This window comes from Coenobita brevimanus, chromosome 46 (genome assembly GCF_032717465.1).
Source record: "Coenobita brevimanus isolate Jiangsu-jjx chromosome 46, ASM3271746v2, whole genome shotgun sequence".
Classification (NCBI taxonomy): domain Eukaryota; kingdom Metazoa; phylum Arthropoda; class Malacostraca; order Decapoda; family Coenobitidae; genus Coenobita; species Coenobita brevimanus.
Window position 1 is genome coordinate 32,116,106 of NC_136999.1, and position 72,089 is coordinate 32,188,194.

General features: G+C 40.3%; 1 pseudogene; it reads right to left on the reverse strand.

Annotated features, from left to right (window-relative positions):
- Positions 1-32,625: 32,625 nt before the first annotated feature.
- LOC145398771 (uncharacterized) lies at positions 32,626-53,773 on the reverse strand (annotated as a pseudogene).
- Positions 53,774-72,089: the final 18,316 nt, after the last annotated feature.

Here is a 72,089-nt window from a genome sequence, read left to right on the forward strand (position 1 = left end):
AAAGAGTAAAGTGATGATTATTGAGAAAGAAGGTGACTCCCAGTACAATGTTATAGTGAATGGAGAGAGACTGGAATTGGTGAGGGAGTTCAAATACCTGGGTACAGTGATAGAAAAGAGAGGAAAATGCGCAAAAGAAGTTCAAGTAGAGTGACACAAGGCAGAAAAGTAGCTGGTGCAATGAAGGCCTTGATATAGTAACAGAGAATTGAGTGTTGCACGTGCATGAGGCTTACATGAAGGAGTGTTAGTGACAAGTTTAACATATGAGAGTTGTACTCTACACATGGGCAATAAAACCCGTGTATAAAGCAACAACTGTGCGGAGGTAAAGAAGATATATAGTCGGCTTAGCACACCTAATCTCTGGGAAGCAGATTTTACAGATGTAGTATGGTCTTTCCAAGATGAATCCCGAGAGAATGAAACCTCAAATATGATGAAGGATGATGAAGGATTGAGCTGGATGTTACTAAACATTAGTGGGTACTCCTGTGGAAGATATTGTTGGGTTGAATGGTTTAAGAGCTGAGATACGAACCAAGTCAGACATTAGGTGTGCATAGTCTCATCTCTTGTTTGTTGAAGTAACTGCTGAGATGGACGTTGCGGGACCCGGATGGAAAAGCGAACGGTGGAATTATCAGCATATGAATGGATAGAGTTAGATGTACAATTTAGAAGGTCATTGATGAATAAAAGGAAGAAAGTTGATGATAGGACAGAGTCCTCAGGAACACCACTGTTTATTGATCTAGGAGAAGAACGGTGCCCCCTTCTACAACAGCAGCTATAGAACGACCAGAAAGGAAGCTAAAGGCACAGACAGAAGGAAAGAGACTGCAAGAGGGTAGTTTGGAAATTAAAGATTTATGCCAGACTCGTTCGAAAGCCTTTGAGATGTCAAGTGCAATGGCAAAGTTTTTGCCAAAGTCCCGAAAAGAGGATGACCAGGAGTGTGAGAGGTAGTGAGATGATCGCCAGTGGAGTGTCCCTGACAGAACCCATACTGACATTCAGAAAGAAGGTTGTGATAGGAAAGATGTTTTAAAATTTTCCTGTCAGGAACAGACTCGAAAACTTTTGAGATATAGGATGTGAAAGCAATTTGGCGATATTTAGAGGGCTGGGAATGGTCACCCTTCTTAGGGACAGGCTGACTTGGAGCAAACTTCCAGCAAGAAGGAAAGGTACGAGTTGACAGACAAAGGCAAAAAATTTTACCTAGGCAGGGTGTAAGCACAGAAGCACAGTTCTTGACATCAGGACGGACCCCATCAGGCCCATATTCCTTGATAGTATCGAGGCCAAGGATGGCAGAAAGTATATCAGTTGAACAAATTTTAATATCAGCCATGAGGAAGTCAGAGGGGGGACGTGATGGAGGAACAGCACCGAAATCGTCTAAGATGGAATTGGAGGAGAAAGTCTGAGTGAAGAGTTCTGCTTTTTCAGTAGAAGAAATAGCTATAGAGCCATTAGAGTAGAAAAGAGACGAAAGGATGATGAGGTAAAGTTGTTAGAAAGGTTTATGGCAAGGTACCAGAAGGAGTGGGAAGAATTCGGGTCTGAGAGCTGAGACCATTTAGTACGGATGAATTTACTTTTAGCTGAGCGAAGAACAGGCATAGCATGATTCCAGGCTGGAACAAAAAGATGTGATTGAGGGATGGGTTGGCCCTGGTACCTTTTATACGCCCCTTCCTTGTTGTGGACAGCATTAGAACAAGTGTGATTAAACCAAGGCTTTTTTGCATTAGTCAAAGGATATGAGGGAGGAATATATGCTTCTATGCACGTGAGAAATGCTCTGTAATATGCAAGATACAGATGGCTCGGCCATCGAAACAATAATTATTCCAAGGAAAATCAAAGAAATACTGCCTGAGGGCCTCCCAATCTGCATCTCCAAAGTTCCACAACCGATGTTTCTTTGGAGGGTCCACTTGCAGTACTGGAGCAATAGGACAGGTTAAGATAATAAAGTTGTAATCGGAGGAGCCTAACGGAGAGGAAAGATTAACAATATAAACAGGAACATTAATTTTGAGGAGAAGGCAAGTATGTTGGAACTATCTCCAAGGTGGTCAGGGATGAAGGTAGTGTGGTGTAAAGGCTGCACTAGGTCATTAAGGACAGAAAAGATGTAGGCTTGTTCACTTGGTGGATTGGTGAAAAAGCAGAGCCAAAGGTGGTGGTGAACATTGAAATCTCCTGGAATGGAGATTTCAAAGAAAGGAGAAACGGATAGGATGTGTTCCATCGTAGAAGTAAAATAGTCAAAGAATTTGTCATAGTAGAAATAGGGGATAAGTAAACACCACAGATACATGTAGTCAGAGAATTACAGGAAAACCACAGCTGAAGAGTACAGAATTCAGATGAATCCAGTTCAGGAACATGAGAGCAAAATAAGTTGATGTGTACATATACACAACAGCCGCCTTTGACTTTGAAATGGGTATAGAAAAAGTAGCAGGATACAGAGAATGGTTTGCTATCTGTTGCCTCAGACAGCTGAGTCTCACTGAAGAAGAGAATGTGAGGTTTAGAGGAGGAGATGTGGTGCTCAACAGAGAGAAAGTTGGAGGAAAGGCTGCAAATGTTGCAGAAATGAAAAGTGAGTCAGAGAGTTGTTTCAGGCATCTAGTTGAGTTGTCACTGGGAGAGGGGGAGGATGTTGGGGGCAATTAGTCTCCCCCCCCCCCGTAACTCCGAGACTTGGTTATTATACGCCATTTTGGTTGAAAGTTTGAATAGGAGGTGTAGTGTATAATATGCATGTATTTTAGTGTTGACAGTTACAGAAATTTGTATTGGAGAGTATGCAGGCCTACCCTCTGAGTTACTAAAACACTGAAAAAGTACAGCAAACGGGGGATAATCAGGATCTAGTCCCGGGGGCTGATTAAACGGGAGCTCCAGCTCTCCCTGTCATCAGCTTTCCATCCATCTTGGGGGTACTGGCCTGCTCGACTGGTGCTACAGTCTACTCCCCGGATCTCTCTCTCTCTCTCTCCCTCTCTCTCTCATATATATATATATATATATATATATATATATATATATATATATATATATATATATATATATATATATATATATATATATATATATATATATATATATATATATATATATATATATATATATATATATATATATATATATATATTGTAACGATTACTGTTACTCAAAAACTCGGGTATTGCAAACACAAATACATTAATTAAATATATTTAAAAATATATTAAAAATTACAGAAATAAAATAGAATCCACAAAACTACCAAAATCTCATATTCTTGACAAAGAGTCCTAATTCTTTAAATTCGCCCAAGAACAACCAAAATTAGGTGTAACTGTAATATAATCAAAACACAGCACTTAAATCATCCAAAACACCTTAACACATTAAACACACATGATACTTAATATATAAAATTTAAAAGAATTCACCACCCTAGAGGACCACATTATATGGGAGCACATGGTACTTATGGGAACTGAAGATGGAGCGTTAAGTACATCCTAGGTCCACTCAGCTGTCGAACCCACAGTATGCAAGGACTGACTTGAATGGCGGGAATTCACCCCTATATATCCCGCTAGTTCATAATAAGAGTGGAAACTAAATTGGTGCACCATCTTCATTCTGTATGTGAGTACACCAGAACAAACTGCTTCACTGTGCCATCCAGATAGTGAATTCTTCCCAAGCACGATTATTCGAAACAAACTGGTTGGATAATGAAGATATTCGTAACACCTTCCCCTGAAAAGAAAGCATTTATGCTTTCTATTTCCAGCCAGTTTGCCTCAACAATATTGAGAAAGTCTGAGCAATGAGATATGCTTTATCAGCAGATGAAGTAGCTACAGAGCCATCAGAACAGAAAAGAGGAGGGAAGGATGATGAGGTAAAGTTGTTACAAAGGTTTTTGGCAAGGTGCCAGAAGGAGCGGGAAGAATCGATTTATAGAGTTGAGAGCATTTAGTACGGATGAAAGTATTTTTAGCGGAGCGAAGAACAGACTTAGCATGATTCTGGGCAGAAACGTAAAAAAAGATGTGGTTCAGGGATGGGTTGCTCCAGTAGGGGATAGGCCCTCTCCTTGTTGCGGATAGCATTAGAACAAGCATGATTAAATCAAGGCTTTCTTGCATTAGTCAAAGGATATGAGAAGGGAATTGTATGCTTCCTTGCCTGACAGAAAAACCTCCGTAATGCGCAAGGCACACTCAGATGGCTCCCGGCCATGGAAGCAATAATAATTCCAGGGAAAATCAAAGAAGTACTGCCTGAGGAACTCCCAGTCTGCAGCTCCAAAGTGCCACAGACGACGTTTCTTTGGAGGGTCCACAGGCCACTCCGGTGCGATAGGACAGGTTAAATTAATAAGGTTGTGATCGGAGGAGCCCAATGAATAGGAAATATTAACACTGTAAACAGAAGGATTAGTTGTAAGGAAGAGGTCAAGTATGTTGGAACTCTTTCCAAGGCGGTCAGGGATACGGGTAGGGTGCTGTACAAGCCATACTACTACTACTACTTCTACTACTACTACTACAACCACCACCATCACCACCACCACTATTCTACTACTACTTCTGCTACTGCTACAACCATCAGCACTACTACTATTGCTACCACCACCAGTGCTACAACTATTACTATTACTACCACCACCACTGTTGCTAATATTACCTCTACTACTGCTGCTAACTACTTCCATTATCCATAATTCTTCTTCTTAGTCCTCTACGTTTCCTATCTTCACCAGTGATACTATTGCTATCACCACCATTGTTACTACTGCTACTATTACTACCATCACCACTGTTACTATTATTAGCTTTACTAGGCTACTATTACTAACTACTTCCATTAACCATAATTCTTCTTAGTCCTCCACGTTTCCTTTCTTGAGACTCCCAAATTAAATGTCATTCTTGTCACATAAATTTTTCACTTTAAAAACGCAAGTCACTGAATTAGCGTTAGTGAAGCCTATTTGGTCACCCATATCTGGGTGTAATGAGTGTTTTTCATCTTGTTTTGATCATTCTCTTCAGCATACTTACCCACTATCCACAGCAGGCGAAACAGGACTGTTTTTCTGCGCCAATATCGACAGTGGTAATGATAAGTAGGTGCTCCGGCCAACGTAGAAATCGCACTGACCTGCTCACAAAAAGTTCTGTGAGTATTATGACACTTTATAGAGGGATGCAGAAATACACACGGGTCCGTATTCTCGTCGGTTAAGGAAGCTCCCTAACATCTTCTCCTTAACGGTTTATTTTTTAATATGTGTAGTCAAAATCCTTTGTAAGTTATTTATGAAGAGTATGGTGATGTTATAAGTAATTATATAACACAAACAAGGTCAGTAAATTGTAAAATGCAAAATATGTCGTTGAGGAAAAGGGGTTAAGGAGATTTCTTAACCGACAAGAATACCGGCCTAGGTGTTCCGGGAGAATGTTTTCCCTTCTCTACCCCATTTTTGCACTATTTCTTATGCAGGAAAGTCTAGGTTAGAATAGCTTTGTTTCCTGAGTGCCAAGTTATGTTACTTTGTTAGTTAGGTAAGTTTGCTTGAAAAAAAAACAAAAAAAATGTACGTGTAATCATCCTGGGAATATCAAACTTAGCACATAGAGCAAAAATGGTACATGAAGCGGAAGATCAGGGTGCCAGGAGGAAAGGACATAACTTTGGAGGATTATAAGTGAGGGAATCTTTAACAACAAATGCTTTATTAACCCGCCCTGTCCCGACCACTTTTTCACCACTGGTACCCCCCAATCCCGACCATTTTTCGACCCTTTTTTTTTTTTTGCTAAAACTTTCGCTTTTGGTCAGAAACAATGGTCAGTGGCAAAGAAATTGTTCCCCGGGGTCCATAATTACCTTAAACAGGTATGCCTTGGTCCCACCTGGCCCCGTGTTCTCCGTAGGCGGTCTGAGCCTCTAACGTTTTCTATGGTATTATAAGTCTGGGAAACCAATGAAAGTAAGTAGATGTGTATTTATTACAAACATAAAAACATGTGATAAAAGAGTATATTGGATTTTATACACAAATAGAGCAGAAATAAGCATTGTACCATCGTGCGAAACGAGCAAAATCGGGCAACTTGGTCACGATGAATCGCTAACATTCGAAAATCATGATACATATCATTTTTTTTACTTACATAATACTTCTACAATAACATTATACCATTTTACATTTTATTGAACTGTTTTTACGTATTCACAGGCCTTTTGATAACATTTAGCGTAATGTTAGTGCTTATTTACGTAGTGAGTGAACTCGCTGTGACTGTTGTTTCAACTCGTATTGTGTTTTTTCTACTTACATAATACTTTTCTAATAACATTATACACTTTTCAACTTTATAGAACTGTTTTGAGATAATTTCAGGCCTTACGTAAATATATAGCGTAATAATAGCGCATAATAACACACGGTGAAGTCGCTATAACTACTATTTCAACTTACAACCTATTTTTGTACTTATATAATAATTCTCCACTAACATTGCACATGTTTACACTTGATATAATTGATATCACATAATTTCAGAACTTACGATGCAACTGAGCGTCATATTAGCGCGTACTTACACAGGGAGTGTTATCGCGATATCATTTGTTTCATCTTACACTAGTATTCAACTTATAAAATACCTTACTACTAACATTACAACAAATTCCACTTTATATAATTCCTATCACATACTTACTGACCAGAATGTGGGTGTACTCGTGACATCTATTATAACAACTTACACTATTGTTCAACTTATACGTTTTATTCATGCTAACATTACACCCGTTTCCACTTTATATTCTTGCTATCACATATTTACTGACCAGAGTGTTATACTGAGCGTCATATTTTCGCAGATTTACACAGTGGGTGTACTCATGACATCAATTATTACAACTTACACTATTTTTCAACTTATACGTTTTATTCATGCTAACATTACACCCGTTTCCACTTTATATTCTTGCTATCACATATTTACTGACCAGAGTGTTATACTGAGCGTCATATTTTCGCAGATTTATACAGTGGGTGTAGTTTTCATATCACTTCGTTCAACTTACACTATTTCTCAACTTATACATTACTTTCCTGCAAACATTACACCCGTTTCAAGTTTATATAAGACTTGGCACATACTGACTGGCCTTACCATTATACTGTGCGTCATATCGCCATCCCACACAGTTTCAGTAGTGTAGGAAGTTATGGTACTCTCTGAAACATGGCTGAAGGCACAATGCAACATTGGTTGTGGTGGGGGAGGTGGAGAGCGGCGCCTTTCATCACTCGCACTTCTCTTCCCTCTCCCTTTTCCTTTACCCTTTCCCTTCCCTTTCCTTCCTTTCCCCACGTCCTGGGGCTGTGTGGAGGAAGTTTGGGAATATTGTATGGTGAAAGACGTGCTGGGGAGTGGCTCCACCTCCTCTCCCCTAGGCCTACATGCACCACGTGCTCGTGCTGCCTCCCTCACACCACTTCCCTTTCACCCCGCACTCCCACCACACCACTTTCGCCTTCCCCAGACAAAAATCTAGCCCATACTTTATTTGCCTTCTCGCCCCACCTTCTGATCCTCGGGGTGAGAATTTTTCCTTCCCCAACCACGAGGCAACATCACGTCCTAAGCCGCCGTCATCGTCATCGTCCTCATCCTCGTCCTCATCAGAATCTCTCTCTAGGGGATGGAGAGAGGTCCATGCAGGTGTTTTGGGTGCAGGCTGGCCTTCCCTTGCCTTACGATACGTGACATACCGCTTTTTCCGGGACGAAGGGACCTCCTCATCACTGCTTGTTATTTCCTCCTCAGGCTGCACATAATCTTGATCCACCACATCATCAAGTGGAGAATCACTATCTCCAGTGAAGACATCCAGGGCGGATTGTATTTAGTCATCTGAGAGACCTTTACGCGCCATGTCTGACCTGGGTCACTGCTAACAGGTGAGTGACCAAGACAAGGGTGAGCACAGGTCACGCGGGGTCTGGGACGCTGTCCGCCTGGGGGCAGGTAGGGGAGGCTTGGGTACGTGGGCGAATCGAAAATCTCGTGCGAATTTTGAAAATTGTGGAAATTATGAACCTTGCAATTGCAGGACGTTGAAGTACGTCAACGGGATTGGCAGTGACATAACGTGAGGACGTGGAAGTACGTCGACGGGACGCCACGGGTTAACATGGGTCCAAATTGAAACTGTAACTGAGCTAGGGTTACTGATGATCTTATGGCCTTTTTTTTTTATAGAGTTAGATTTGAAGCTTTTTATTTCATAGATTTAGACATTATGGTCATTGAAATATCTATCTATCTATCTATCTATAGCCCGACGCCCTAATTCCGCAATGGGTGGACGCAGACAAAACGCCTCCAAGTCGCTCTGTCACCCACCATTTGACTACCCTCCCCCCAACTCACCCCCCCCTCTCTCATATACCTCTCAACTCCATCCCTCCACCTAATCCTCGGCCTACCCCTCCCTCTCCCTCCCTCCACCTCACCTACATACACCCTCTTAGTCAGTCTTTCATTCTCCATTCTCATCACATGTCCAAACCACCTCAGTGTATTTCTCCTAATCTTCTCAACCACATCCACATCCACCCCACAACATTCCTTCACTTCTTCATTCGTCAACCTGTCCCTCCACGTCACTCCACATGCTCCTCTCAAGTAACTCATTTCCACTGCTCTCACTCTTGACTTGTTCCCCTCTTGCAAGGCCCACGCCTCGCTTCCATACGTCAGCGTAGGGATCAGTACTATCATGCAGTGACTTCTTAACTTCCATACTCACCCCCCTATTTCTCATAACTGCTTTCAGTGTACCAACAACCTTCCTTCCCTGCTGTACCCTTTCACGCACTTCATCCCCCAAAGTTCCATCCTTACTCATCACACTACCCAAGTACTTGAATGGACTCACATTCTCCATATCCTCACCATCCAACCTCACTGCACACTCTGTGACTTCATTCCTCTCAAACACCATAACTTTACTTTGGTTTACATTAACTTTCAGATTCCTCCTCTTACACACAGTCCCAAATTCATTCACCAAACCTTGCAACTCCCATTCATCTTCACTCAACAATACTGTATCATCAGCAAGCAGCAACACCGGAATCTTCCAAATCTCACCCTCATTCATTAGAGCCACCCCCACATCCACTGCCCTACCTTGCACCTCCTTTACAACCCCATCCATGTATATATTAAACAACCATGGAGACATCACACAACCCTGTTTCAGTCCCACACTGAAATCAAAGAACTCACTCAGCTCACCATCCATTCGTACTGTAGCCCTAGCTCCTTTGTACATACTCTTCACAGCACTCAACAATTTCCCCTCCACTCCATATATTCTTAATACCTTCCACATACCTTGCCTATCTATTCTGTCATAAGCTTTCTCCAAGTCCATGAAGGCAGCATACACTTTCCTTCCCTTCTCTAGATACTTCTCCACTAAACATCTTAGAACAAATATCTGATCTACACACGCTTTTCCCTTCCTAAATCCCCCTTGTTCTTCTCCAGCTAGCTCCTCTGTCATATGCCCAACCCTATCAATGAGTATTCTACCAGTCACACTAAGAAGGCAAATACCCCTATGGTTACCACATACTTCTCCCTCCCCTTTTCCTTTCTATAAAGGAACAATTATACTTGATTTCCAGTCTTCTGGAACCCTTCCCTCTTCCCAAGTCAATCTACACAACTTCCATATCCACTCCACAACAATCTCACCCCCATACCTAAGCATTTCACCACACACTCCAACAATTCCTGGGGCCTTTCCCAACTTAATCTTCTTCATTGCTTCCACTACTTCCGCCCTACTGATCTCTTCCTCCCTCCTCTCATCTCTTCTTCTCCCAGCCATTCCCCAACCACTTATACTCTCACTGCTCTCACTCTCTACATTCAACAAATCCTCAAAGTGCTCCTTCCATCTCCTCAATTTTTCTCTCTTCTCCACCAACAATGTATTATTCCTATCTTCCACTCCCCTACTATTTCCCCTTTCACACTGCCTTACTTTCTTGACCTCCTTCCAAAACAATTTCTTACTCTCCCTCCATTTCACACTCAGATTCCTCCCAAACTCTTCATCCACTTTATTCTTACTCTCCTTCACCAGTCTCTTAACCTCCCTTCTCCTGCTCACATATATACAGTAGATATGTGATTTTTTTATTGAATTAAATCTTAAGTGATTTTTCATATAATTAAATTTTTTTTCATTGACATACTTAAAATTTAATTGTCATACATATAAACTGAAGTTATTTTTAATAGATTTGGGCTTTTTTCATATATTGTGATTTTGGGATTTTTTCATATATTTAGGGAAGTCTTTTTTTTTTTTTTTTTTTTTTTTTTCACATATTTAGATTCTTACGTCCCCGTCCCACACTGCCACAGGCTCCAACAGCTGTGGTTCTGTATGGCAAGAACATTTCCCAGTGAATAATTGTTTGTAGGGTTAGCTTTTCAGTGTACACAAGATCAACTAGGGCGTCGTAATAACACGTGCTTCTGACTTTCGTTGTCTATATTTGCCACATAATTACATTGTCTGCTTCACAATACCAGAGCTCCACTAACTTCACAAGGCCACAAGTAAAACTGACTGAACCTTCTCTGTTCTTTCCTCCATCCTATTGAGTTTGTGAGGTACCTGGGGTGGTCAGTACCACAAAAGGTGAACAAGGTTTATTTGTTTCATTTCAAAGATCTACCCATAGGCACTGAAAATCTGCATTATAGCAAGCCCAAACAGGTAGCTTACACTGGTTAGACAACTGCAAATTTGTATCGAAAATCTGTCATCTGAAGATTCGGAAAATAGGGTTGATGATGGGGTGTGCACATGTGGGTTTAACTGACTTTTAATGATCATTGTGTTGTTTGTAATTTGTGTTTTGTTGAGTGGAGTGTTGGTTATAGGAAGACACAGGGCAAAAGTTTATCAAAATCCACTGAATAGTAAATAAGCCTGACATCACCAAAGGTTGGTGGTTTTTTAATGTCTTCTCTTTGTCACAGTCATTCCGTTCACAAAACGTCAAACAGTTTAACATCAAGGAATGTATATTAGATAAGATTGTCAAGTATCATTAGAATCTAATTGATAGTTGCCGTGAAAAACGGCGCCAAATTTGACCCCCTACAATATACTGCTACGTAGCACCTGGCATTCTCGTAAGCCATAAATAAGTATACTTCCCAGGAATGTAATATAATTCTACAAAATTGTGACATACTTACTCGGCTTACCTGTACTTTCCTCACCATATGCTAATTTCATTTTTTTCTCATTCCTCTAATTATCTTGTGTCTTATCAGGTGCATAAGTGAACGTTATTCTGCACCCTGAAGATGGATCCACATACAGAGAAGGCATGCATAATCCATTCTGGCGATGATGTTCCACACAGTGATCTCATATCATCAAGAGTCTATGATTCTTGGAATACTTCTTAGAACTGCCGGAATACGACAGCACACACCGCTGCTGCATATTGCTGCAACCGTAGGAGAGGGAGACGTGCCGGAGATATTTTATCATAGAAAATGTCGCCAGATGTTCACTATGAAGCGTGATTCGGATCAACTTGAAGGCAATGATGATGGCTTCCTTTCACAGGTGAAGCGACGTTCCACAAGGAAACATGCCTCAGCCTCAAGAGTTTTAAATAAAACTTGCATATTTTGCTCACAAGAAAAGGCAACACAATACATAAAAGGGCCAAGAACCTGAGAGCCTTTGATAAAATGTGTTGAATTACAAGCAGACTCAAGATATCAGAAGTGGCAATCAAGCATAATGACACCAGAATTCTAGCTCTTGCCTCAAGAGAGCTTGTTGCAGCAGAGGCATAGTGTCATAACTCCTGCTGCAGACTTTATACCAACTTGAATGGCTTAGAAGACAGTACTGATACAGGCACTCTATATGATCCTGAGGATTCTGATTACAAGTGCAAGGAGGCTGAAAGGGATGCCTATGACCACTTGTTGCAATATATCAAATGTGAACTGTTTAAATCACCCAGAAATATGAAACTACCAGAGCTTACAAATGTGTTACAGGACCGCGTGCTGTCCCCTGGAGTAGAAATACGAGAGTCCACTAAGAAACACTTTCGAAGGAAACTTGAAGGTGACCTTGGAGACGTTCTTCATACATTTGCCAATGAAAAGGAAAAGCTCTTGGGATTTCCATAGAGCTTAACTGCCTATGACCTGACACGTGAAAATCAGCAGCTGAAGAGGAAGGTGAAAATACTTCAGGAAAGCTCTAGTAATGTTCAGCAGACATTGGAGAGAGCAGCATTACACCTGAGTTGTGTTATAAAAGACCAGGATGAAAATAGACAATGGCCATTTTTAGCCTCAGCCCTAACTAGTAGTGTGAAGATGCCAGAAAATGTAACAGAGTTCCTTTTTGCACTGATCAGTGGAGATGTGCCTCCCAAACAATCTTAAACACTATGTTCACTGCTAGTAGACTCACTTGCTCAGGATCTTATATATGTAGTAAGTGTGGGATCTCAAGTTCCACCTAAACATGTACTTCTGCATCTGCCGAAAAGGCACTGACCGGCAATGTTGAGCTTATCCGGATTTTGAACAGGCTTGGTTATGGAGTGTCAGATACTACTATAGAAGAAAATGAAACTGCTCTGTGCCTGCTAAAGCTCGTTGGTACTACAGACAACACTATCCTGCGAGAAAATGTACAAGATCATGTATTTACAACTCTTGCATGAGAAAACATTGATCAACTAGAGGAGACCCTGACAGGAGTGGGAGCGTCTCACAGAGTTAATGGCATAATTGTACAGCCACAGATAATATGGAACAAAGCCAAACAAACCTCCTCTTCCAGCTGTTCAAAAAAACAAGAAAAGAAGCCTGACATTACACGAAGACCCCTTGACTGTCTGCCTACCAGGGAAGCAAATCGGTCCTTCTAACGTCAAAAGTGTTGACTGTGATAGAACTAATGTGAATGCTGAGGCACACAAGAAGAATCTTGTATGGATGCTTACAAGACAGATCGAAGGGGACAAACAAGTGATGGGATGGACAGGCGTCAATATTGTCATGAGAAAAGACCTGACAGTGATAAGAGATAACATAAGATATCTTCCAACTATAAATGCCCCAGGAACTGATATGGAAACTATACACGAAATATTAAAGCACTCATTGTAGATCAGGGACACTCTCAACCTTTCCAAAATAGTTGTTGTGTTTGATCAGGCAATCTATGCTAAGGCTGTAGAGATTGTGCGGAAACATGCAGATGGATTCAAGAATGTAATCTTGCAGATGGGAGCATTCCATACTATGTGCAATGTACTTTCCATTATTAGAAAACGGTTTCAAGATGGTGGGTTGAAAGACATAATAAAAGAAGCTGGTATTGTTGCAGAAGGATCAGTCGCTGGTGTCATGGAAGGCCGCCAGTACAAGAGAGCAGTGAGAACCCACAAATATATATGGGTGTGGGCATAATATCTCCTGAACTCCTCAATGGATTTAGACCAAACTCTTTTCAGTGATACATATTGAAGGGATGATGAACTGATTAGGTCAGCAAGGTCAAATGGCCAAGATCAAGGTCATATGAGGTCGACTTAGTTTCTCTTTAGTCTCGTTTCAACCTACAGTGAAGCCTGCCATGAAGGATTTAAGGAGAGTCCATGCGCAAGGATTGCCGGAGGCATACTAAGCGATGCTTTGCAGACAGCTTGGGGCCTGAGATCTCGTTGTTCCATTTGCTTTATTATTATTATTATTATTATTATTATTATTTGTAGAGAGGAAAACAGAAGAGAAGTGCAGAGACTTCCCATGTCAATTGTACTTCTTCCCAATAAAAAATAAAAGTTGAGAGAGAGAGAGAGAGAGAGAGAGAGAGAGAGAGAGAGAGAGTTGGTCGTAAATATATTCGTGAATTCCGGCCAAAATCCACAGTTACCCAGAGGTTGGTGAGTGAGTGAGTATGATTTGGAGGGAAGGCAGACAGAGGGCTGGGTGACGTGGAGGCGATTTGTTAGTACCCATCCCTTAAGGAAACAGGCAACTGGTATTTGATACAGATAGAAGGATAGATAGAGATAGATATGCAGTGCTTGACAAACTACACACAGTCTTATAATTACCCAGAGGTTGGCGAGTGAGAGGACAGTAGTGACGGTGATGACCATGGGTGGATTGACACAGGCGGTGGTGTTGTCCAGGGTGTGCTTCATCCACTTATTAAATAAACCCGATTCCATCAACGCAAAGGCACTGTGGAGACAAAGGATATTTATAAGTCAAAGGAGAGAGAGAGAGAGAGAGAGAGAGAGAGAGAGAGAGAGACTCTTTGTACATATTAATCAAGGAACTTGGTGTGACATTTACCAAGTAACATTGTGGTATTACCAAGGTTATCGGGTCTAACCGAATACTGAATATCACATGACTTTTCAGCTGCTTACATAAACAGTAATGACAAGTATGGAAATAACACAGTATATGCATAAAACATTTATCTGATCATAATACGAGTAACTGCATTAATATTCAAATGGCAATGTTTTATTCATGTTGTTTAGTTGAATCCCTAATTGTCAAGTATCATATGCAAAGTATACATCCTATTTTCGACTGCAGTTCATGTAATGCTGTTTGTTATTTAAGTAATCGCATTATTCAACAAAGATCGGTTCAGTGCGATGTCCATAAATACCATAATACCCTCGATAGACTCTCTGGCATTTCAGAGGTAATGTGATGGTCGATTTACCAACACAGTGCAGGAGGCTAAGTAGTGCATGAAATGTTTGGTACACGATCATCTTGTATCAACGTCACAAGCGCTGTTTAATTTATGTGTGCATGGTTTTATCCAGAATTATATAGTCCTCCATATATTAATATTTTCCAATCTTCATTTATTTTTCACTTCCTTAGTTACCAAGGCGTGGTTAGCCACATATTCATTTACATATTTTTGCTGTAGAGGGGCAACTTCCCAATGTTACACCTATCCAACCGGAACAAAAGCCTCTCAGTTACATTCCTGTCCCACGAGGGGAAGGATGGTGGACTAAAGGAAAACAGCAACTCAACAGCATAATTCAGTCCACTGGGTGTGATGATGAAAATAAGCACCGTAAGGGTTTAGCGTTTTCGTACGTTTTTATATTATACCTTACCTCATGTGACCATGTGGAGAGGATGGAGAATGAGAGACTGAGGAGGAGAGTGAATGTGAATGATGTGGAAGGGGCGAGGGGGATAGGGAGACCAAGAATGAAATGGACGGATGATGAAAGACAAGGGTGTCAATTGCAAAGAGGGGAGCAAAATGCAGAGGGCAGGGCAACTGGGAAACGATTTGTTTGTGGACAACCCTCAGGGGGTTAAGACGTCTGGCTATAGATAGCTGGATTCGCAGATAGACAGATACATGAGCCTTACCTCATCTGATGGTATCAAGGAGATATGACAAGAGATAATTATTTTCTTGTTTGTAACTTAAGGACTTGTGTAGTATCAGATCAGCTAACATATAACACAGACACACACACACACACAGATCTGTATTTGTTAATTTCAGTTTCCATATAGGTTTTAATCAACAATATAACTTTGCCTTCTCCATGATTATATAATTAACCCGCCCCGTCCCGACCACTTTTCCACCACTGACTCCCCCCAATCCTGACCATTTTTGGATTTTTTTTTTTTTTCGGCTCAAACCTCCACTTTTAGTGAGAAACATCGAAAATTCATAGAGAAATCGCTCACCTGAGGTTTAAAATACTCGATACAGGTAGCAATACTCCTTACCTTGCTGGGTTTTCTATCAGGCTGGACCAAAAAGAGAACGAGTTCTATGGAAGGGTAACTATTCCACACCATTCATAAACGGTATTTATTTATTTGGTATGAATTTATATGTAGTAAGAGAGTATATTGGTTTTCACAGAGTAATATAGGCAATATAAGCATTGTTTCACTCACCAAACACATCAACATACATAACCTTTTTTGGCGACATTACCTGATCATCATTTCTGACTGTTTCTGCCTCTAATGCTATGTAAACTTTGTCTTCCACATTGTCATCGATTGGGGAATCACTCTGGCCCTGAATTTCGTGCCGTGGCACGACTTGTCTTTACTGGCCAGGTCACTGGTAACAGGTGAATTGCCGAGACAATGACGTGCGGGGGGGGGGAGATCATGTGGGGTAAGGCATTGTCCCTGCCTGGCATCTTGTAGTGGAAGGTGTCCTGTGTATACGTACCAAAAATCACTCGCGAAAATTGAAAATTGTGCAAATTAGGGACTTTGCAATTGATGCACGTTAATATACGTCAACGGAGCTGACAGTAACAAAACGTGTGGATGTATATATACGTTAACGGGACACGGTGAGTTAAGACATGAAAATTACACCACATTCATGTCAAGATGAGCCTGGGGTCACAAAAACAACAACAAATAAGTCTAGTAAGAATATATATATATATTTTTTTATGTGTCCAACTCTGGGCATAGGCTTCACAGCCTGCTCTCAAGGCCCAGTAGTCCTCCTACATACCATACACCTCTCTACATGTCACCACTTCGGTGCTAACACCCACCGTCCATATTGAATACATGCTAGGGCTGTGTCATACAGGACTGGTGTATTGGTATTAGCAGGGGTACTTTTATGACATGTCGGTGGGTCATCTGGTAGATCAGGAAAGTCTGCTTTTATGAAATTCAGATCCTTAAACTGTTCCCTGCCCCAGCTGGGATTGGAACCTGGGTCCATCAGGACCGCAGGCCACCTCTCTACCGATTCAGCCACCGCCTCCCCCAATACCACTGCTACTACTACTACTACTACTACTACCTCCACACCACCACCACCACCACATCACCACAACCACCACATCACCACCACCACCACCACCATCGTCACTACTATTGCTATTACTACTACTACTATTATTATTACTACTACTACTACTACTACTACTACCACCACCACACCATCACCACCACCACCACTTCTACAATAACTACTACTATACTACTACTACTAGCAAAGAAAAGAAAAATAATTATGTACTGCTGCTGCTACTGCAATTATTAATACTACCAACACCACCACACCACCTTCACCGCCATTACTACTACCACTACTACAACTGCCACTGCTGCAACTACTACTACTACTAGTACTACTGCTACTGCTACTGATACTACTACGACAATGACTTTTGTCTAATTTCACCTCCATCCATTTGGAAATTACATTGTGAAGATCAAAACCAACTTTCATAATATAGTTCACCATTTAGAATTGAATTGAAGATTAACACTGTCCCTTATCATACAATCTGTTGGCCCAAAACACGCCAATGACTGTGGTTACCAGCCGTAGATTACTACTTTTATTACTTTATTTTTTTCATTAACATTACAGTACTTATAAAGACATTAATCTGTTGGAGTCACTGGTCTATGTGGCTCCTGACCACAGTAGCTTCGTAATCCATACCCACCAGAAAGACAGGCCTGAGGGCCGATGATCTTGTGCCCCTGAGGCATAGGAGTGCAAACCTCACGAGGGAGAATGACAGTCGACATCTCATCCAGGTCATAACAGAACTCTGAGGTTGATGCTTCTTCTCAGAAAGAACCTGTGCCAGTCTCAAGGAGAATGTCAACGCCTCTGGACCCATCCCACCTAATGTTGTGAAAACAAGGGCAGTGAATCGACCGTGATCCACATGCTGGATCCATTTTTGATAGTTTCTGTATGTTTCCTGTTCATCCCTCTTGTGTGCAGCCTCGAGAGACAGTTTGCGGAGACATGCTGCCATAGCATGAAATATCCTCAAGTCGAAGAAAGCCCCCTGCCCAAGTGTCCAGAAACCTCGAGCACTGACATCCACTCTTGCCTCATTTGATGTGTTTGCCTCTTCTGTGTATGAAGTGATCACCGTCTAGAGGGAGCAGAGCTGACTCTATGGTGACATTATTTCATATTTGCTGTAGCATTATCGCAGTGAGATCGCATACTTCATCATGATGAATGCACTACTATTGCTGCAACTACTACTATTACTACTACCACCTCCACCACTATTCTTATACTACAACTACTCCTACTGCTTCTACCATCAATGGTACTACTGCTGCTACCACCACCAGTGCTACTACTATTACTGTTACTACCACCACCACTTTTACTAATATTACCTCTACTACTACTACTAACTACTTCCATTAACCATAATTCTTCTTCATAGTCCTCTACGTTGCCTACTGCATCTTCACACTCCTAAATTGTCACTCAACTCACATAAATATTTCACTTTAAAAACGCAAGTCACTGAATTAGTGTTAGTGAAGCCTATTTGGCCACGCATATCTGGGTGTAATGAGTGTTTTTCATCTTGTTTTGATCATTCTCTTCAGCACACTTACTCCCTATCCACAGGAGGCGAAGCAGGACTGTTTTTTTGCACTAATGTTGACACTGGTAGTGGTAAGTAGGTGCCCCGGCCAACGTAGAAATTGTACTGACCTGCTCACAAAGAGTTCTGTGAGTACAGTATTATGACACTTTATAGAGGGATGCAGAAATACACTCGGGTCCGTATTCTCGTCAGTTAACCCCTTAACCGTGGGGCGTCACTTTCGTCACGCTTGGGAGCAAGGGATCATACAGCGGGGTGTCACTTTTGTGATTCTGTGTTATTTTGAATTCACCCAGGCTTTCAAGTGGTGGCTTGTATCATCTATCAGTACTGCCAATGTCCAACACTAGTCAGCACTCCTAATCTCATCTTACTCTCATCCATTGTTGACAATTTAGCCATTTCTCCCTGTACTTGACTCCCCTCCCTACCCCCCCTCCATTACCCTATCCTCTCGCCTGCCCGGCCGTGCTACACTAAGTAAATCTTCCCTGGAATTTTTCACTGATTTCATCCATTGAAATAAGCCCTATGCCCTATTCTTAAACCAGATAATATATACAAGAAACACATAAGGTAAGTGAGAGTGCCATACACCTAGAATTGGCTAATTATCACCTGACAACACCTCATGTGCACTCGTTCACTAATTTTTGCTGTTTATTTCCCCTTGAAATATGCCGTATAATCTATTTTCGTAATAAATATACATATAAGGCGGGAAGGGAGAAGCCTAAGTGATATATACATTCACCTGGAACTGCCTAATTTATAATGTATTGTCTAGATTTCCTGCCAATCATTTCACTGCTATATATTAGCTGCTGTCAAGAGGCTGACGTTGGCAGTAATGCATGTCCCTAGGTAGGCCACCACCCCGGTCCACCCTTATCAGTTCACTCTCATCTTCCAATGTGAAGGTACATCTGTTTGCTCCTGCTAACTTCAGCCACTTTTCACCCCCATGCAAAGGGCCCTGTGACCTTTACCCCCTACTAAACCTAGTGTGGAAAGAGGTAAAGGGCTGACAATTGATAAAAGAGTGACTACGATCTTTCTATTGAGTAAAACAGTGCAAGTGGAATTGTAAATAATGTGTAAATAATGTGTAAACAGCAAGTGAAAGTAATGAATGTAAATATACGTGAACAGTGGAAAATAGTTTTATAAGTTACTTCAAGTGACAGTGCATACTCGTAACACAGTGTAAATAAAATAGAAATGTATATAACGTAAATAAAATAGAGAACGTAAATAGAAATGTAAATGAGTAGTTTTATAAGAATACGAGTATATACCCTAGGAGTAATGAAAGTGAAAGTTTCACTCTAGCATGTATGAATACTATAAGTTATGAGAGTGAAGGTGAAAGTGACATTCACTCTCAATGCTAGTATACAGGACGAGAAAGTGAATGCTATGTATTATACTGAAAGAAATTGAATTCCTACGGCGACAATAAACTAATACTACTGAAGGAAACTTATGGATAAAGACTGTAGATATATATAAGTGTTATATAGTAATAGAAATATAAAGTGTGAGGGGTTTTATGAATAATAAATGACGGAATACCAACAGCGAACTAGCGCAAGTGGGAAGGTCATACGCGCTCGTAATTTTCATTGCTTTCACAGTGCATTTCTTTTGGAGTATGGATCCCAAACCACTTGATAATCATAGAGTAGTATTTATAGTGTTAATATCTGGCTGTGGTAATCATATTACGGGTTGTCGGGAAGTGTAAAGTGGAGACTTCGTTACCCAACTTCAGAGGTCTCCACAAGTCCTATGATAATCGACGAAGGCTCAACAAACATCCCAGGAGAAAGCTGAAGGTATGTGCCATATGCATATTTAATTTTAATATTCTAGGACTAATAATTGATTTTTGGCCAATATTTTTTGAGAGTCTGTTGGAGCCCGAATAACCCCGTGGGACACGCAAAACATTGGGAAACATGCCCGTGGTGTAATGGTTAAGGAAGTTCCCTATCATCTCCTCCTTAGCAATTTATTTTTTTAATAGTCGTAGTCATAATCCTTCGTAAGTTATTTATGAAGAGTATGGTGATGTTAAGAGTAATTATATAACACAAACAAGGACAGTAAGTTGTAAAAAGCAAAATACGTTGTTGAAGAAAAGGGGTTAAGGAGATTTCTTAACCAACGAGAATACCGGCCTAGGTGTTCCGGGAGAATGTTTTCCCTTCTCTGTCCCATTTTTGCACTATTTCTTACGCAGGAAAATCTAGGTGAGGATGGCTTTATTTCCTGAGTATAAAGTTATGTAAGTTTGTTAGTTAAGTATAGGTGAAGTTTTGTTTGAGAAAACAAAAACAAAAATGAACACGTAATCATCCTGGGAAAATCAAACTTAGCACATAGAGCAAAAATGGTACATGAAGGGGAGATCAGGGTGCCAGTAGGAAAGGACATAACATTGGAGAATTATAAGTGAGGGAATCTTTCACAAAAAATACTTCATTAACATGGGTCCAAATTGACCCCATTACCAAACTAGAGTTACTGATGATCAAATGGCCAACTTTTTTATAGTTAGGTTTGAAGCTATTATTTCATGGATTTAGATATTATGGTCATTTATATATTTAGATATTAATGATTTTTTATTGATTTAAATCTGAGGCGATTTTTCAAATATTAAAATTTTTTATCATTTACGTACTTTGATTTTAATTTTCATACATTTAAACAGAAGTTATTTTTTCACAGGTTTGGACTTTTATCATATATTGTGATTTTTGGATTTTTTCTTATATCTAGGAAAGTGATTTTTTCACATATTTAAATTTTTACGTCCTCGTCCCACACTGCCACAGGCTCCAACAGCAGTAGTTCAGTATTGGAAGGACATTGCCCAGTGAATAATTCTTCATACGGTCAGCCTTTCAATGTATATAAGATCAACTCAGGCGTCGTAATAACACATGATTCTGACTTTCGTTCTCTTTATTTTCCAAGTAATTACACTGTCTGCTTCACAACTCCAGAGCTACACTAACTTCACAAGGCCACAAGTAAAACTGACTGAACCTCCTCTATTCTTTCCCTCATCCTTTTGAGTCCTGGGGTGGTCAGTACCACAAAAGGTGAACAAGGTTATTTTGTTTCATTTCAAAGATCTACCCATAGGCATTGAGAATCTGCATGATAGCAATCCCAAACAGGTAACTTACACTGGCTAGACAACCACAAAATTGTGTCGAAAATCTGTTTTCTGAAAATTCGGAAAATAGGGTTGATGGTGGGGATGTTTGCACATGTGGGTTTATCTCACTTTTAATGATCATTGTGTTGTTTGTAATTTGTGTTTTGTTGAGTGGAGTGTTGGTTATAGGAAGACACTATGCAAAATTATATCAAAATCCACTGAATAATAAATGAGCCTGACATCACCAAAGACTGGTGGTTTCTTAATGCTTTCTGTTTGTCACAATCATTCCGTTCACAAAACGTCAAACAGGTTAACATCAAGGAATGTATATTAGATAAGCATGTCAAGTATCATTCGAATCCAACTGATAGTGGTCGTGAAAAACGGCGCCAAATTTGACCCCCTACAATATACTGCTACATAGCACCTGGCATTCTCATAAGTCTTAAATAAATATACTTCCCAGGAATGTGGTATAATTCTACAAAATTGTGACATACTCGGCTTACCTGCGCTTACCTCAGCATATGCTAATTTCATTATTGTCTCGTTCCTATAATTATCCTGTGTCTTATCAGGTGCATGAGTGAACGTTATTCTGCACCCTGAAGATGGGTCAGCATACAGAGACGGCATGCATAATCCATTCTGGCTACGATGTTGCACACACTGATCTCATATCACCAAGAGACTATGATTCTTGGAACATTTCTTAGAGCTGCCACAATAAGACAGACACACTGTTCCTGGACATTGCTGCAACCGTAGGAGAGGGAGATGTGCCAGAGGTATTTTATCATAGAAAATGTCGCCAGACGTTCACTATGAAGCATGATTTGGATCAACTTGAAGACAAAGATGACGGCTCCCTTTCACAGGTGAAGCGACGTTTCACAAGGAAACAGGCCTCAGCCTCAAGAGTTTTAGATAAAATTTGTATATTTTGCCGACCGGAAATGACAACACAATACATAAAAGGGACAAGAACCAGAGAGCCTTTGATAAAGTGTCTTAAATTACAAGCAGACTCAAGATACCAGAAGTGGCAACAAAGCGTAATGACACCAGAATTCTAGCTCTTACCTCAAGAGAGCTTGTTGCAGCAGAGGCATTGAATCATAAGTCCTGCTGCAGATTTTATACCAACTTAAAAGGCATAGAAGAATGTACTGATACAGGCACTCTAAATGATCCTGAGGACCCTGATTACAAGGGTGCTGAAAGGGATGCCTATGTACACTTGTTGCAATATATCCGATGAGAACTGTTTAAATCACCCAGAGTTATGAAACCAGCAGAGCTCACAAATGTGTTAAAGGAACGCATGCTGACCCTTGGAGTGGAATTACGAGGGTCCATTAAGAAACACTTTCAAAGGAAACTTGAAGTTGATCTTGGAGATGTGTATCATATATTTGCCCATGAAAAGGGAAAGCTCTTGGTATTTCCATACAGCTTAACTGCCTATGACCTGGCACGTGAGAATCAGCAGGTGAAGAGGACGCTGAAAATTCTTCAGGAAAACTCTGCTAATGTTCAGCAGACATTGGAGCGAGCAGCGTTACACCTAAGATGTGTTATAAAAGACCAGGAGGAAAATCGACATGGCCATTTCTACCCTCAACCCTAACTAGTAGTGTGAGAATGCCAGAAAAAGTAACAAAGTTCCTTTTTGCGCTGATCATTGGAGATGTGCCTCCCAAACAATCCTGGAAACTATGTTCACTGCTAGTAGATTCACTTGCTCAGGATCTTTATATATGTAGTGAGTGGGGGATCTCAAGTTCCACCTAAACATGTACTTCTGCCATCTGCTGTAAAGGCACTGACCGGAAATGTTGAGCTTATCCAGGTTTTGAACAAGCTTGGTCATGGAGTGTCATATACTATTACAGAAGAAAATGAAACTGCTCTGTGCCTGCTAAAGCTCGTTGGTGCTACAGATAACATTATCCTGCGAGAAATACAAGATCATGTATTTACAACTCTTGCATGGGACAACATTTATCAACATGAAGAGACCCTGACAGGAGAGGGAACGTCTCAGAGAGTTAATGCCATTATTGTACAGCCACAGGTAATTGGACCAAAGCCATGCAAACCTCCTCTTCCAACTGTTCAGAAAAACAAGAAAAGAAGCCTGACATTACACGAGGACGCCTTGACTGTCTATGTACCAGGGATGCGAGTCGATCCTTCTAACCTCAAAAGTGTTGACTGTGATAGAAATAATGTGATTGCTGAAGTACACAAGAAGAATTTTATATGGATGTTTATAAGACAGATCGAAGAAGACAACCAACAAGTGATGGGATGGACAGGCTTCAATGTTGTCATGAGAAAAGACCTGACAGTGATAAAAGATAACATAGGATATCTCCCAACTATAAATGCCCCAACAACTGATAGGGAAACCATATATGAAATATTAAAACACTCAGTGTAATTCAGGGAGACCCTCAACCTTTCCAGAATAGCAGTTGTGTTTAACCAGGCAATTTATGTTAAGGCTGTAGAGATTGTGTGGAAACATGCAGACAGATTCAAGAATGTAATCTTGCAGATAGGAGCATTCCATACTATGTGCAATCTCCCTTCCATTATTGGAAAACGGTTTCTAAATGGCGGGTTGAAAGTCATTATAACAGAAACTGGTACTGTTGCAGAAGGGTCAGTTGCTGGTGTCATGAAAGGCCATCAGTACAAGAGACAAGTGAGAACCCACAGATGTATATATGAAACTTTACTCGGGATTGTCTTCAAGGAATTTGTCCCATGGATGGAACAAAATCATTCACCACACATTGAAGAAGGACTAAAAATTATTCACGACCTTCATGAAAATCTTTGCCCAGAGAAGTATGCATAGATGATGTCAAATGTGGAACTTGATGGTTTGATTCATTTCTTTGCATCATGCATAGATGTCCTTTGACATGACAATGGAACTTGGTCAGAATTCTGGATGAGATACATTGACATTGTCATTAAATTGCTTGGTCTGCTACGGGCTACAAGGTAGGAAATTGGGAGCTCCACACGGCATGCATCCGTTCATTGATTCCTTGGTGCTTTGCTTATTACAAAGTCAACTATGCACGCTATCTCAGTGTGTATTTTGCTGAAATGTCTAACTTGTCTGACACGATCCAGATGTCCATGACAGTTTCAAAGAAGGCTGGATTTCTGTTCTCATAGGAGACTCCAGTACATATGGTCGCATCTCTGTTTGACCAGGCAACAGAAGAAACAGTCATCAAAGACACCAAAACTGCAGGTGGAACTTGTCACTTTAGTCTGAATGCTGGTCCTTCAGACAATACTATCTATCTGCAGAGTACAAAAGTACTTACGTCAGGATGCTGCGTTAGATAGAAGATAGTTCAGCTAAACAAACCAGACATGCAGGATGCAGATCTACACAAGCCACGAATGCTGAAAGATGATTATTTTTTTTTACAGAACAGAGGAAGGAAAAACAAATTAATAAAAAAATAATAATCCATACACCAGATTACTGGTGTCTTCTGTTCATAAAATATCTGTAACAGTTAGACTTGAACAGCTGTGGGTTGAAGTTTGGAGGGAAACAAGTCTGGGGAAACGAGTTCCAGAGAGATGAAGTTCAGAGGATGAAAGAATTCTGATAGGCAGAAATTCTACAATATGGCTGAGTGACATTCCAGTCATGAGCGCTACCAGATGCCCGTGTAGCACGAGGGAAGGCATGGAGAGGTGGCACCATGGATGCAGCTTCGACTGAGCATTTGCCACAAAAATATCTGTAAAATAATGCAAGGGAGGCAATAATCCTTCTTACTTGTCGGGGAGGTAGTTTATTTGTAATGGCAAGGTTGTTAATAATTCTAACAGCTTTGTTCTGAATTTTGTCCAATTGTTTTAATGCAACCTCTCCACATCCATTCCACAAGAGTGAGCAATATTCAAGCTGAAAGCGCACATGACTCTTATAAATTATAGCTAACTGCTCGTCAGTGAAGAAGTTACGGACTCTGTACAATAATCCAAGTTTCTTTGAGGTGGTTTTAGCAAGTGATCTAACATGAGAGGTCCAGCTGAGGGCATTGTTAAGTGAGAAGCCGAGAATTTCAATACTTTTGTAGATGGGAATATTAGTAGCACCGAAGGTAATGTACGGATCTGGCAATATCTGTCTATTAGTAAATTGTATATATTTAGTTTTACTAGCATTAAATGAGACAAGGTTGTTTTGTCCCCATTCACTGATCGTAGATAGGTCTTGATTTATGGAGATGACTGTACTGAGTTGAGAGGTAGAGATATTAGACTTGTAAATGGGTGTTTGAGTGTGAATGAACTATGTAGTGTTGAGTCATCTGCATATGAGTGGATGGGCTTGTGGGTGACAGATAAGAGATCATTAATATGAACCAAGAATAGGGTTGGTGCCAGAACTGATCACTGCGGCATGCCGGCGTTAATTAAGTGGAAATTGGAAAATACATCATGTACTTTTACTCTTATTTTCCTGTCACTAAGACATGAAGAAATCAAAGAACAAAAGATGTTAGTCCATAGCAAGGGAGTTTGGACAGCAGGGAACAGTGCCATTGTCTGTCGAAAGCTTTAGAAATATCAAGGGCTACTGCATGAGTGTCTCCATGTAGGTCAATTGATTGATGGATGGTATGAGTTAGGAGATTGAGTATGTCAATGGTGGACCTTTTTTGGTGAAAACCACATTGTCTGTCACTAATTAGGTTGTTAGATTCAAGATCTTTAACAATGTGCTTATTAAATAAAATTTCAAATACCTTGCCAAGAGAAGATGTGACAGCTATTGGTCTGTAAGCAGAGGGATCAGAGGAACTTCCTTTCTTCGGAATTAGTTAGATATTGGCTTCTTTCCATGAATTTGGGAGTGAAGAAGTACGTATGGATAGTCTGAATAATTTAGCTAGAACAGAGGAAAGTTCAGGGGAACACTTTTTCAAAACAATTGGCGGAATTCCATCTGGGCCTGGAGCTTTGTTGGTAGGTTGTCTAGGATGGATTTTACGTATCTTGTCTATATTTTAAGTGGAACAGTTTCGGGAGAGTCAAGTTCTAGTATTGGGACATTCTGGCTGGCATTCTCTGTGGTGGAATTTCTGGCAAATGTACTGGCAAAAATAACTGCTTTCCCACGCGGATCATTTGTAATGTTGCCATTTGAAGATTTTAGTGGGGGAATGGAAGATGTCTTGTTGAAGTTATTATTGAAAGAATTAAGAGTTGACCAGAATATTCTATTCTCATTAGGGATGTTAAGTAGTGTTGATGCTTGCTTTTGAAGAAAGTTTGATATAGCTAGATTTATTACAGCTTTTGCATGATTTCTAGCAATTTTAAATTGAGAGACTGATTCAGATGTTTTTAATTTTAAGTAAGAGTTATATGCTATTGACTTTTGGGCTGTTGCTCTGGCACAGTTGCCATCAAACCATTTTGGAGAGTTCGGTCTCTTAGTGAACTGTTGAATTGGTATGAATAAATCCATACCAGCTAGTATTAAGTCGCAAATGTGGGACTGGGTAGAATTGGGATCACTAGAGAAGAAAGACTGTTGTTTGTTCAGTGATTAGTGTCGTAGGTGACTTGGTGAATCCTTTCAAAGAATCAAGCAAGCTTGTCAACATTGTAAGTGCCACTGTAGCTCCAGTTGATGCTGTAGCAGATGTAAAAGAAGCACATAATCGTGGTGAAAATGCTTACATGAACCTCAAAGTGAAAAGACTGGTGACCAGTCCTCCACTGATCAAAGTCCATGATCTTCCCATAATGAAGCTCAAGGTTTTCAGTGAAACCTGTAAAACCAAGAGAGTGAAAACCAACGGCAGACATGCCATTCTGAGAGCAATCACTCGATTTTTTGGCAATATGCTAATAATGGAACTGACACAGGAACTTGACATGAAGGAGGTTTTAAAATTCGCACTAGGTCCCTTGCCGTGGTAGTTTGCTACAGCTGATGGCCTGCCGAGGAAATCAGGCAGGTCTGTACTTTCCAAGGAGTTGCAAAAAATATATCTGCATCAGAAGTGATGCCTCCATCATCTACTTGCATAGTAGATGGAGTGGCTGTTGTTCACAAGATAAAAGGAAAGAAGAAAATCTTTGGAGACATTGCATCTTTGGTTTTGTCAAAGGTCCTTCGTGAAGCATGAAATAGTGACATTAGACATTGTCTTTGATGTTTTTAATGAAAAGTCTATCAAAAATGGATAGAGACAGTTACGCCAATCTACATCCAGTAGCACAGAATACAATAACATTCAATCCAAACAGCTTGTGGTACAGTGCAGAATATTTCTTACTTCCACAAGCAACAACACTTCACACATTCAGTTCCTTGCCCATGAATGGAAGCAGGAGTGACATGTCAACAGATTAAATGGCAAAACTTTATTTGTCACATGAAATGATATCTGTCATTGGATAAGCGCCCAAAGTTGTGACACTGTGGCAGAGCTAAAGACAACCCAAGTAGAGGCTGACACACGTATCCTTTTACATTGAGCTCATGCAGCGACCTGTGGTTTCAAGACAATTGTCATCGTTTCAGATTACACAGATGTCTTCCTTTTGCTGCTAGCCTTCGGTAAAGACATTCCTACCTCACTTTATTGGAAAAGTGGAACCCAGGCTAGAATGAAATACACAAAGGTACAGAAAATTGCTAGGCTTCTAGGTGAATCTGTTTGTGAGGCAATTATTGAAATGCACAGTTTTACCGGATGTGACTCAGTCAGCACATTTGCTGGAGGTGAAAAGCTGGGCGCCTTTAAAATGTTGAAAGATGACATTCAGCTACAGAAAATATTCTGTGATCTTGGGAATGAATATACCGTATCTCAATATCTGAGAGACAGGCTAGAATCATTCACCTGTAGGCTATATCAAAACTGCTACGGAAAAAGTTAATGAACTGCGCTATGGGGTGTTTGCATCCAAAAAAGGACATATTGAGCCACACCATATACCATTCTGCAGTAATGCTTTGCAAAAACACATTTTTCGTGCAAATTTTCAGACAGCTCTTTGGAGATGTCTGGAACAATACCCACAAGTACCAACACCTAGTGCATATAGCTGGGAGGTGCAAATCATCGGAGGGCAAGAAAAACTCACAGTACCGGTAACTGTCTTGCACAGGACCCAAATGTAACTGTGTTGTCAATGGGTTGAAGTGTTCGGAACTCTACAGACTGTTAACATGTGAGAACCAGGCAACTGATGAAGGTGCCGACAGAAGAGATGATGATAATGCTTATTATGATGATGATGATGATCATTATGAAGATAAGGATGACTAGAAAAAACTGTTGATCATGAACATTCTCGAGACATTAATCTTTCCAACAATGAGTGTATTCCCAAAAAAACAATAAACATTTTAACAGGATTTGTCTTCATTTTCAACAGAATATGTCTGTATCATAATGAAAATAAAAACTGTATATTTTGCTTTATAATCTATCACAAATGTATCACTTTATCAGACTGTGGTAAAAATTTACAGATTTATCTGACGTAATTCTTTGCATTAGGGGCATCTCCTTTGATGGGCTTTGTAGAAGGTAAACTACCAATTACAAATTGCTGTCATTAAAAAATGTGATCACCAGATTTCTAACTTTTAGAATATGCATATCAGAATTGGCCACCTTGCATGGTACCGATCGCCCTAAGTTGGGGTACATGGTTCATGGACTTTTATTAACCTTCCTCACACCTCGATTGTTCTAGGTGCTCCTAGCGACAACAGTTCCAAGTCAGAGACACCCAAAATGCAGTTACATAATTTACCAAAAAATCATCAGGATACATTAAAGAGAGAAAAAAAATAAAGATTTACGCACTACTTTACAACATACCTCCGCTCACAACAGCATGCTACCCAGCAACTCTGGCAACTGAAAATGCGTGAACCATAGGGAATTTTCCAGTATTCCCTGGCTAGCACCCCTGCTTTGTAACATTACCTCCTCCCTAGTCCTTTTGTCATCCCGACAAAAGTACACATTATTTACAAACATAATCTGAAATCCAAACTATACATTTAATCATACACAAAATAGTCCTTCAACTAACCAGGTTTTCTTCTATGACATTTCTGATGACATCCCTGCTCGCCTGCACAGTCCACTCTTCCTGGAATGACTTGGTCCTCTTCCTGATTCACTTCTTCCCATGGGAAACTGTCACCATCCTCTTTTGCTTCAGCCCTTTGGTCCTTCTCAACATCATCTGTTATTCGTGTGCACAATTCCTTGAAGACATCCTAGCCGTACTGTCCTGGCCCATGATACTGTCACAGACGATTCACGTGTACTACCTTTGGCCGAGACTTCCTGTCTCCCTGAATCTATTACGTTAAATATGACGGGCAATCCATCCCACGGGCTATGCAGAATCAGTGACTGTCCCTTCTTCCAAAGTGGATTGTATAGCCAAACTTTGTCACCATCCTTGAAGTTCACCTTACTTTCCCTGGCATCATACTTGTGCTTCATCACTTCGCCTGAAAACTTCAGAGCTCCTTGAACTTGATGATGTACCTCAGCCAGTCTTCCTGAAGATACTTCGCATAGCTGGAAGTATCTGTTCTATATGCTCTCAACTCTTCAACTCGAATTCTTCCAGCTTCTTCTGGCACCTTGCCAAAGATCTTTCTAAGATTTTACCTTATCATCTTTCCCTCCTCTTTTCTACTCTGATGGTTCTGTAGCTATTTTTTCTACTGATAAAGCAGATCTCTTTGCTCAGACTTTCTCCTCCAGCTCCACCTTAGAGATTCTGGTGCTGTTCCTCCATCAGTTACCTCCTCAGACTTCCTCATGGCTGACATTAAAATTTTTTCAGCTGATTTATTTTCTGCCATCACAGGCCTCAATACTAACAAGGCGTATAGGCCTGATGGAGTCCCTCCTGTTGTCCTCAAGAACTGTGCTTCTGTGCATACACCCTGCATAGGTAAACTCTTTCACCTTTGTCTATCAACTTGTACCTTTCCTTCTTACTGGAAGTCTGTTCTCATTCAGCCAGTCCCAAAGAAGTGACCATTCCCAACCCTCTAACTATCGTCCAATTGCTTTAACATCCTGTGTCTCAAAAGTTTTCAAGTCAAATCTCAATAGAATTATTTTAAAGCATGTTTCCTATCACAACCTTCTTTCTGATCGTCAGTATGAGTTCCGTCAGGGACGCTCCACTGGCGATCTTCTGACCTACCTTTCAGACTCCTGGTCATCCTTCTTTCGGGACTTTGGTGAAAGCTTTGCCATTGCACTTGCCATCTCAAAAGCTTTCGATCGGGTCTGGCATAAATCTTTAATTTCCAAACTGCCCTCTTATGGTTTCTGTCCTTCTTTCTGTGCCTTGATGTATAGCTTCCTTTCTGGTCGTTCTATAGCCGCTGTTGTAGACGGCCGTCATTCTTCTTCTAGATCAATCAATAATGGTGTTCCTCTGGGCTCTGTCCTCTCACCAACACTCTTCCTTTTATTCATCAATGACCTTCAAAGCTGTACATCTAACCCTATCCACTCATACGCTGATGACTCCACCCTTCATCTCTCCAATGCTTTGTGCTTGTAGTAATTCACAGAGTTCTTTCTTTCCTTCAACTTGTGTTTGTAGTAACTTCATGACTACAGCCAGAGATGCCTCCTCCTGCCTAGGATGGCTTGATGTCTGCATACCTTCTGGCTCCATGTTGAAGATTTGACTCTCTGCAGCACTTTTCTATCCTAACTCCTGACACCACTTGTTACGTCCTCGTCCTACACTGCCACGGGCTCCAACATCAGTAGTTCAGTATAGGAACAACATTATCTAGTGAATCGTTCTTTGTAGGGTTAGCCTTTCAATGTACACACGATAAACTCAGGTGTCGAGATATCACAGGTTTCTGACATTCATTGTCTTTATTATCTCCTGTCTTTACAAGATGGAATGATAATGTTTTTGCCCGGCTGTGTGTGTGTGTGTGTGTGTGTGTGTGTGTGTGTGTGTGTGTGTGTGTGTTCCCATTATAGCTTGAGCTATCAACACAAAACCTTCAGGGTATCAAGATATAGCCAAAATCTTGGTCAAGTTCGAAAACAGACACTCAGAGTCAAGGTCAAGGTCACAAAATGGCTGCCAAAGGTAAACTAGTTTTTATCACCTATCGTTAGGACCATTATGTCTCATGAACGGCTTGAGCTATCAAAATAAAACCTTCAGGGTATCAAGATAGGGCCAAAATCTTGGACAACTTCGAAAATGGGCACTCGGGGTCAAGGTCAGGGTCACCAAAATGGCCGCCAAAGGTCAACTATTTTTTTTGCCCACCCTTAGCACCGTTATACCTCATGATCGGCTTGAGTTATGGGCATAAAACCTTCAGGGTATCAAGATATGGCCAAATTCTTGGGCTTAGCAAAGAGCATATTCTGGCGGTGGATTAGCATTCGGTTCCCGAATGCTTTGCTTTCAGTTTCCTGGTAATTACACTGTCTACTTCACAACTCCAGAGCTACACTAACTTCACAAGACCACAAGTAAAACTGACTGAGCTTCCTTTATTCTCTCCCTCTTCCTTTTATAACCTTTGCTTCTCGATTGGTTTAGGTGCTCCAAACGACAACAGTTCCAATTCGGAGACATCCGAAATATTTCGGAGCTTTCTTACATTACACAGCACTCTAAACATTTCATCATACAAACCGAAATTAAATTACATAATTTAACAAACAATCATCCAGATACAACATTATAGAGAAAAAAAAAATGCATAACCTAATAAAAGAGCTCCGCTTCCAACCCTTTCGAGAGCAAAAGTGTAGGGGGTGAAGAGGGGGTTGTGCAGACTCCGTCGCGGTTGGAACTATTTGGAGAGGTGGGTCTCCTTGGACATCTGACAGCTGTAAATGGTTTAGAACACAGTTGTGTAAAGGATAACAGAACTCTCAATGCCAGGGTATTATTCTGTGTAATTTGGGAAAGTGAACGGATTTTGAATACTAACATGTCATAAATGAAAAGATTTGTTACAATACCCTCTTCATTTCAATTAAGTATTGATTTTCGGCTTAATGAAAGTAAAGGCTATGCGGATCTAAAGTGTACGGACCGAGGGTTTGTTTTCATTCATTCCCGCGAAAATCATACTTCCATGAAGTACCTCCTCACCTCTGTACAATGATCATATCTTCCAAAGTTATCTTGTTCCACTGTAGTCTTGCAATGCTGGGTTCATTTCGTCTTCAAAATCGGAGGAAATTACAAGAGGAACCAGCTGTGGCGAGATTCAGGATTTGTTATGGTTCTTCATTATGGCTTCAATATTTCCAAAGCATTTCGGCAATATGCATTTACAATTATATTTTGCTGACAAGTATTCATGTAACGTTAATACTGTTGTTAGTAATGATCAAATATACATACCTGCTAAGAATTCTGATGAAGGATATCTAGAGTAAAAGCGAATTCGCGCTCCAAGTAGTTGATGGTTTCACTGCTACCCCCACTACCCCCGGACCGTTCTGGGGCGCTAAGGCCTGTTGAAACCAGCCCTGGCGACTCTGCCTGGCATCTCAAAACGCACGAACCATCGGGAACTCTCCTGTCACCTACCTAGCAGTCCTGCTTCTTAAAAACATGTTTACATTAGAGTGGTTTTTCATAGTGGAAGTTTTTAACAGAGATCACATTTTAGCCCTTCACTCCAAAAGGATCACAGAAAATTAAATATATTGTTTTGGAGTTAGCAAGAACACAGTGTGTGAGAGAGAGAGAGAGAGAGAGAGAGAGAGAGAGAGAGAGAGAGAGAGAGAGAGAGAGAGAGAGAGAGAGAGAGAGAGAGAGAGAGAGAGAGAGAGAGAGAGAGATCGTAAGTTAAGAACTAAAATGCTTTCAAATGTTCACAGTAGTAGTTTATTTTATTCATGCACAGTCATACAGATCGAATTTTGCCTTTGCCCTGCGACCTTGACTTCTGACTGATTGTTCTCAAATCTGAATCCTTTCGTTCTTACCTGACCCTTATACTTCGATTATGTTTAGTTTAAATCAGATCAGAAATGTTTTAGCTGGCCTTGTAACCTTGCCACTCGCCCTTTTCCTGCAACGTGACAGATTATTGTTCTATTGATTTTTCTCTCTCCTTATATGCAAGCATTCCGCAAATAGTTGATAAAAGGCTGATTATGTTGATTTTGCTCTGTGACCGTGGCCTTTGACTGATTGTAATAAAAAATGAATCATTTCAGTCTTGAATTAACCCAATCCCTCCTGCAAGTTCGGTCTGGAATGAATAAAAACTGGCTGAGGTGATTTTGCCAACGTTTAACATAACCCTGTGACCTTGACATTTGCTCTAATGTGCTAATATATATATATATATATATATATATATATATATATATATATATATATATATATATATATATATGGCTCGAGGCTGTCCCTCAACGCTTCCACAAAGTTTGGTTTGAACTGCATAAAAACTGTTTGAGAGGTATTGTTTACACACACAGACACACACACGCCATTAAAGTCATGACACCCTCTCACTCCGTGAACATGGGTGCAGTGAGTCTAAACCTGTCAGAGAGAAATCTGCAGCCATGAAATTCCAGAGGTTGGTATCGACAACAAAGACGTCGTGAGTACCAGGCCTCGCCAACCTGTTCATGTTTGCCACGAAGTTGCTATACGTGGAGACACTCACTCGCTCTGTGTCAAACAGGTCAGCAAACTCACGGTACACCCCAGATTCCACAGTCTGAAGAGAAATAAACCTCAGGGCAGAACAGAAATTAGACTGTCTAGTAATGAAGCCATTCGTATCATTACTGTCTATAATTCCGGAATATCGTAAAAGATGTTGCTTTTTATCGCACGTGATCTTTTTGTGTAATTAATGATTATCTGACGCACTATTTTGTTAAGCAGAACACTGTTTATACTGACAGATCTGAAGTAACACAAGAGATCTAGTCAGCTGACCACTTGCGAATTTGGGGACTACAAGGTAGTTGAAAATGTCGACACTAATAAATTTGGTAGTTTTAAACAAAACCATGTTTGAAACAAAATATCATGTGAAAATAATGTTGGCAGTGCCCAAGTACTCTCCTGTCTCAGCTCCACTGTCCACCAAATGTTCACTCTATCCTATCTATATCTCTGCTTGTCATAGTCATTTTATCATCGCCACTTTGAAAACGTCTGTGGTACCATGCAGGTCACTCAGTCGGCAAACACATTTGGTAAAATTAATACGCTTATTGCGCTGTGTGTATTTCCCTACAAGTGTTTGTCTCTGAAATATGCCACATAAAATTCAGCAGAACAACAAGCCGGCTAGATTTTACTTCCTTATCACATCACGGGATTATTTTTTTAATGCAAGGAAGAAGGAACTAAAGGCCAGGGCCGGTATTAATAAAAACTTCTAGGAGTTCTCCTAAAATTACTACTGAAAGTGGTTGTAGATGAGAGTTGCATCTAAAAGTTCCTCCTAGGAGGACTCGTAATAGTAATTTCGCTTCTATTATGAAGTGTTACCAACAGAATCCCTGTTTAATAAATTTAATAAATTACCATTAGAAAGCTTTAGAGTATCAGTAAGTAGTTTAAAAATGAAAAACTAGTTTTCATATATAGAAACAACATCTATTTGATCATATATTATGATTCTTTACGAATGTCGATAAAGTGGATAAAATGTAAACACATCGTGTGGTCAGCTGATCGTGCCTGCTAACATCGGGGCATTGTGTGTACACGTGGTAAAGTGACCGTCAACAATGGCACAATTTCAACATACCACGGCTGCCGATAAATTCCGGAGAAAGAGAAACTGGATGGAGGAAGAGTGTCTCGTGCTGGCAGAAGGCATTGGAGAAAGAAAGAGAATTATAAAAGGGAAATTCGGCCCGGGGAACACATCGGACATGAAAAAGCATGCATGGGCTGAGATTGCAAATGCCGTGAATGCTGCTTCCTCTCATCCACTTTCTTGCCAAATTCGGGCATCGTGTTGATCCAGGCCACCTTGCAACCACATCCAGTATTTTATATTCACTCTCAATCGCCAACTGAATGTTCATGCTGTGGTAATTTTTCCTATTCACATACACTTCTTCATACTGGTTTGGTGCCACAGATCGTATATGAGTCCCATCAATCACACCAGCTACCCCAGGAAAGCCAGCAATTCGCCTGAATTTTCTTACAGTTCCTTGTAGTTCAGGGAGTGTACGGGGGACCTTCACAAAACTCTTAACAATGTGTGGAGAAGTTAGAGCACAGAGTGTTTCCGTTATCACATTGCTCACTGATGGCTGCGATGGTCCAAAGTCATCACAGTTACACTGCTGCATTTTTCCAGTTGCAAGGTACCTTAATAGTATCAACACTTTCGTCTTGGGTGTGAGAGGATGGTTTCGATGTGTGGGCCTTTCCAGTACATCTTACTAAATCAGTAATAAACAGAATGCCCTCACGATCGAAATGGTACCTTCTTACAAGTTCTTGATCATCATATTCCATGAATGCATCCTTCCGAGCTCAAAAATTTCTGCGTGGTGGGTGGTTTCGGTCAGCCATGGTCTATGTTGTCTTGTCTCTTGGTGTTTGAGGGACGCAGCTACTGTGTTTACTGACACCAAAAGCCCTGCTATCTCCTTAAAAGTCCTTGTGGAGGACTTTTACTTTTTAGCGATTTTACGAGTAAACTTAGGAGTTGAAAGAAACTTTTAGGAGTACTTCTAGAAGTTAGGAGCCAAATATCACTTTCAGAGGTACTTTTTACTCCTAGGAGTTTTTATTAACACGGGCACTGTAGAGCCTGCACCGTTCCTTCCAAGAAAATAACAAAACAGTACAAAAGAGAGCCAAATTCAAGATTCGTTCATTTCGAGATGCCTGGACACACTGCATTTGAAAGACTGGAGATCATAGGAAGCAGGAATTACAGACAGAGGGAGAGTTCCAGAGTTGACCTGTGGCATAAATGAAGGATTGGGAGTAACGGTTAACTCTGCATTAGAGAGTTGGACAGAAAAGGGATGAGAGTTTGTTGCTAGACGGGTGCTACCCGCCGGTCGTAGAGGTGAAGGGATGCAAGTAGACAGTTCAGAAGAGCAGTGACCATTGAAGTAGCGATAGAAAAGAGATATAGATGCAAGAGTGCGGCGAAGAGACAAAGGCTGATGGAAGCCAGTAAGAGGAGAAGAGGTAATTAGACGAAAAGCCTTTGACTCCACCCTATTGAGAAGAACTGTATGTGGGAAGCCTTCTCACACATGAGAGTTGTACACTAGACGGGGGTGAATAAAACCCGTGTATAAAGTCAACAACTTTGCAGGGGTAAGGAAGGTACGGAGTCGGCTTAGCACACCTAATCTCTTGGAGACAGATTTTACAAGAGCTGTAATATGATCTTTCCAAGATAAGTCCTGAGTGAATGAAACACCAAGCATGTTGAAGCAAGTTAATGAAAATAGCTGCCATGCTGGACTATGCTTGGAACATAAAATGCTGAAATGCAATTTTGGGTTAATATTTGCATGCTTAAGCGAGCGCCTGAAGAAATGTTTATATTTCTTAGTTTAATTCCGTTCTTTCTCCTGTACATACGGAACTGTAAATCTTTCAACTTAACGTGGCCTAAATTTTTTTCCTTTTGGAGCCTTTTTCATATGGCTCAATGACAGATTAAGACAAAACAGCGAGTATGGTTCTGAGATCATTCCTTGACACTGCTACATGACTAGCATCATATCTTAATGTTAATCTATTGTTGAAACTCAACAATTATGGTAAGGAAAGGGGAATTTTAGGCAAAATTAAAGTGAAAAGAGTATAGTCGTTATTGCTGTTGCTTTTGCAGTCCCATGCTCATCCGGTGTGGGATCTTCATATGTGCTTGCTATCGCCTCCCTATCGTATTTTATTTTTGATTTCGCAAGAAGGTTAAGTAAAAAAATGTGCAGAATGTTTTGAAGTCTCGAGTTAATCCTACGAAAATGCAAATCTTAGTTACTAGAGGAACAATTGCCGTAGGTTCTAACTGTTTCTTCAGGAAGCACACAGAAAGTAACAGTCTTATCATATCTCTAATTCTTCCTATAAAAAGAAATCAAAGTTACGACACTAAATCGGTTGTGAATAGCCCGGGTATCTAAGCCTCAGTATCCCTGCTTGTCGTATGAGGCGACTAAAAGGGTTGGTGGTTGGTTAGTGCCCGCCCCGTAAAAAGAACTAACTAAACAAGCAAATAAAGCGCCTCGGACCAGGACGGACCATACGTTGACGACTAAAGAATGGACAAAGGACATTCTGAGGATGGGGACATGGAATGTGAGAGGAGTGATTGATGAAGTGAAAGAGAGAGAGTTTGTTTAGGTGCTTGAGGATGCAAGAGTGGATGTATGTGGATTGACTGAAACTAAATGGGAAGGTGAAAAGGTGAGAGAATGGAAATACGGTTTAGGAATATGTGCGGAAGTTAATGAGAATGAGAGGGCAAGGGAGCGAGTATGTCTGATGATAAGCAAGAAGTGGAAGGATAATATAAGATAGTATGGAACAATGGGTGCGAGGATTGTATTCGTGAGGATGACAGTAGGTATATGAGCTTGGGCAATTGTATGTGCATATGCGCCGACAGAGGACCGAGTGGCAAGAGTGAAAGATGAGTTTAAGGCAAGAGTAGAAACATGTATGGACAAGTTTGAGAGGAGCAAAAGAGTGTTTTTGATTGGAGACATGAATTGCAAAGTTGGGAATATATGAGTGGATGAAGTGGTTGGTCAGTGGGGAGTGCCAGCTGAAGTAGATGGGAATGGTAGTGCTTTGGTGGACATCTGTGCTGATAAGGGGTTGGTAATAGCCAACACCTTCTTTCGGCATAAGATAATCCACAGGTATACATGGAGAGTCATGAGGAGGATGGACGGTGAACTTGTTGAAAGAAAGGCAATGATAGAGTACGTGTGTGTGCATGAGCGAATAAGAAGACAAGTGTTGGATGTAAGAGTGTGGAGAGGGTGGGGGAATGGAACCTTGGACTATCACTTAGTGATGGCCAAGGTAAGGCCGCAAAGAAAAAGGGAGAAGAGACGAAGGGGAAGACAGGAGGAAATAGCTCATGTGAAAAGAGTGGAGAAGTTGCAAGATAGTGAGAAAATGACAGAGTATAAGAGCATGGTGTAAAAAAGATTGGGAAGGTATGAGTTGGAGCAGATAGGAAGGGTGGAAGATGTATGTAAGATATTCACGTAAGAGATAGACGCAGCGTGTGAGGCGGTTTGTGGAGTGAGGAGGAGATGCGGGGGTGTGCAAGGGACAGCATGGTGGAATGATGAGGTGAAACGAGCTGTGGAACAAAAGAAGGTACCGTATATAGTGAATGGCTAGCAAGAAGTGGTAGGGGAGAAGATGAGAGAAAGAGAGATTTATATATGAGCAGGAGAAGAGAGGTGAAGAGATTGGTGAAGGAGAGTAAGAAGAAAGTGGATGAAGAGTTTGGGAGGAATCTGAGTGTAAAATGCAGGGATAGTAAGAAATTGTTTTGGAAGGATGTAAAGACAGTAAGACAGTGTGAAAGGGGAAATAGCAGGGGAGCGAAAGATGGGACTAATAGATTGCTGGTAGAGAGGATAGAGAAATTGAGGAGATGGAAGGAGCACTTTGAGGATCTGTTGAATGTAGAGAGTGAGAGCAGTGCGAGTATAAATGGCTGGGGAATGGCTGGGAGAAAAAGAAATGAGAGGAGGGAGGAAGAGATCAGCAGGGTGGAAGTAGTGGAAGCAATGAAGAAGATCAAGATGGGAAAGGCCCCAGGAATTGATGGAGTGTATGGTGAAATGCAGAAGTATGGGGGTGAGATTGTTGTGGAGTGGATATGGAAGTTGTGTAGATTTGCATGGGAAGAGGGAAGGGTTCCAGAGGACTGGAAATCAGGAATAATTATTGTTCCTTTATACAAAGGAAAAGGGGAGAGAGAAGAATGTGGTAACCATAGGGGTATTTGTCTTCTTAGTGTGACTGGAAAAATATATTGTAGAATACTTATTGATAGGGTTAGGCATATCATAGAGGAGCTAGTTGGAGAAGAACAAGGGGATTTAGGAAGGGAAAAGGGTGTGTAGATCAGATATTTGTTCTAAGATGTGTAGTGAAGAAGTATCTTGAGAAGGGAAAGAAAGTGTGTGCTGCCTTCATGGACTTGGAGAAAGATTATGACAGAATAGATAGGCAAGGTATGTGGAAGGTATTAAGAATATACGGATTGGAGGGGAAATTGTTGAATGCTGTGAAGAGTATGTATGAAGGAGCTAGGACTACGGTGGGCATGGATCACTTAGAAAACATGGGTAAGATAAGGGTAAGAAAAGGGTAAACTTAGTGTCTCAAATAGCTAACCCTTTCAAGGGTAAATAAGATTGCAATTTACCCTTTCCCTATAAGGGTGAATTAAACCACATTTAACCCTTTTTCCATAAGGTGAAGTTAGATTCTTTATTTACCCCTTTCATTTACCTTTCTAAATGGTAAATTGAAGGCCCACCTGACCTTTTTCTTTTCCCTTCTTAAAGGTAAATTAATGGCTTCATCCACCTTTGCAAAAGCAATGCTGTAATACTTCTCAACCCTTTTGTTTAACCCTTTATGAAAGTAAATAGGAAAAATATACAAATCTTTTTATTACTAAATTTATTGCAAAGAAATGGAAGTTTAAAATTAAATACATCCAAAACAAAAAAGAAAATCCTTTAACACAATTAATTTCGTTTTATAAGGCCTCATACATGCAGGCATGCGTTAGTCTTACTCACCTAATGGCGGATCTCCAGGCTAGTCGGTCATGGGCAGCATCTCTGCTCAGTCCCTTAATTCTAAGGTCACTTTGCAGGACAACATCCCAAGTTAACTTTGGTCTACCCCTAGCTACCCTACCCTCTACACACACACACACACACACGGCATCGTCAGAGGTAGACGTCTGTACCGGCGCTCCATACCAGCTCAACACGGCCAGAGGCATTACCTAAATAAGTATCTTTGAATGAGTCAAGCTCTGTACCAGGTTAGACTAAATGATTTTTCATTATTAAAAGGAAAAGAAATAATAAGTTTAAATAAGACTGGTTCAAACAACAAAGAACCACGATGCGTTGAGTCAGCTGGGTTTGTTTATACTACAGCAAGACGGGGAAAGCGTGCATGCTTTGTAAGTACACACTCTGTTCATTTAGTATTACAAAATGGATCCATACTTCAGTAAAACAAATTTGGAAAAGAAAAGGGATAAAAGTAAAAAGCAAAATGATGATTTCTACCAAGAACTGGTTGAAGTGGAGACTCACAATAGACTGGTTGAACGTGTACACAAACTAGAAATGGCTTTCAAAAATGAAATTGATGAAATAAAGAAGCAAATGCACTTGCAAAAGGAAGAGATAGAAAAACTGGGAAGGGAGGCCAATAAGAAAGACACAACCATCAGTGAACTAACAGTGGAATTGAATACCCTTAGGAAGAAAGTGAGTGAAATGGGAAGTACAGTAGTTAATCACGAGAGTGTTCTGGAAGAGTTAAAAAATGACACAGAGACAATTAGGCAAGCAAGCAGTCTTATGGACCAGAGCAGTGATACTGAGGAGAAGATAACACAGGTGAATGAAGCTGTGCAAAGCTACAAAAATCATGTAGAAATCACGTATGCTGAAATGGTGAAAGTAAAGAAAGACTTAGAAACAAGGGTGGAGGAAAAAAACATTAAAAAGGAAGTGAAAAGAATAATCCAAAACAATCCAAAGTTAGTCAGAGATTCAGTAGAAATAAATAAATCAATAGTAATCACTGGTATAGAAGAGGAAGAAATTAAAAACAAAATCACTAGAGACAAAAAGGAGATGGCAAATGTAATGAGCTTACTGAAAGAAGTATCAGAGGAAATCTGTAGTAAAGACATAGAGGAACACAAAAGGTTAGGGAAATACAAGAAAAGCAAGACAAGACCTCTAAAGGTGACTTTCCAGAGTGTAAACACTGTGGAAGAGATACTAAAAAATGCAAAGAATCTTATGGAAAAAGAGGAGTTCAAAAATGTATGGATAAAAAGATGTCTAACACAAGAGGAACTGGAATTACTGAAAGAGAAAAGGGAGGAAGCAAAAATAAAAAATGAGGGAAGATGAGGACAAGAAGAAATTTTTTTTACAAAGTAATAGGATTGCAGGTACGAAAGTGGTACACAAACAGGGTGGAAGAAAAAGGAGGAAGTTAGTAGAACCATGTCATGACAAGTATATAAACAAGATGATAAAGTTGATGTACTCAAATGTGGATGGAATGGTATCTAAATTACCGTACTAGAGATGAATGATTATGTCAGAGAAAATGAACCACAAATAATATGCCTAACTGAGACAAAATTAACACCTAGGATATCCAATGACATACTAAACTTAGAGGAATACAATATATGGAGAAGAGACAGAAATTTAAAAAAAGGAGGAGGAATTATAATATTAACTAAGAAAAATCTAAGTCAAGGAAATAAACCTAGATATACCATTACAAGTAGAACTGATTGCAGTAGAGATCGAAACATCTGAAGGTAAAGTAATTGTAGCCAATTTGTATATGCCACCCAGATCAAACACATGGGAAAGAGACGAATATGAGGACCTGGCAGAGAGTACAATTCAGAGTATAAGATCCTTGCTACATAAAATGGAAGAGAAATCGGAAAGAATTATACTAACTGGGGATTTCAATACAAATATAAATTGGAATACTCTAGATATAAATAGCCAAGAAAGCTGTTGGGACCAAAAGCTCCTGGATCTCGTACAAGAATTTTTCTTAACGCAACATGTGAGGGAAACCACTAGAAAAAGAGGACTTGATGTACCTTCAGTGCTAGATCTAATATTTACTAGGCAAGAAAATGACATTGACAGTTTAATATATCACCCTCCACTCGGCAAAAGCGATCATGCAGTACTAAATTATAACTTCAGGATAGCATATGACATAGTAAACAGCAATGACAGTTACAAAAAGAGACTAAACTATAAAAAGGGAAATTATCAAGACCTAAAGAAGTATTTCTTAGAAGTTGATTGGGAAAATGAGCTTAGAGGACAAGATTTAAATGCTGTATATAAAAAATTTTGTGAATTTTATGAAATAGGAGTCCAGAAGTACATCCCACAGCACAAAGAAGCAGATAAGAAAATACAGAAATGGTTCAATACAGAATGTAAAAAATCAAAAGAAAGAAGAGATTTGTTGTGGAATAGATACAGAAGACACAATAGTGAAAGGGCGTATAATAATTACAAAGAGGCAAGAAACGACTATACAAGAATAAGGAGGGAAGCCCAAAAACAGTTTGAGGAGGATATAATAAATAAAAGTAGTGATCAACCAAAACTGTTTTACAGCTATATCAGAAGCAAAACCAAAGTAAAAGATATAATACAATCCATCACGGACGAGGGAATCACTTATACACAAGAGAAAGATATTTGTGAAGCACTAAATAAGAATTTCCAATTAGTTTTTTCAGAAGAAAAAAAATTTGAGAGGGAATATGTGGAACACGCATGTCCACACATACTACCAGATATACAAATAGCAGAAAAAGTAATACAAGAGGAGTTAAGTAGATCAGACAGAGGAAAAGCAAGTGGTCCTGATGAAATTTCATGTTGGGTGTTACGAGAATGTGCAAAGGAGTTACGTAAACCATTATTTTTAATTTTCAAGAAATCCTTGAGTCAAGGGAAACTACCTGATATTTGGAAAAAAGCAAATATTGTCCCCTTATTCAAGAAAGGAAATAGACAAAATCCTCTCAACTACCGACCAGTATCACTGACCAGTGTTGTAAGCAAGGTATTAGAAAAACTTATAAGAAAAGCTTGGGTAAATCATCTAGAAGAACACAGTATGATAACAGAAAGACAGTTTGGTTTCAGAAAAGGAAAATCATGTGTTACTAATCTGTTGAGCTACTATGACAGAATAACAAACACAATACAGGAAAGGGAAGGTTGGTGGACAGTATCTATTTAGATTTCAAGAAAGCTTTTGACACAGTACCACACCAAAGACTTTTATGGAAGCTGTACCATCAAGGAGGAATTCGAGGCAAACTGTTTTGTTGGATGCAAGACTTTCTCATAAAAAGAGAAATGAGGACAGTACTAAGAGGAAACTACTCATCATGGAAAGAAGTGACTAGTGGAGTACCACAGGGATCGGTGCTGGCACCAATCATGTTTCTAGTGTACATAAATGATATAAACAGTAACACTGGAAATGAGAGCTATCTGAATATGTTTGCAGATGATGTAAAAATACAAAGGAGAATTACTAGCACAGACTCTTGTAGGGAGCTACAAGAAGAATTAAATAAACTTCATGAATGGAGTAGTACATGGCAAATGGAATTCAATGTGGACAAGTGTCATGTAATCAAGTTTGGTAAAAGTGGAAAAAGACCTGATTGGGATTATAAGTTAGGAAATAAAACCCTATACACATCAGAAAGAGAGAAAGACCAAAGTGTGATTATCAATAACAGACTATCTCCGGCTGACCACATCAGCGAGAAGGTACGGAACATGTATGCATTGTTTGCAAACATGAGAATAGCATTCGCATACATAAATGAAGACATGCTAAGAAGGATAATAACATCATTCATTAGACCAATCCTGGAATATGCATCAATAGTCTGGAGTCCTCATCTCAAAAAACATATAGACAAGATTGAAAAAGTTCAAAGGGCCGCTACAAGATGGATACCAAGCTTAAGGGACCTAAGCTACGAAGAAAGACTAAATAAACTGAATCTACCAACACTACAGGAGAGAAGGAAAAGAGGTGACATGATAATGCTATATAAGTGCATATCAGGAAAGGAGAAAATAGACATAAATGATTACTTAAATATGGAGAAGCATCAGCAAGAGGACACTGCAAAAAACTGCATAAGAAGAGAGGTGATAAAGACGTAATGAAATTCAGTTTCCCAAACAGAGCAATTGATCAATGGAATGCACTACCGAATGAAATAGTGTGTGCCAAAACAATTCACAAATTTAAGGATATGTACGATAAATATGGTCTAAGACACGGGACAATACGAGCTTGACTCATTCCTGTAAAGATACAATTAGGTAAGAACAATTAGGTAAGGTAAGAACACACACACACACACACACGTCAGCTTTGGTTTACCCTAGCTACCCTACCCTCAACACACACACAAACACACACGTCAGCTTTGGTCTACCCCTAGCTACCCTACCATCGACATTCATATACTGTACATACAACTTTTCACCCAATTCTCATTCTCCATCCTTTCCACATGTCCAAACCACCTCAATCTTCCTCTCCGCATCACCTCAGCAATACTCTCAATGCCAAACCTTGCTCTCACTTGTTTGTTGGAAATTCTACCATTAGCTGCTCTAGCATTCAAGGAGACCCCACACATCCACCTAGCAATACTCATTTCTCTTCTTTCAAGCCCATGCACATCCTCCGCCTTGACTGCCCAGGTTTCACTACCATAAAGCATAACACTACTCACACAAGCAGCATTCAGTTTTCCCTTGGTGTAAAGGGAGAGTTCCCCTCAGTGTTAAGTGAGGCAGCAACTCCCTGAACTTCTTCCAGCCACTCCTAATCCTTGCTACAGAGTTAGTTTCTTCACCGTCTTTTGCACAGATCATATCACCCAGATAACAAAATTCCTTCACACATTCCATATACATACTATATACATACATACTATACAACTTCTTTCAGCCACTCCTAATCCTAGCTACAGAGCTAGCTTCTGCACCACCACCTGCACAGATCGTATCTCCCAAATAACAAAATTCCTCCACACACTCAAGAGACACATAAAAACTACTCTATCCCAACGAGCTCTTACTCCCTGCTTCCCCCAGCACACAACACACTCAAGACCAACCACGTTTTGCAGTCTACCTCTGACACTACTACACCTTTTGTGTACCCAGTTGCCACAAACAGTACATAATACTGAATTACTACCCACACACAATTAACAAAAAAATGTAAAGCAATACTTCAAAAGTAAAAAATAAATAAATCCATGATTACAGTATACAAAATAATAAATCTGTTAAGTTACATTGGCAATAAACATACTGCAGCAGTTAAGAACAAATACTTTGTTACAAAACTTTCTGTACATGCAGTGCTCTGCACCTAAGCAATCACTAGCTTCTTCCCCCATGATGAGACTACTGTATACCTGGAATACTGGAACCTACCCTGAAGATATATTTTTCTACAAACAAAATTGCCCTCCTAAGCTCTTTTGGTTATTCTTAAAATTAAATAAAACCAAAAAAAATATTCTTTAACACAATCCAGAATACAAATACTTTACTTACGATCTAGAGCAGTGGTATTCACTTAATCTGCAGGAGAGACACTTTAGTAGACTATATTCACTTTGAGAGCCACACCTTAAAAAAAAAAACTTTTTTTTTCTTTTTTACATAGTTAAATTAATGCAGTAGGGCAATTACATTTTAAAATATCTTTCAGCATAAAAGGCTTAGTAGTTACTTATTAATATTTTTGTTTACAATTTTTATGTAAAAACTTTTGAGATTAGAATTTTGGTAACTGATTTATTTATAGTATTTCCTGGATGGAGAGCTGCCAACCAAGCTGTCATGAGCCGCATGTAGCTCACAAGCCGTGCAATGAATTCCACTGATCTAGAGGATAAATAATACAAATAAATGTAAAGCAATACTTCAACAGTAAATAAATCCTTGACTGATGCAGTTTCAAGCCAAGCACTCTCTTCGTAGAAGGGGTACAGCGTGTAGCACTTTGCGACCGGATGCCCTTCCTGACGTCAACCAATGAGCCGCATGCATTGGTGAATTCGAACCCTCGATCCCTGTCAATATTGTGCGCTGTACTACTAAGCAATCCCTAGTTTTTTTCCCCATGATGAGACTATACCTGGAATTGTGGACCCTACCTTGAAGATATATCTTTCTATAAATAACATTGTCCTCTTAAGCTCTTTGGGGTATTCTATCGCAAACACCCAATAAGAATGAAAAAAAGACTTCAAAGGCAGAGGTGAATTTTCTGGTTTTTCTGATAAGAATTGGCTCCCCATTAAATGAAGAACTGAAACCCATCCTCCTCCATTACAAGGATGGGAGAAGGTGTCCTGATCATCTGGGGAAAGTAGAAAATTGACATTAAATAAATATTTCTACAGTGCAACAATACAAAGAAGTCAAACTAAGGCCTGGAAACTAACTATTGGAAAAAGTCCACCAAGTTACCTCATATATTTAATAAAGAATTTAAAAACTGGCAGAGAAACGAAGACCTATGGGAAATCTGCTTTGAAGTAGCAAAGATGAAGAGAATCTGAAGACTCCGATGAAAACTAATAATTCATCCCAGTTTGGTAATAATTTTTAAATGTCTTTAGCTGGAAACTATATCTACCTATCTATCTAATGCCTGATGCCTTAATCCCGCACGGGGTGGCCCCAAACAAATTGCCTCCATGTCACCCTATCCCCAGTTACCCTTGTTTCAACCCAAAGAACTCACTAACTCATTATCCACTCGCACTGCAGTCCTTGCTCTCTCAAACGTACTCCTCACAGCACACAGTAACTCCCCATCAACTCCATATATCTTTAATACTCTCCACATTCCCTCTCTGTCCACTCTGTCATATGCTTTCTCTATATCCATAAATGCAGCATACAGTATACTTTCTTTCCCTTTTCCAGATACTTTTCTACTACACACCTCAAAACAAGTATCTGATCTACACATCCTCTCCCCTTCCTAAACCTACCCTGTTCCTCTCCAACCAGATCTTCTGTTATTTCCCTTACTTCGTTTATAAGTATCCTACCATATATATTTCCTGTTGTATTAAGGAGACATATACCCCTATGGTTACCACATACTTCTCTTTCCTCTTTATCTTTGCTCCCTCTCGCCTGCTTCTTCCCCTTCTTACCCACTTCTTTTGTATATTTAATCAGGCCACAACTATGTAGTGGTCAGATATTCCACTCCCCCACCCCCTGAACACTCTTGCATCCATCACTTGTTTCCTTATATGCCCATCAACACATACATAATCAATCATTGCCTTCCTTTCAGCCACGATCCCGCTCACATTCCTCTTCACTTGCCAGGTATACCTGCGGATCATTTTGTGCCTGAAGAAGGCATTGGCATTTACCAACCCCTTCCCAGCACAAATGGGAACTACATAAAAAAAAAAAAAAAAATTACGTCAATGTTATCAACTAAAACCATATTTTCATCTCTGAAGAGTGATGGGATTAACTTTACTGCAAAAAGCAATCCATGCTCTGGAATAAAAAAAGAAAAAGTATATATCAGCAGAAGAAAGTGCAAAAATAACCTAATAAAATATTTGATTTCCTTACTTAAACATGATGCACAACTGGTTATAAGATAAAAAAAATAATATATTAGTAGAACATAGCACTGCATTTGTGATCCACGTTACAAGATCAGAATACTTGTAGATTTGTGCACCACTGTGGAGGGAGGTAGATTCAGCACCAGGGGAAAATGTGCATGTGTACAGTCATATATAAACACACACACACGCACACAAGAAAGACATAACTATAGGAGAGCTATCAGTCGAAGTGGGTACACTTAGGAGAAAAATTAGTGAAATGGCAAGTACAGTAGTCAACCACGAGAGTATTATGGAAGAATTCAAAAGTGATACAGAGACAATAAGGCAAGTAAACAGTCTGATAGATCAGAGCAGTGATATTGGGGAGAAGATAACACAGGTGAATGAAGCTGTGCAAAGCTACAAAAATTATGTGGAAAACACATATGCTGAAAAGGTAAAGTAAAGAAAGGCTTAGACACAAAGGTGGAAGAAAAAAGCATTAAAAAGGAAGTGAAAAGAATAATCCAAAACAATCCTAAGTTAGTCAGAGATTCAGTAGATATTAACAAATCTACAGTAATCCCTGGTATAGAAGAGGAAGAAGTAAAAAACAAGATCTCAAGAGACAAAAAGGAGATGGCAAATGTAATAGGCATATTGAAAGAAGTATCAGAGGAAATCTGTAGTAAAGACATAGAGGAACATAAATAATTAGGGAAATACGAGAGAAGTAAATCAAGACCCCTAAAGGTAACCTTCCAGAGTGTAAACACCGTGGAGGAGAAACTAAAAAATGCAAAGAATCTTATGGAAAAAGAAGAGTTCAAAAACGTATGGATAGAAACATGCCAAACACAAGAGGAACTGGAATTACTGAAAGAGAAAAGGGAGGAAGCAAAAACAAAAAATGAGGGAAGATCAGAGGAGGAGAACACATTTTTTTTTTTTTTACAAAGTAATTGGATTGCAGGTACGAAAGTGGCACATAAACAGGAGGGAATAAAAAGGAGGAAGGTAGTAGAACCAAATCATGACAAGTATATAAACAAGATGATTACGTTGATGTACTCAAATGTGGATGGAATGGTATCTAAATTATTAGAGATGAATGATTATGTCAGAGAAAATGAACCACATATAATATGCTTAACTGAAACAAAATTAACACCAAGGATATCGAATGACATCATAAACTTAGAGGAATATAATATATGGTGAAGAGATAGGAACTTAAAAAAAGGAGAGTACAATTCAGAGTTTAAGAGCATTACTACATAAAATGGAAGAGAAATAAAACAGAATTATACTAACTGGAGATTTTAATACAAACATAAATTGGAATACTCTAGATAAGCCAAGAAAGCTGTTGGGACCAAAAGCTCCTGGATTTTGTGCAAGATTTTTCTAACGCAACATGTAAGGGAAACCACCAGAAAAAGAGGACTCGATGTACCCTCAATGCTAGATCTCATATTTACTAGGCAAGAAAACGATATTGACAATTTAATATATCACCCTCCATTCGGCAAAAGCGACCATGCAGTACTAAATTGCAACTTCAGGATTGCATATGACATAGATAACAGGAATGAAAGTTACAAAAAGAGCCTAAACTATAAAAAGAGAAAGCATCATGACCTAAAGAAGTACTTCTTAGAAATAGCTTGGGAAAAGGAGCTTAGAGGACAAGATTTAAATGTTATATATGAAAAATTATGTGAACTCTATGAAATAGGAGTCCAGAAGTACATCCCACAGCACAAAGAAGCAGAAGAGAAAATAAAGGAATGGTTCAATACAGAATGTAAAAAATAAAGAGAAAAAAAGAGATTTGTTGTGGAATAGATACAGAAAACACAATAGTGAAAGGGCATAGAATAATTACAAACAGGCAAGACACAATTATACAAGAATAAGGAGGAAAGCCCAAAAACAGTTTGAGGAGGATATCATAAATAAAAGTAGTGATCAACCAAAGCTATTTTACAGCTACATCAGAAGCAAAACCAAAGTAAAAGATAAAATACAATCCATTACGGACGATAGAATCACCTATACACAAGAAAAGGATATTTGTGAAGCACTAAACAAGAGTTTCCAATCAGTTTTTACAGAGGAAAACTTTTTTGAGAGGGATGATATGGAACATGCATGCCCACACATACTACCAGATATACAAACATCAAAAAAAGAAATACAGGAGGAGCTAAGTAAATTAGACAAAGGAAAAACAAATGGTCCTGATGAAATTTCATTTTGGGTGCTATGTGAATGTGCAAAGGAGTTAAGTAAACAATAATTTTTAATTTTCAAGAAATCCTTGAGTCAAGGTAAACTACCTGATATCTGGAGGAAAGCAAACATTGTTCTCTTATTCAAGAAAGGGAAAAGACAAAATCCACTTGACTACCGACCAGTATCACTAACCAGTGTTGTAAGTAAGGTATTAGAAAAGCTTATAAGAAAAGCTTGGGTAAATCATCTAGAACACAATATGATAACAGAAAGACAGTTTGGTTTCAAAAAAGGAAAATCATGCGTTACTAATCTGTTGAGCTACTATGACAGAGTAACAGACACATTACAGGAAAGAGAAGGATGGGTGGAGAGTATCTATTTAGATTTCAAGAAAGCATTTGACACAGTACCACATCAAAGACTTTTATGGAAACTATACCATCAAGGAGGAATTCGAGGGAAACTGTATTGTTGGATGCAAGATTTTCTCATGATAAGGAAAATGAGAACAGTACCAAGGGGAAATTACTCATCATGGAAAGAAGTGACTAGTGGAGTACCACAGGGCTCAGTCCTGGCACCAATCATGTTTTTAGTGTATATAAATGATACAGACAGTAACAATGGAAATGAAACCTATCTAAATATGTTTGCAGATGATGCAAAAATACAAAGGAGAATTACTAATACAGACTCCTGTAAAGAGCTACAAGAAGAATTAAACTTCATGAATGGAGTAATACATGGCAAATGGAATTCAATGTGGACAAGTGTCATGTAATCAAGTTTGGTAAAAGTTGAAAAAGACCTGATTGGGAATATATTTAGGAAATAAAACCCTACACACATCAGAAAGACAGAATGACCTAGGTGTGATTGTCAATAACAGACTATCTCCGGCTGACCACATCAGTGAGAAGGTACGGAACATGTATACATTGCTTGCCAATATGAGAATAGCATTTACATACAGAAATGAAGACATGCTAAGAAAGATAATAACATCATTCATCAGACCAACCCTGGAGTATGCATCAGTAGTCTGGAGTCCTCATCTCAAAAAACACATAGACAAGATTGAAAAAGTTCAAAGGGCCGCTACAAGATGGGTACCAAGCTTAAGGATCTAAGCTATGAAGAAAGACTAAATAAACTGAATCTACCAACACTACAGGAGAGAAGGAAAAGAGGTGTCATGATTATGCTATATAAATGCATATCAGGGAAGGAGAAAATAGACATAAATGATTACTTAACGTATGGGGAAGCATCAGCAAGAGGACACTGCAAAAAATTGCATAAAAAGAGAGGTGATAAAGACGTAAGGAAATTTAGTTTCCCAAATAGAGCAACTGATCAGTGGAATGCACTACCGAATGAAATAGTGTATGCCAAAACAATTAACAAATTTAAGGATATGTACGATAAATATGGTTTAAGACACGGAACTGTACGAGGTTGACTCATTCCTGTAAAGATACAATTAGGTAAGTACAATTAGGTAAGTACACACACACACACACACACACACACACACACACACACACACACACACACACACACCGCTCGCTGGTGCAGTGGTAACGTTCTCGCTTGCCAAGTGGTGGACGGGAGTTCACGCCTCGCTCAGGTTGCGAAAAGTTTCACTGACGAAGTGGGTGGTTACTGTCCCCCTTGAGCAAGGGGACGGGTGTGTGCTTGTGTGAAGGTCACAGCCTTGCCCTTAGATCGGACTATATGAGCTCTCAGCTCCCTTCCGGGAGGGTAAAAGCTGACGATCACGACCATCAAGTGATCCTGACCGACCCGGTGAATTACACACACACACACACACACACACACACACACACACACACACATATATATATATATATATATATATATATATATATAAGGAAAAACTTGACTAAGACTGGAAAGGCACAGAACAGAAACAAATGGAAATGCTTGGGAGATGATTATGCCCTACAATGTAGTGAAATGGTGTGTGTGTGTGTGTGTGTGTGTGTGTGTGTGCGAAGATATCTATATATATATATATATATATATATATATATATATATATATACATATATAATATATATATCTATCTATATATATACATTATATATATATATATAAATATATATATATATATATATATATATATATATATATATATATATGCACAGAACAGAAACAAATGGAAATGCTTGGGATATGATTATGCCCTACAATGTAGTGAAATGGTGTGTGTGTGTGAAGATATATATATATATATATATATATATATATATATATATATATATATATATATATATATAAAATGAGTGTGTGTGTGTGTGTGTGTGTGTGTGTGTGTGTTACCTTTCCTCTGCTGTGCATCTACAGTGCTGTCCAAGTCCTCCATGTACTTGGTGTAGTTCAGTTTGAAACTCCTACACCTTTGTTTGGAGAACTTCATCAGATGCACAAGTGTGCAGTTTTACCCAGGCATCCTCTTCTGCACGCCCAATATTGTCACACCTAGCCTCGTTTGCAAGCTGAAAGAATTAATATAACAGTTAAACCATTACCTGAATCTCTTGGGTAATGGTAAAGCAGAATCACATTACTGTTTTAAGATGGCTAAGTTGGCCAAAGATCTAAGACTGAGTAAATAAAGTGTCGATTGTTTTGTCTTCAATTATTTACAATCATTACTCTTGTGAGCATTAATACATATTCTAAATATGAAGTTTAATGCAGTTCTTGCTATAACAAACTACTGTAGAATTCACAGTAGTTGAAAAAAAAAAATTATGTACATATACCTATAAATTATACTCACAAAGTTCCTGTGCCTCAATGTTGGAAATTCTGTAAGGATGTCAGCAACTGATACCTCTGGGTTATACTTCCGACGCTGTCTGTATGCAAACGTGCGTTCCATCTTCCTCTGGCAAAGCTGGAAATCTGGTGCTTTCTTCCTCATTTCTTCTTGGAGAAGATTGAGGTGTGTTTTAACAGAATCTTCATCCTCTTCTTATGCCACATGATTCTGAAATATAAAAACCAGGAATCTCATTATCATCGTCATTTGAAGGCACCATGTATGACAGTATGTGTTGGCTTTTTACCTTACTGAATAAATAGTGTGAGCTATTTTCAGATATGCCTCATCATCACTATAAATCTTCTTTCTATATAAGAATACAAGACACAAACAAAGATGGAAAGACTGACCAGTGAAATGTGTGCACAACAATTTCTAACATAAGACACTTACTTGAGGTTTTAGGCGCTTCACTATTCCATCTTTGTCCCTCATGCTTTCATCCTCTGATTTCCGTTTTTGGTCTCGTGACTTATCTGTCCCTCCAAATTTTTTTCTTAAGCTCAAGAAATGAGTTTGAAGTTAGAGGCATCCTCAGCAGCTTCATTAAATTCCTTAGAGACTGTCTCCAGCATCTCTGAAATTGGAAATAAATGGTTAGATGCTTCTTTTTTAAAAAATGCATTCCACAACCTGTAAGATGTTTTCCCCCTCAAAAAGCTTAACATACATTACAAATTAAAAATAAGCTTTCTTAACAACAGTAGTATTGCCAATAATGTGCACACACACACACACACACACACACACACATATATATATATAGTGCTGTTGTGACTAGGACACTCGGCTCGTGAGCTATCCTGGACTCAAATTCCTGGAGGTGAAAAAGTATTTTTGCTTGTTGCTTTTCGCGCTGTACCATTTAACACAACAGAGAATAATTATGGGATGTAAGCCGAAGAGTTGTGACCTAGTAAAACCGGCAGGACCGGAAGGCTATTAACACCGTCCTGTATGTCCTGCGGGAGTGGCAGGCCAGCAATCTTATCCTGTGTGTGTGTGTGTGTGTGTGTGTGTGCTTATAAAATGTACACATATACACAATGACTTACAGGATCTCCAAGAAATGAAAACTCCTTGAAAAGGCACTCAATATATTTGAGTAACCTTTCCTTGATACAATCCTGCAAATTGAAAGAAATACTCCATGAGAATAATTTTCAAAATGAATCGACTGTTACAATATTTCAAATATTACAGCTGGTTTCATGGATATGAAATTGAAAGCATATGTGGCTAAAACTTAAATGATTAAAGCATGACAAGTCCATTGAACTTGCATTAGGCCTTGCTTCTGAAGATCTCCAGTGACTACATCAAGCACAACTCTCCTATTTGCTGTGCCGGGCATGTACTCCATTCAATTCCTTCTTGTTTCGAGGAGAACTTTTTCATGTGAAGGAAACTCAGGGAGCCTGAAAGATAAATTAATGTCAATGTTGAATGCCTTTTGACTGTCCTTATTTGTTAAATGTAAAAAGGTTTGCCAGAAAAAAAGAAAAGAAAACTATATTATAGTTTTACTGCTACCAGAAATTTTCTCCAATATGAAAAGAAGTGGTACTGGAATAATCAGCACATTCTTTTAAATCAGTTGCAGAACAAAGAATTAGGAAGAACAAAGCAGATAATTTATGATGTTTACTGTCTTACTTGTTGTCTTGTAGATCATGCCACACTACACTAGTGGAGCTGGATGAACTTGGTCCAGCCTCACTTTCATCTGTCACTGGCTTACCGCAGCTGCTGACATCCCTGACATTCTCTGGTGAGCTGGCAACAGGCTGAGTTGTTTTTTCTCCACAAGGAGAAGGATTTTCTTCTGCAGGTTTTCTGAGCTTCTCAAGCTCTTCTAAAAATAGTATTGTCTCCTATTACAGGACTAACAGCTCAGCCATTCGCTCTGTCAGCTTTACAAAGCAATAGCCATTAATGCGATTTTCTTGAAACACAAGAGAAAAAAAGCTCAGTTATTGGCATAACTGTATGGAATCGTGAAACATGTTATAAAATGTGCAATGAAGTTAGAATAAATAAGACAAACCACCAAAAATTATGGAAAATAAAATAGGCAAAAGCAAGTAACTAGTACTGTAGTATTTACAGTATGAAGTTCTATGAAGAAGCAAATCATATGGAAAAAGAACTAACCACATTACTGACACTGCAACAACGTCAATCACTTTATAGGTGAAGGAATGCATACATCACCAGCTTCAGGAACAAACATAAAATGCAAACATGCACTCAAAACCTGAATTACAAAACAGCTAGTAATGAAATCTTGTTCACCTTAAGTGATCACATGCATGCAAGCATGAACCAGAGAGTAGGCTATCAAGAAAGACTTCACATGCAAGGAGAAAAAAAAAAAAGGGATGACAAGGCACCTATGTGATAGTTCTGAGAAAAATACCAAATAATAAGGTCAAAGAAGAAAAAATATTGCATTCTTGTAAAATTACAAGTGAGAAAGCTAAAGGTTATTGTGGAATTCTGTAACACTGAATACAGTGTAAGCATATGTCTTGCTGTTTTTCCTGTATATCCTGTGCTTGTGACTGTCAGCAAGCTCATGAGGAAGCACAGCTAACCATGATGGCTGGCATTCCACTTCATAGGCATGAGCATTCCTTTGATATTTGATAGGTAAATAAACTTTTACACACAGATGCCACTTTTCATCCAGTAATAATATGTACTTTGGCTGGACAAAGCACGGCAATTCTTTTATGAAGTCCAGCACATAACAAACACTTGGGTTAATACTGTAGCTAATTCCATCAACATGCAGTGATTTCACAGCAGGTATGATACAATAATAATAATAATAATAATATTAATAATAATAATCTGGCCTTTTGTTTCTCAAAAGCGCCAGTTCTTCCTTTTGGGAATTCACTAGCGCTCGACTTACATAAATTATTTTTACAATTACAAGAATTGTGACATTTCTTGTATATAATACAGGCTACATCATATATACATGAAAGTGGCAATAATTAAACCCTATAATCATCCGTCATAGTACCTCTCTCCAGGTCATAGCATTTTGAAAAAAGAAAGGCTTTCAACTGTCTCTTAAAGGATTCAACAGTAGAGAGTTGTCTTATGGACAATGGCAATCTGTTATATAATCTAGGGGCTCTATATGCAAAAGAACGATCAGAGAAAGATGACTGGTGAATGGCTCCTGGCTCATCAAGACGCAAGGAATCATCTTCACTGCGTAACATCACACCCGGGCGTGTCGATGGAAGTTTTAACAATTCAGCAAGATACTTCGGTTCACCAAACTTAAGAACCTTGAATGTAATAAGACACAGTTTAAATTCAATTCTAGCCTTTACTGGTAACCAATGCAACTCAATCAGAAACGGGATAGTTGAGGTTCTCAGGGGAAGACCAAAGATAATCCGTGCTGCCCTGTTCAACACAGACAGAACTTTTGTTAGTATATTATTTGGAAGACCAACCCACAGTGAATTACAATAATCAACACGAGACAAGACCACTGCATGGACCAATGTTAAGAGGCACCGTCTATTCAGGAATTTTCTCACAGAGTACAGATTTTTTATATGCAAGTTGCACCCTCTTACAACCTGATTAATATGTTCTTTGTAATTTAACTTAGAATTAAAATAAACACCCAGATTTCGAACAGAACTGACTGGAAGCAGCTGTGACACGCCAATGTTCAAAGCCAGGGCATTGTCAGTGTCATCACCCCTTCTGTTTCCTCTGATGATGATGATCTCAGTTTTACCATCATTCAGCTTAAGTTTCCTCTTAGCCATCCAAATCTTAATATCAGACATTAGAGATTCAAACTTTGTCTTAGTATCGTTGATATCTGACATCTTAACATAGAGCTGGGTGTCATCAGCATAAAAATGATAGGACACATCATGAGCATCAAGTAGAGACGATAAACTACTTGTGTAGATAGTAAATAGAATTGGACCCAAAACTGATCCTTGAGGGACTCCAAATAGAAGAGGAGCAGAATCAGAGCTAGCTTAATCAACAACTACTGTCTGAGATCTGTGCGACAGATACGACTTAAGGTGCAAAAGGGCACTATCACGAACGCCATAAAAATACAGATCATCCAACAATAGTTTATGATCTACTGTATCAAAAGCTGCAGACAGATCCAACAGAACTAGGAGAGAGGACATCCCACTACACGTGTTTGCCACCAAGTCACTCTGAATCCTTGTTAGTGCAGTTTCAGTTGAATGGTATTTTCTGTATGCTGATTGAACAACAGGAACAACTCTGTTGTGTTCCAGTAGTGGTAAGAGTTGATCGAGTATGGGCCGCTCAATAATCTTGGATAAAAAAGACAGGTTAGAGACGGGACGATAATTTGTCATGCTCTCGACATCAAGACCAGGTTTCTTAATTAGGGGCCTAAGCAAAGCACGTTTCTCAGACTGCACAAAATTACATTCTAAGAAGCATCTATTAATTATGTTGCAGATAAAGTCTGCAGCATGCTCATATACATCAGGCAGCTGTGACATGTTACACGGCTCGAGTTAGCAAAATGTTTTATTAAGTTCTCTGATGTAACATTTGACTTTGTTTTCATCCAGTGGATGAAATGTTGAAAGCAAATGATCCCCGGTGCACCATGGCTGGAAGTCAACTGAGTACGCTTCACTAGGAGAACTGCTGTCTAAATCACTTCTTATGCGAGATATCTTACTTGTAAAAAATGAAGCAAAATCAGAAGCCGATTGGGCATCAGATACAGAAATTGGTTTAACAATTACATTTCTCCAACCAACCAAATTGTTCACAACTGCAGACAGTTTTTTTTTTATCACCACCATATGAATCAACTTTATTTTGATAATACCTAGCCTTTTGGGCTTTTACAGTGTGAACGACTGCTCTTCTCGCAAAAACATAATGCAAACGAGTTACTTCGGTCCGCTGCAAGCGCCACTCACGTTCTGCCCTTCTACGTTGTCTACACAAAGAATTAATGGATGGACCATACCACGGAGAATTATCACGTACAGTGATTGTTTTTACTACTTCAGGACAATAATGGTCAGAAATTGACCTTAGCTCGTTGCTGTAAATATCAACCAATTCTCCAGAAGAAAGACTTGAAGAATCGATGGAGTTTAAACGTTGATCAATTTCAAAACACATCAAGTGGCGGTCAACATTGTTGTAATTTCTGAACCTGATGACCTTTTTATATGAAGGGGATTTTGGGACATCAAAACTAAGAGTGATCAGAGCATGATCAGAGATGAGAGGGTCAAATGAGTCAACCTCCACATCTGATACACGCCTGCAACCAACAGGGGACAAGATCAAGTCAAGGACATGTCCTGAGACATGAGTTGGATTACTCACATGATTGAAAAAATTGTTCTGGGTGATCAACTCAAACATCATTTATTGGGTTACCAATCTTTTCTTGAATTGTTACTCTCAGTGTTTGAGGCAGAGTACCAAAACTGATATTTTTTATAGCTGACTGCTTCACTTCCCACAGAGAAATTTTTTTTTGTATTATATTTCATAGTAAAGTCTCATCTGATGCCTCTCAGTCAATGTACTTGTGACATTTATATAGTTTTTAGTATTTGGAGTTTCTTGAAATACTGATGCTTTCCTTCAAAATTCATGCACCAAAGATTCCTTAAAGGGCCAAATTTATCCATCAGTGAGGGAATATGCATCATATAATGATGATTAGGAATTAATTTTCGCTCACCAAAGTTTTCCTTGAAATCATTAATGTAGGAATCAATGAGACCTGCTAAAAAAGGTAAGGAGTCTTTTTCAAGTACAGGACTCAAAATGTAGTCCATACACATTCTCAGTTTCAAATAGACATCCCACGTTGCAGAATCAACTACAGTATCCAAATTCAAAAGCTGGGGTAATACTAGCAGTAGCTCCAACTTCTGTGAAGCGCTTCCAGTTATTTTGCCTGCTGTGAAGAATGTTTCTGGAAAAATGTTAGGCTTGTCACTGGCTGGTATTCTGACTTGACTGAGGGATGTATTCAAATCAGTAACTGTGGTCAGCTGTTGTGAATGAAGAGCTTTTAGTACATCATAGATTGTAATGGGAACAACTCCTTCTAAGCAGTCTAGCATTATATCAGGGGGGAAAGCATTAGGCACAGAGAAGTAATCAAGTTTAGAAAAAAAAATATATATTTTATGCCATAAATAGCAGCATCTACCGGGTCATCATCTATATATTTGATCTAATTTGCATGCATAGCATCTGTTCTTTCCACCAACTCTGATGATGTTTTTTTCCTGAACTGATTGTAATTTAGCCCCTTAACTGCGGGTGTCATTCCAGAATTACATTGCAAAAACTGGACCAAACCGCAGGTGTCATTCTGGAATGTTTGTGAATATTTTGAATACCACGCGTTTTTCCGTGCGCCAATTGTTTCAAGGAAGAGTAGCTATTAAGTTCTTTCACTCCAGCCGACCCCCACCTCCCTCCTCCCACCCCCCGGGCTCCCCCCCATCTCTGCCCAAACACACATCAGTATCTGTCCAGCTTTGTGAGTGACAATGGCGCCGATGTGGCAGTGAAGTGTGGGCAATTACAGTGCCTTTTACTTGCCTCAGTGAACACAGAGTGGGTGTTTATCGTATGTGCAGTGTTCATATATGTCTATAATATTATTATCAGAATGTGGTTGGCATTTGGTAATGGTGTGTTGGGCGAAAAATAGTGATTTTAGATCGCTCACTTCTAATGGCACTGCCCGTCCAGTGATAGTCAATGAAATCATGAAACCTACATCATTGGAAAGCTGAAGGTTAGCACTTTCTAATGGTACCTTATTTTTCGCTCTAGCTTTATTCTGTGCAGAGTTATAAAGGTTTAAAATTTGTTTACATTTTGGTTGGAACCTCCCCGTGGGGGGGGGGGCAGTCGGGTCAAAACAGTGCCCACGGTTAAAGGGTTAAACATGAGGATATTTCATGTATGTGAGTGCTAAAGTGTGTGCATGTGAGAGTTTAGGCAGGTCTGAGAACGTATCCCCATTGACTCCATGTTATAATGGGATTGCTATACGATGGATCGCTTTATGATGGGGTTTTCAGGAACGCAACCCCATTGTATAATGAGGGATTACTGTATATATATATATATATATATATATATATATATATATATATTATATATATTAGGGTTATGGCTAGAAAAAAAATAATTGGCTTGCAGCGAGAATCGATGAGCATTTTGATACATAATACAAACTTTTCAGTAATTTCTCTGAATTCCATCAAAAGGTTCCCCACACCATGTCAAACTGTTTTGCAAAAAATATAAAAATCGCAAAACGTAGGATGCACATTACATAATTACAGTATATTTATTGCCACAAACTTCACATCTAAGTGTGTGTCCTTCCTGCACTTACCACTCAACTCCAATGTCAATTTTATTGCCCTTTCAGTAATGATGTTGGTCCGTGGTGTGTTCAGAGCAGATCTTTCCTTGCACCAATGGGTTGGAAGGCACTTCGATGCGCCAGGGCACTTGAGTTCTTTAACGCCTTAACCATGGGGCATCACTTTCATGATGCTCGGGAGCAAGGGATCATACCACGGGGCATCACTTTTGTTATTCTGTGTTATTTTGAATTCGCCTGGCTTTCAAGTGGTGGCATGTATCATCTATCAGTACTACCAGTGTCCAGCTATACTCAGTTCTGCTAATGTCACCTGTACTCCCATCCACTGTTGACAATTTAGCCATTTTTCTCTTGTCCTTGACTCCCCCCCCCCCACTTACCTCGCCTCCATTACCCTCTCCTCCCACCTGACCAGCTGCCCTGCACAACACAAATGCTGGACGGATTTTTCTACTCATTTTATCCAATGAAATGTGCCCTTTCCCTATTCTTATACAAAAATAAAAGAAAGGTAAAAGGTAAATGATACTGCCATACATCTGGAATGGGCTAATTATCACCTGGCAACACCTTACGTGCACTCGTTCGCTAATTTTCCCTGTTTATTTCCCCCTTGTAATATGCCGTATGACCTGTTCTCATAATAGAAATATATATAAGAAAGGAAGGGAAAAGCCTAAGTGATATTTACATTCACCTGGAACTACCTAATTTATTATGTATTGTCTAGATTTCCTGCCAATCATTTCATAACGTATATATTAGCAGCTGTCTCCATGCTGACATTGGCAGCCCTTCACTGCCCCAAGGCAACAGCATTCAGTTTACTGTTGTCTTTCAAGGTGAAACCATGTCGGATTCACGCCTGTCCAATTCTGCTGCTTTTTAGCCCCATGCAAAGGGCCCTGTGACCTCTACCCCTACTAAACCTCGTGTGGAAAGGGGTAAAGGCCAAAGTGACTACTGTGGAACGTGAACTGGCTAATTTATCAATGAAAATAATGAACAGTGACTACGAACTTTCTGGTGACTCGAAAACAGTACAAGTGGATATCTAAATAATGTGTAAATAATGTGTAAACAGCAAGTGAAAGTAGTGAATGTACATATAAGTGAACAGTAGAAAATAGTTTTATAAGTTCCTGCAAATGACAGTGCATAACATAGTGTAAATAAAATAGAAATGTAAGTAATGTAAATAAAATAGAGAATGTAAATAGAAATGTACATGAATAGTAATATAAGAATACAAGTATATATACTAGGAGTAATGAAAGTGAAAGTTTCACTCTAGCGTGTATGAATAGTGGGAGTTATGAAAGTGAAAGTGACAGATTGGCTCTCAACGCTAGTATACAGGAACGAGAAAGTGAATGCTTGGAGTGAAAATAAACTACTAGTACTTAAAGAAACTTATAGATAAATATTGTATATAAGTGTTATAAAGTACTAGGAATATAAAGTGTGAATGTGTTTATAAATAATAAATGACGGCTCCGCCTCAGAATACCATCGGGGAACCAGCAAGGGAGGAAAGCTCATATGAGCTTGTAATTTCATTGCTTTCACAGTTTTTTTTTTTTTTGGAATATGGATTCCTAACTACTTGAAATTCATAGAATAGTGTTTGTAGTTATAATATCAGGCAGTGGTAACCATATTACGGGGTATAGGGAAGTGTAAAGTGGAGACTTCGTTACCCAACTTCAGGAGTCTCCACAAGTCCTACGGTAGACGACGAAGGCTCAGCAAACATCCCAGGGGAAAGCTGAAGGTATGTGCCATAACCATATATAATTTTAATATTCTAGGACTAATAACTGACTTTTGGCAAATATATTATAACCCACCCCATCCCGACGTTTTCTGGGCAGTGGTACGCCCTAGTCCTGACATTTTTGGACCTTTTTTTTTTAGGCTCAAACATTCGCTTTTGGTGAGAAACATCGAAAATTCATAGAGAAATTGCTCACCTGAGGTTTAAAATACTCGATCCAGGTACGAGTACCTCCTTACCTGATGGGGTTTTCTAAAAGGCTGGCACCAAAGAAAACGAGTTCTATGGGAGGGTAACTATTTTATCCACTCATAAACAGTATTTATTTATTTACTTGGTACGAATTTATATGTAGTACAAGAGTATATTGGTTTTCAAACAGTAATATAGGCATTATAAGCATTGTTTCACTCACTAACTGATCACCATTCATGACCTTTTTTTTCCCACATTACCTGATCATCATTTCTGACTGTTTCTTCCTCTAATGCTATGTAAACTTCGTCCTCCACATTGTCATCGATTGGGGAATCACTCTGACCCTGAATGTCTTTATTGGCCAGGTCACTGGTAACAGGTGAATTGCCGAGACAATGGTGTGCAGGGGGGGGGAGAGGTTATGCGGTGTAAGGCATTGTCCCTGCTTGGCATCTTGTAGAGGAACAGAGGAAGGTGTCCTGTGTATACGTGCCAAAAATCACTCGCGAAATCACTCACGAAAATTGAAAATTGTGCAAATTAGGGACCTTGCTATGTTGCTGCGATAATTTACGTCTCTGGGATATGAGTGCACATCATGTGAGGACGTGAATTCACGTCTCCGGGACGGGGCGGGTTAAAAGTCAGTCGGAGCGCGAATATCCTCGCGGGATGCTTAAGGAGCGGAAAAACAACCCTGTGGTGTAGGGGTTAACATGGTCAGGAGGTTTTCATAGGACGTCTTTTTGAATTTCTGATCAGAAAACCACGTCTCTTGCCATCCATAGGGAATAAAGCATGCTGGTATGTCCAGTGTACTGTACCTCTCCAGTTTGGAAGTAGAAAATACGCAATTAGGGTGTAAATTGCCCTTGAATTCCAGTGGGCGCTATATAATGATGGTAGTTTCCTACATTTTATTTCTGGAAATGCCCCTTGTTCCTTGTAGAACTGTGCTTTGCACAATTCATACAGAAATTTGAAGCCATCTCTCCATCCCGGATTTTCACCCATTTCCATTTTCTTACCTGCTTCATAAGAACTTTGTAGTTCCACATACTTTTCAGTCAGTTCTTCAACAAACTCATAACTCAGATTTGGCTTAATGGAAACCTTTGTCAAAAAGAAGTCTAAAACATGCCTCATGATCCTGTCCAGTATATGATGCTGACATCCAATATATTGTGGTGTGTCCAAACCCTTTTCAGTCATTTTCTTCTGTATCCTAACCACAACACCATTCATATGTCCTGTGTTTAGCCGTTGTATCACAAATTATCATTTTAATACTTGACTAGGCATCATATTCATCTTGAACTTTCTTAAGGCCATTGAAAATATCCTGAGCTGATCCACTACTACACTTTATGATTCCCAAACTGATCTTCCTAGTTTCTCTTTGAAGGCAGAGTACTTGGTACTCTTTTATGGACATTTTTTTCCATCAAAATGCAAACAATAGTTTTTCTCTTCTTGTAGTAGTGATTTGATTTTTTCCTGTTTTTCTCCAGCCCTGACAACGCCACGCCATACACCAGATTGTGTGGGTGTGGAAACAGGGCTGCCTTCAAAACCGAGCCCCACTGTAGGGGATCACCTTGACGTGGTGGTGGGGCTTGAAGCATAGTTGGTAGTGCCACCTACTTGGGAGGCAAGCCTACCTTTGTAGGGGTTGGCATTTGTCGGCCTTGTGGACCAAGCACCCCCTACATCACTGGTAGAGGAGGCCTACTGGTGATGTCAGTCCCTGCCCATTTGCCATCTAGGGCGGGACTGTTGCCTCCCCACGTGTTTGCCGTGCGTGGCGTCCCTAATGCTGGGAGACAGGAGTCCTGGTGGTTGAGCGATGCTGCATGGTGCGCCCTGCAGCTAGCAATAAACCTCTTTGGTCCCTTATTCTGGCTAGACGGGTGGCCTGGTTGGGCCCAACCAGGTCAATTGGCTGGTCACTGGCTAGCCATCCAGGCTAATCACCTAGTGGCTTTAGGGTCAAGCGGGCACTGGGGGACCTGGTGGCTCCTATCGTCCTGGAGTCATCCTTGTCAGGGTCCCTTGGTGGTTACCTGCGTATACTTCCCCACTACCTCTGGGGTCGCCAGTGGTGCTTTCCCTGGTATATGGCCTCCCCTTGTTGGGCTGCATGGTGGGTGGAGGGGTGGGGGAATGAAGGTGGTTTTTCTTTGAATATGGCATCTTCAAAAATTTTTGCAGTTGACGACCCTGGTTCCGTCCCTGACCATCCTTTGCAGTCTCCCTCCTGTGCGCCTCCTGTGCCTCTGGCTGGTGAGGCCCATATTGCCACCCTGGAACCATACCTGCCTGATTCCAGTGGTTTGCGGCCAGTGGTCACTACAAAGAAGAGCCGGCAACAGACAACAACATACTGTGGACATGCCCATGAGGTCCTGCCGGGTGTCTTTGAGAGGGTTGATTTCGCAAGGTACTACACCATTCGTACTTTGGATGGTCAGCCTATTGGGAATTTGGACATTTTTACTGTTCATCGGCACATTATGTCAATCTGTGGGAGAGAGCCAAAGATTTCACCTCAGGGGGATGGTAGCCTACTAGTGGAGGTTACATCCCCTGAAGAGGGTTCCCGGCTGGCTGCCCAGTGTAAGGACCCGGATGCGCTGTTTACTTGTGTTCCTCATGCTTTTTTCAATCATAGTCGAGGTGTTGTTTTCTCCAAAAACTTACTTCGTTACAGTGAAGAGAAGCTGCTTGAAGAACTCCAGGTCCACAGGGTTGTTAAAGTGGAGAGGTTTTGGAAGAAGGTTGATGGTGTACTTACCCCAACTCCATCCTTGTTGCTGACGTTCGACTGCACTGTTCTCCCTTCATCCATCAAGGTGGCTTGGTTGTCCCTTAGGGTCAAACCCTTTGTACCAAACCCACGACGCTGCTACCACTGTCAGATGTACAGGCATGTTGGGCGAGTCTGTCGTCGTTTGCAACAGGGCCTCCCAGTGGTGTGTGTCAGTTGTGGAGAATCCACTCATGCAGAACAGGACTGTCCTGGACCTGTTTCTTGTTTGCACTGTGGCGAGGCACATCCTGCTTCATCTAAAGACTGTGCCCGGTTTTGCTTGGAGAAGGAGATCCTCCTCATCCGTAATCGTGATAAAATAAGATTTTCTGAGGCCAGGAATAGAGCCATGTCATCTGTTTTCCGTAACGGAGTGTCTTATGTGTCAGTTTTGTCCGGTCATAGCCGTCCTCATTGTCCTGTCCAGCAGCAGACTCGAGTTCCTCCTGTTGTGTCAGCTCTTATGCCTTCATTTGTTGATCCCATGCCAGTGCAACAATCTCCCGCACTTGAGACGGTTGCCGCTACAGTTCAAGACTCGACCTCTACATCTATGGTATCCCCTGTTAGTCATGGTGCACATTCTTCATTCGCTAAACGTCATCGTGGTTCCTCAGAGTCTTTGAGTCTTGATGATCCTCCAAGCAAGGTGTCATTCGTGGAGTCCACACCCTCTGTAGTTACTCCATCTGTGCAACAGCCCTCGGACCCTGCTTCTGGGTCTTCGGGGGCTTCTGGGGTGTCAGGTCAGTCTGGCACCTCTTCCTCCGGGGTATCGGATGTTCCTCATCCAGTTACCTCAGCAGATCCTGTCCTGCCCCCTCCACGTTTGGAGGCCAGGACCCCAACCCCTGCTCGACCTCTTGGTTCACTGGGGACCCCGGGCAGGGTTCGGAGTAGCACTTCCTCTCCTGCTGGGCAGCGACGGGTGTCTGTGAAGTCTCCCAACACTTCGCAGACCCCAGGCCCTCGTTCTAGCCATGCTGCTGCCCGTGACAAGGCCCTTCGTGGGCGTATCCGCATTCCCAAGAAGATTGTCTCCCAGGGTCGCTCAGTGGTTTCCACTAAGTGACCCTTTCTTTTGAGAATATAGTTCCTCCATTTTAATATTTTTAGTATTTTTTTTTTATGGTTTTCTGTTTGTCCCTCTCCCCTGCCCCTTTTTATTTCAACAGTTTTAATGGCTAATATTATTCAATGGAACTGCCGTGGTTTACGAGCCAACTGGGAGGAACTCCGTTGGCTTCTGGCTGAGTATTCACCTGTGTGTGTTTGCCTACAAGAGACAATGGTTGGTGATGCTGCGCCTCCCAGTCCACCTGGTTACCAGGTTTTTTATTCAGACCCTCTTCCTGGACAGGGTCATAGTGAGAGTGTGGCTATTCTAGTATGCAGTGACATACCTTTCACTGCTGTGAGTCTTAACACTCCACTGCAGGCTGTTGCTCTCCAGATTTTCCTTCCCTGTCGTTATACTGTGTGCTCTTTGTACCTCCCTCCTAGTGCCACTATTGAGAGGGTTGATCTTGAAAATCTTATTCATGCACTTTCCTCACCCTATTTCTTGCTGGCCGACATGAACAGTCATCATCCCCTGTGGGGTGACTCCACAGCTGATGCTAGAGGTTAGCCTCCATTGTGGAGGATGTGGATCTGTACATTTTAAAATCTGGTGAAGTTACTTACTTCCATAGTCAAACGGGTATTTTTACTGCTATTGATTTGTCTCTGTGCTCTGCAGGGGTAGCCCTGAATTTTACATGGGCTGTGTTACCGGACTTACATGGCAGTGACCACTTCCCTATTTTATTAAGGTCGACACAGAGTGAGCCTCGGCGTCGTCTTCCCCGCTGGCGCTTGGATAGGGCATTCTGGCCGGTTTTTGATGAGCTGTGTTCCCCGAGCCGGTGTGTGGAGGATTTTGTCAGCACTGATGCTGCTGTTGAGTATTTCACAGACTTACTTCACTCGTCGGCACTGCAGAGTATTCCGAGAACAGCTGGTCACTTTCCTTGCTGTCCAGTTCCCTGGTGGACCGATGAGTGTGCTTCTGCTGTTTGGGCTAAATGTGCTGCTTTCTCCCGACTTCGTCGTCACCAAGGTGACCCTGGTTACTTAGCGGCATATAGGAGGCCCCGAGCTCATGCCCGGCGGGTTATGAAGGAGGCTAGGAGGAAGTCTTGGGCGTCATTTGTTTCTTCAATTTCTTCACAGACTCCTCTCACGAAAGTATGGAAACGGGTGAGGAAGATTTCAGGGAAATTTCCCGTTCCCTCTCCTCCTGTTTTATCTCATGCAGGTGTGGTGGTGGCTCATTCTTCATCTGTTGCCGAGATATTTGCAGCTCATTTTGCTAATGTCTCTAGGAAGGACACCTCATCCCCGTCGGCACGCCGCCGACAGCACCTGGAATCTTTGGGCATTAGTTTTCCATCTACTGTGGAAGAGTCGTATAATGTTGCTTTTTCTGCTTCTGAACTTCACACGGCATTGTCGCAGTGTCGCGACTCGTCTCCAGGCTTGGATGATGTCCCATATGCCTTCTTACACCACTTGCCTGATGCAGCCCTTCATTTTCTGTTGTCACTGTATAACAGAATTTGGTGCACTGGTGGGTTTCCAGCCTCATGGGGTGTTGCTGTGGTTCTCCCCATCCCTAAGCCGAGTAAGGATCACTTGCAGGCCACTAATTATCGCCCTATCTCGCTGACATCTTGCCTTCGTAAGGTCCTCGAAAAAATGGTGAATAGTCGGCTCATGTGGTACTTAGAGAAGGGTGGTTACTTGTCTCCAGTCCAGTGTGGGTTTCGGAAGATGCGGTCGACCACAGATGCTCTCCTTTCTTTAGAATCTTCCATCTGCCAGGCTTTTGCAACTAACCAGCATCATATCACAGTGTTCTTTGATTTGGAGAAGGCGTACGACACTTCCTGGCGTCATGGTATATTACAATCACTTTATGAGTTTGGTCTCCGTGGGCGACTCTCCACTTTTATCTGGGAGTTTTTATCTAATCGTATTATTCGGGTCCGAGTTGGGAGTGAGCTGTCTACTGCACGTCCCCTTGAGGATGGTGTGCCACAAGGGAGCATACTAGGTGTTACCCTTTTCGCAGTGGCAATTAACAGCATTATTTCTGTGCTCCCTGATGGTGTTCGTGGCTCTCTCTATGTTGACAATTTATCAATCTCTGTCACTGCCTCACGGATGTCAATGGCAGAAAGGAGGATGCAGATGGCTCTCAACCGTGTCTCTAGATGGGCTGATGACCGAGGTTTTCGTTTTTCCTTCAAGAAGACCGTTGCCATGCATTTTTGCCACATTCGTGGAGTCCACCCTGACCCAAATTTTTTTTTAGATGGGCGTCGTATTTCGTGTTTAAAGGAAACCCGGTTTTTAGGGTTGATTTTTGACAGCTGGTTGACTTGGGTCCCTCACTTGAGGTACGTAAAAGCTGAGTGTCTCAGAGCATTGGGTCTCTTGAAAGTTTTAGCGCACACATACTGGGGAGCTGATCGCAAGACCCTCCTCCTCTTGCATCAGTCTCTGATTTTATCCAAACCTCATTATGGATGTGAAGTTTATTCTTCTGCCTCAGAAGCCCGGCTTCGTAGTTTAGATTCCATACATCGTGCTGGTGTTCGTCTTGCCACTGGGGCATTCCGATCTTCCCCGATTTCGAGTTTGTTGGCTGATGCTGGTGTCCTTCCTCTAGACTTGCTCCGCTCTTCCCTTTTGATGCGATGTTGGTATCGCTTATCTCGTCTCCCAGACTCTGTGCCCTTTGTCAAGGTCTCCCAAGATTCTCGGTCACCCATTTTTGCCACTTGGCCATCCTTTCCAAAACCCTTTGGTTTCAGGGTGCAGTCAGTTATGTCTAGCTTCTCTGTTCCTTCTGTGCCGATCACTCCCCACCGTGTCCTGAGGATGGGCTACTGGCTTCTCCCCAGGGTGACATTTTGTCGTTTCTTCTCATCCAGTAAGGCCTCCCTTCCTTCTCAGGTTTTATTTTCTCTGTTTTTAGAGCATGCCTCTTCTCATGGGGACTCCATACCAGTTTATACTGATGGATCTAAGTCTGATGCGGGTGTGGGCTTTGGTGTGGTGTTTCCCACCTTCTGTCGAGGTGGGAGCCTCCCTGTGACTGCTTCGGAGCTGACTGCTATTTTATTTGCCCTTCAGATTCTCTTCACTCTCCCCCACACTGCTTTTATTGTTTTTAGTGACTCACGAAGTGCTCTTTCTGCAATGGAGTCTTTTAATCCCTCTCATCCTTTGGTTTTATCCATTTTAGAGTGGCTTTTCCTTTTAGGGCGTCGTGGACGTCGTGTAGATTTCTGTTGGGTTCCAGCTCATGTAGGAGTGGCAGGGAATGAACGAGCTGATCAGCTGGCCAAGGCAGCAGCGGCTCATCCCCCTCTTGCACAGTCCCCTCTGTATCGTCTGCCTGCTGCAGATATGCACTCCTTTATTGCCTTCAGAGTCTGGTGCTGTTGGCAGGAGCATTGGGATGCTGTAGGTGCCAATAAGTTGCGCTCGATTTGCCAGAAGGTGGGCTCATTCAGTTACCAGGGCTTCCCTCGTCAATGGGAGACTGCTTTGTGCCGCCTCCACATTGGCCACACCCGTTTCTCTCATGGTTTTTCAATGGAGAGGGCTCCTCCTCCATTCTGTGATGACTGTCTGGTTCCCTTGACTGTTCGGCACCTGTTGGTGGAGTGCCCTAGTTTTGAGGATTTGCGTCGTCGGTTCCTCTCTGACCACCAAACGGATGGTGGTGTGTATCATCTTTCCTCCGTGCTTGGGGAGGATGCCTGTGTCTTGGGAGGGGCAACCCTCTCCTTTGTGAAGGAGGCAGGACTTCTTAAGGATATTTAGAATTTCTCCTTTTTGATTGTGTGGTTTATCCTCTGTTTTTTGTTTTTACTTTTTACTTCTTTGTTATACGGCGGCATATGACCCTGGCAGTTGCGCCGCCATGATTATTATGAAAAAAAAAAAAAAATCAAAACTGAGAGTTGAGCTCACACTAGATGCTTTATTGTTTGACAACGAATGACGTGTTACCAATTTCGTTGCATGGTATGTTGAAGATGGCGTTTTCCTTGTACTTGGGTCTTCTTCATTGTTACTGTTCTCCGTATAACTTGTGGAGACACTTGTGCTAGTTCCTTCATTTTCAATCTCACATGATGTATGATACCAACTTGCTGTGCTATTGGGGTATCACTTGTTTCACAGTGTTTTCGCCTCTTTGATGGATGGCTTGTTGATAATGCTGCAAATTTTTATGTGGTGTATTGATTTTTCCACCAGATGTAACTTGTTTATGATACAGTTCCCTATCTTCCCAGTGTCAATGCACGGAATGACTTTATGCTGGAAGTTACCGTTCCCTTCTCTATGAAGCCTAAATTAACCTAACCTAACCTAACCTTAACCTAACCTTATCCTAGATCAACCTAACCTAAATAAACCTAAATTAAACTAATCTTAATTCACGAAATGACTAATTTTACAATCTGCCTGTTACATACATATATATCTTTATTTATATATATCCATATATCGACCTGTAGTTAGCTACAGGTCGATAAGACATCCAACTATCTTCCTGACACATGTATTTCATACAGTGTTGTTGATAAATGGCACAAAATTTGAAATAACATGCGAATACTTTCAAAACAGAAGCTAAACGGCCACTCAGCGCATGCGCACTGAGCGGAACGGTAATTTCCAGCATAAGTCACTCCGTGCATACGACACCAGCAAAGCCACTCCATTAACATTGGTTATGTCAAAAAGATTTTTCAACTCGTTTTGAAACACTTCTTTTGGTCTTCTTTGGTAGCTTTCATATTCACTGATCAGTTTGTTCAGCAGTGCTTTAATTGCTTGTTGACTCAATGCAGGAAAGCTAAACTTTTGCCATAACTGGATTAGTTCGTCTTATATTTCATGAATCCTGGTTTTCTACAGTTTATCCTCTTCTAATAACACATGGTACCTTCCCAATATATCACATTTTGAAGGCACTATGAAATAGTCAAATTTCCTATCGTGGGTAGATTACACCACTTCATATAATTTGACTTTGGCAGGTTTGCACCATATTTCTGCGTGTTCTTCATGACAGTATCACTAGATCTGAAGTATGTCACGGTATTGCCGTCTCAAGAAACACTAGGTATCCTGCAAACAAAATATTAGTAAAAATATATCGATCTTGACTGAACAGCACAAATTGTAAAAAATTTGCAAATTTAGCCCAATGGAAAACGTTTGTGTGGGGAAACTTTTTTCAGGCAAATGCAAAACCAACATCATATTTGTGATTTATACATTAAAGTTCATCACTCAGCATAACAGGGTTTTTAAAATTATGGAAAATAATATTTTGTCATAATCCTTATATATATATATATATATATATATATATATATATATATATATATATATACCTAGGCTGCTTCCCTCAAGGAAAGGGAGGCAGCCGAGACACACTCCCCATTTACTAATCCATTCAAACACATTCATT